The 72,089-nt window shown below is 44.2% G+C and overlaps 1 protein-coding gene and 1 long non-coding RNA gene across 2 annotated transcripts; one reads left to right on the forward strand and one right to left on the reverse strand.

Moving 5' to 3' along the window:
- Positions 1-24,842: 24,842 nt before the first annotated feature.
- LOC140593144 (uncharacterized) lies at positions 24,843-29,061 on the reverse strand. Its single transcript, XM_072717062.1, has 4 exons — positions 29,002-29,061; positions 28,449-28,796; positions 25,918-26,268; positions 24,843-25,762 (listed from the first exon to the last, which is right to left on the reverse strand). Exons 1-4 carry the CDS (start codon positions 29,033-29,035, stop codon positions 25,644-25,646), a joined length of 852 nt encoding a protein of 283 aa, XP_072573163.1. The 5' UTR covers positions 29,036-29,061; the 3' UTR covers positions 24,843-25,643.
- A 5,024-nt stretch (positions 29,062-34,085) lies between these two features.
- Positions 34,086-43,041, forward strand: LOC140593145 (uncharacterized). The gene is made up of 6 exons (XR_011993409.1): positions 34,086-34,385; positions 38,121-38,262; positions 38,357-39,343; positions 39,470-39,628; positions 40,935-41,030; positions 42,262-43,041. It is a non-coding gene; the product is annotated as an uncharacterized lncRNA (long non-coding RNA).
- Positions 43,042-72,089: the final 29,048 nt, after the last annotated feature.

Below are 72,089 nucleotides of genomic sequence, written 5' to 3' on the forward strand. Positions count from 1 at the left end.
GTCCTATAGTAAGAACACCTCATCAATGTTGAGACATTTCCCTGCAAAGCATGAGAATGTCCAGAATATTCCATCTACAAGTCAGTCTACAAGAAGTACAGGTATAGCACAGTCTTGCAGCTATACTAATAATAACCAACAACGTACTACTACTCCTAATAATAATTATTATAATTAGTATTCTTAATGAAGAACTAATATGATTAATGAATAAGCATAGTTATTATGAATTAGTCTTGATTGTGTTGAAGGAACTGCTTAATTGTACAAATACCTAATATCAATCATGGGTGAGGGTATTACCCTATAATCTGTATAATGTTACTGTGTATGTTTTCAATTCCTGTCACAGAGACCAAGAAACAAAAGATTGATGAGACCTTGGTGAATATGATTGTAAAGGATTCACAACCCTTTAGCATTGTGGATGATGCTGGATTTAGGGAGTTTGTGAGTATCTTGGATCCAACCTACATTCTCCCCTCCAGGCAAACATTAAAGGGTTTGGTAGCAGAGAAATTTAAGATAGAAAAAGAGAAAGCAAAGGAAGAGGTGAAAAAGGCTAAGGCAGTAAGCCTAACTTCTGACATGTGGATATACATACATATGGATGCTTATTTAGCAGTCACATGCCATTTTATAAATGAAAAGACTGAGCTGTCTACAATTCTATTAGGAGTAGGAAAATTCCCAGACTCTCATACTGCAGAAAACATAGTTGCAGTCAAGGCAGCCTTGATGGAGGAGTGGGGCATACAGAGTAAAATCCGATGCCTTGTGACTGATGCTGCACCAAACATGATTGCCTGTACCAGCAATTTAAAGGTCAGACACACAACTTGCATTGCACATGCACTAAATTTGGTCGTGAAGAAGACCATTGATCAGACCGAAGGACTTCGTGATATCAGATCCAAGGCAAGACAGATTGTGACTTACTTCAGAACCAGTACAACTGCTAGAGAAAGGCTTTCCCAAATTCAACAGCAGATGGGCAGGCCCACTCTCAAATTGATTCAAGAAGTGGAAACCCGCTGGAATAGAACCTATTCCATGCTACAGCGATTGCATGGTGAAAGAGAGCCAGTTGGTGCTGCATTGGTCACTTTGAAGAGCTCACGACCCTCACCTCAGAGGAGTATGACATGATTCATGAGTGTCTGGATGTGTTATGTCATTTCAATGAGGCAACTGTTGAACTGTCTGAAGAAAAGAGAGTGTCAGGATCCAAGGTCATTCCTCTTTCCGCATGCTTAGACATGCTGTGAATATAAAACTGTCCCAGGCACAGAACATCAAGGCCCAGCAGTTGTGCAAGAACCTCTTGAGGTTGCTCATGGAGAAGTTGTCCATCTATGAAACCATGAGCATTATGACACTGGCCACACTGCTGGATCCAAGATATAAAACTGCTGGTTTCTGTAACCAATCTAATGCTCAGACTGCTGTGAAACGCCTTACAGCAGAATGTGCATCCATCATACGATCGCAGGAGGCCCAGCAGAACCCATCCACTTCCACATACACTCAGCCACCAGAACCAGAGCCTGCAGGAACCTCATCTGGTACTGCAATGGCCACCGGTACTGTTGCAGCCTTTCACATTTTTATGATATGGTTCAATTACACTGAATTGGGATATATAATTATTGCACAGTACATAATGCATAGTGTAGAAAATGATTCATGCTTTGTCATTGTGGTTCTAGGTCTGTGGGATCTTCTGGACAGTGATGTGGGGGAAAGCAGACGGATCAAGTGTTCAACAGCAGATGCTACTGGGGAGGTTCGGCAGTACCTCAGTGACCCCAATATACCACGTACTGAAGACCCTTTGAGGTTCTGGGATATGCAGCAGGCTGTGTATCCACACTTATACGAACTTGCAGTACAGTTTTTATGCACTCCAGCGTCCTCCGTTCCATGTGAGCGGGTATTCTCCAAAGCAGGAGAAGTGGCGAATAAAAAACGTAACCAACTTAGCCCCCGCACTATTGAACAAATACTGTTCCTGAATAAAAATCTGTAGACTAATGGCCCCTCTTCCGTTACACAAGCACCCCTTCCCAGTTAAGTTAATGGTTTCCCAGTCCACAAGAAGTCACATTCAATTTCTCCAGGTCATTAATGTTCATAACGCACTACAGACCATTAGCATTTTTGCCAATTTATCAATATTCAGATTCACTGCACTCACTCAAAATTAAGTGTTATTTCCTTATTTGACCACTTGGTGTCACTAATGGTCATTTCGGAAGGCTTTGAGTACTGAAACATTTTTCGACACACTTGAAAAGGAAGCTTCGGTGCTTTGGAAAGCTTCGTTTTGCCATCACTACCACGTTGGCTTGTCCGAGTGCACCGCTGCGATAAAAATGTCGTATTCCTGCTCAAATATACTCAGCAAAAAAAGAAACGTCCCTTTTTCAGGACTGTGTATTTCAACAATAATGTTGTAAAAATCCAAATAACTTTACAGATCTTCATTGTAAAGGGTTTAAACAATGTTTTCCATGCATGTTCAATTAACCATAATCAATTAATTAACATGCACCTGTGGAATGGTCGTTAAGACCTTAACAGCTTACAGAAAGTAGGCATTTAAGGTCACAGTTCTAAAAACGCAGGACACTAAAGAGACTTGTCTACCGATTGTGAAAAACACCCAAAGAAAGATGCCCAGGGTCCCTGCTCATCTGCGTGAACGTGCATTAGGCATGTTGCAGGGAGGCATGAGGACTGCTGATGTGGCTAGGGCAATAAATTGCCATGTCCGCACTGTGAGACGCCTAAGACAGCGCTACAGGGAGACAGGAAGGACAGCTGATCATCCTTGCAGTGGAAGACCACGTGTAACAACACCTGCACAGGATCGGTACATCCGAATATCACACCTGCGTGACAGGTACAGGATGGCCACAACAACTGCCCGAGTCACACCAGAAACACACAATCCCTCCATCAGTGCTCAGACTGTCCTCAATAGGCTGAGAGAGGCTGGACTGAGGGCATGTTAATTAATTGATTATGGTTAATTGAACATGCATGGAAAACATTGTTTAGACCCTTTACAATGAAGATCTGTAAAGTTATTTGGATTTTTACAACATTATTGTTGAAATACACAGTCCTGAAAAAGGGACGTTTCTTTTTTTGCTGAGTATACATGCCAGTTCTCCGCTACGTTGCTATCAAAAACTAGTGGACCGGGTCGTTTGAAGATGCAGCGTAGGGCCACAAGAATGATTCCTGGTCTTAGAGGAATGTCATACGAGGAAAGGTTAGTTGAGTTAAATCTGTTCAGCCTCAAGCAAAGGAGACTGAGGGGGGACATGATCCAGGTCTATAAGATTCTAACAGGTTTGGATGCTGTTCAACCGAATAGTTACTTCAGCATTAGTTCAAATACAAGAACTCGTGACCATAGGTGGAAATTAGCGGGAGAACATTTCAAACTGGATTTAAGGAAGCACTTCTTTACACAGAGTGTAGTCAGAGTATGGAATAGTCTTTCTGATAACGTAGTGCAAGCTGAATCCTTGGGTTCCTTTAAATCAGAGCTAGATAAGATTTGAACAACTCTGAGCCATTAGTTAAGTTCTCCCCAAGCGAGCTCGATGGGCCGAATGGCCTCCTCTCGTTTGTATAGTTCTTATGTTCTTATGAAGCTGTCCGCCATCTTGTGAAAGAAGAAGAAAAAAAAAAAAGCACCGTGGTTCCAAACAAAATCTACTCACAATATATGGTATTCCATGTAGCGTTAAACGTTATGGTCCAAGACTTCTGACACCATGTTGAGTGCTGTGATAATAATGAGACTCGGTGCGGAGCTGAACTCAGTTCTTTTAATGACAACGACTGGAGGAGAGCGACATAACAGTGCCTGGTAACATGTTGAGAGAGAGCACTTAACCCCTGCACATGTGTAAAGTAAAGACTACGGTACCTGTGAAGGTTCAATATTACTGTGTGCACAGTCAATATTCTACACAGACCATCGGCATCCTTGGTGGCCCCCCTTGTTTCCGCACTGAACTTCATGTCTTCTACAATCTCTGCGCTCCACTGACTCTCAGCCACTTGCCTTCAGCAGCACTGCACTCCTTCATACTACGTTGGTGCCCAGACTGCCGCCTTGCCCATCTCATCATTTCTCCCAAATCCAACGTGGGCTGATTAAAAGCTACTTCTGTGTGGGGCTCCTAATCTAATATGTTAATATATTTTATACTACGGGACCGTTGAATGCTTGAATCTGATTGGCTGACGAACGTTCTGAGGTGTGCAATTATTTTCAGGGAAACGCACGGCGAACGTAGTTCCAGGCAGCTCTCTTGACCGTATTACAGTTCCATATCACTTCACATAGTTAACTTTAATAACGGAAATTAGCATACAGTACCTATACAGCACACAGGACTAACAAAAACAACAACATGACAGACGATTTTCCGAAAGTAAATTTTAATATTTACGGTGAATATGAAACTTTCAACAACTGGGCTGCAGCAGTATTAGACAGTCCAGATGAAAAACAACATAAACGGAAGCGGACATCAAAGGCAGCCAGCAACAACAAAAGACATAAAACGATCAGCGAAGAACAGCTAGACATACTCGAGGGAGAAAAACACGAAGAAAACACCAAAAAAACAACAGCTAATGACGTTTTGGAACTAGCAAAAGAGTCGTTGGATGAGATGCGGAAGAAATAATCCTACTCACAATAGCGATTTAAGTAGAAAAACCGGACGAATCCCTTTAAATATATCATCTGATCGATGTCTTGAGGTGTGGCAACCGTAGTATAAGCGGAATAATTGACTCCGGACCGTTGAATTATTAGAAAAATAATGCATACCCGAGGTGTAACGGCCACTCCGCTTTGCGTCGTGGCCGCATTACCACCTCGGGTGTGCATTATTTTTCTAATAATTCAACGGCCCGTCGTCAATTATTCCTTACTTGTTGCAGAAGGCTGTACTGTCCACTGAGCACCTCCACCCCCCTGTCTGTGTGTTTTATGTCCATCTGCAACTGACACTGAGCGTCTCTTCCTAACAAGTTCACTGGGGTACAGTATGTTCTAATATCATTATGGGCATGTTTACACTTTTATCCTCTACTTGAACCTCTACTGGATATGATTTTAGACACTGCAGGTTGGACAGGTGTGTCCAGGCTGATTACAGCTCACCAGCTGAAATGGCCTGTTGCCCAGTCTCCTCAGAGTCTGGGATCATCAAATTTCTGGGTACATGGGTGACATCTGAGGATACCCCCATCCATTATATCTATCTACTCTGTTCCAATAAGGGACCGGAGGCCAATTAATAAACAGGATACTGTCGGCTGTCCACAAGCTGCCCCCTGGGTCTCGCTCAGTCTCTTTGTCCCTCTCATGCTCATTAGTGGAATCGACCTCCTCCCTGTACAAGTCAATAGCGTGGATCAGCTGCTCACAGTACTGCACCTCAGGCATGGCAGTAAGCCCCCCCACTTGCCTTAGCCTGCTTCTCACTGGCTTCTTGAGCGCGTCCTGCAGCGCCCTCCAGTACAGACCTCTGAACGTTAGATTCTGCAGTTCCTGCTCTGTTTCAGTGCTCCACCGCTTTTCTTGAGCTTGCAGATATGCAGATAGGCAGCTGGGCTCTCCCCCTCCTTTATGGGCTCCACCTTCATGTCTGCCACACTCAATCGCGGAGGAAACATTAATCGCAGCTGTTGCCAAACGTTAGCATGGTAACCATCAAACTGACATGTATCATTTACAAGACTCCCTGTCGCCGCTGCCAGCCCACTGCTTTGCAGCCCCCCCTCCATCCCATCCACCCCCAGGACACGAGCCTGAACCGCCATTACGACAGCGGGTGTATCATTTTCTGTTTTGTTTCACTTTTCTCTCCCACCTGCTTCTCATTTAACACCCTTTGGAGACACCCTTTTCTTTTTACATCTTTCTGTATTTTTATTAGTCTTTTGATAATTTATCGGCGTCTCCATCTTCTCAAACGCCACCACATCCCATGTGCCCCCTTTAGGAAACTTAGTAACCAGTGCCTTTGTTATATTCTCACAATTTTTAGACATTTTCTATCCTTTTATCTCCCGAACTGTTGTACTGGCATCTCGGTGAGTTTAACTGGAACCTGCATTCACACAGTTGGATAATTTTTAGATAATGGATGCCGGCATTTGAGCACTATACGGACATTATTTTCATCCACCATTCAATAAGCAGATAAGTAGTATCTAAAATATTTAGGAAATTTGTATTGCGATGCCCAAAGCTTAGTAACTTGTGTTGGAATTATTAGCTCAGGTAAATTTTAATATCTCCACCAATATATTTGAAATTAATTAAAGTTTAATTAATTATAATTTAATGCTGATTATTAACCAATTGTTATGCTGAATGGTCGGCTCCTCCAAACTCAATTGCGGTATCCCTGTGAGTCTGTTAATGTGAGACTTAAATGGGATTCACTAATTACCAGTATCGCTTAGTAACCTGGGTTAGAAGGCTCGTCCAGCGAGCTGCATCACCAGGTAATGTAAACGATTGGTAGCGAAGCTCTCCTCACGGCCGATGAGAGAAAGTCTCGCGATGTTTCAGGCGAGTTTGAGGTTCAGAGCATGTAGCAAGATCGCACAGAGGCAGGAACTTATTATGAGACACACAATGACGGAGGCTAAAGTTGTGTAAAAGACATGCATTTATTCCTAGCTAACACTACAACTAACATAAGACAGACATTACACCTAACACAAACAATAAACACGAAATAACGGAATAAAACAAACGATGTAATTATGAAAATGCAATGACCGGATTTAAATGAGTAACCTTAAATGGGAAATACTGTTCTGCAAGGCAAGCACAGTTTGTGGAAACATGACCCTAAAGTCTTATAGCACGTTAACAGAACAGCTTAAGTTGTTAGAATGAAAGGAAGTTGGTTTACTTTGTTGAAGGGGGGGGGGGGGGTCTTGGCAGTTGATGGCAGAGCTGCTGAGCTGATGGCACTCAGGAAGGCGCGGCGTTTGGAGCAGTGGAGTGGAGCCCCTTTGGATTCTCTCTCCTGGTGAAGCTTTGTCTTGGGTGCTGTTCTCTGTTCAGCTGGACCTTCACCGGAGGGCTTCTTGTGGGCTTCTCTTCTCCCGGGCTGATGGTCTTTTCTGCGCTGCTGATGGTCGTTCTGCGCTTGATGATCTGTTTGCCCCGGCTGATGTTCTCCTTCGGGCTGATGGTTGTTCTCTGCGCACCTTTGTTCTGAGGTGCCAGGTTTTTATGGTCTAAAGTTCATGAATAGGGATGACCAGGAATTCGACTCTTGGCCCAATGGCTGGCCATCCATTTGGTGGGCTTTCGGAAGGGGGTCTGTATCAGTCCTTTTGGGATTTATGGCCCGACTGATTCTCCCTTTACTGATGATGTTCATTAAGCTGTTATAACTTTTGATACATCCACTTTCATGGTAACCACTGACCAGATTTGGGAGTGATTGTCCATCAGTTTGACACCAAACATGCCATACCAGCTTCACAGGTTCACACGTCATACCATCTGTATTAATTGATTAAACAATTAATTATTTTATGTATGTGACTGATTCACATCAGTATATAATACAGGTGTTTTGGGTTGCACCTCAACAGATGTTACACTTTGTGCATACATTACATCAAATATTCATATTACAAAAAGCACATCTTATCCATAGATAGGCGTGGCCGTTAGTTTGTGGTAATATCAATATAAGTTGCACATCTGGACACAACATATCTTGATTGGTGTGGCTTATCCCAATTGATCTTCTCCAGAATGGGTAAGGTACACCATAATTCAGTTATTTTAACATAGCATGTTAGAACAAAGAAACTTGGTAACGGTCCACCAAGATCAGATAAGGACCACAAAGGAATTTTGGAAGAGAAAGGGGGTTGTTAAACAAAGAAGACTGTAAAAGTTAGGACACATTGGTTACACTAATTTTCCAGATTCATCTGGTATACCATGAGAACATATATACAATGGTAGCTATATCTATCTATTTATTTAAATTTATATGTGTTGAAGTGCAAAGGGGTAAAATAGGTGATACTCTGTGAAGATGATAGATAGATAGATAGATAGATAGATAGATAGATAGATAGATAGATAGATATACACTGAACAAAAATATAAACGCAACACTCTTGTTTTTGCTCCCATTTTTCATGAGCTGAACTCAGAGTGGCCTTTTATTGTGGGCAGTCTAAGGCACACCTGTGCAATATTGATGCTGTCTAATCAGCACCTTGACATGCCACACCTGTGAGGTGGGATGGATTATCTTGGCAAAGAAGTGCTCACTAACACAGATTTAGACAGATTTGTGAACAATATTTGAGAGAAATGGGTCTTTTGTGTATGTAGAAAAATTTTCCTATGTTTGAGTTCAGCTCATGAGAAGTGGGAGCAAAAACAATAGTGTTTCGTTTATATTTTTGTTCAGTGTATATATAGTACTTTAGTAATCCCACGGGAAGGTTCCTCCGGGAAATTTAGTACTTTTTTTTTTTTTTAGATGGTTATAAGGGCCTCTCCTGGAGCTGACACCTTATCGTGGTGGAGAGGTTTGCGTGTTCCAATGATCCCAGGAGCTAAGTTGCCTGGGGCTTTAAGCCCCTGGTAGGGTCACCCAAGGCAAACAGGTCCTGGGTGAGGAACCAGACGAAGTGCGGCTCACAAGACCCCTAATGATGAGTTATAACATGGATCCACGATTTCCCTTGCCCGGACGCGGGTCACCGGGGCCCCCTCCTGGAGCCAGGCCTGGGGGTGGGGCTCGATGGCGAGCGCCTGGTGGCCAGGCCTACACCCATGGGGCCTGGTCGGGCACAGCCCGAACAAGGCACGTGGGTCCCCATTCCCATGGGCTCACCACCTGTAGGAGGGGCCATATGTGTCGGGTGCAGTGTGAGTTGGGCAGCGGCCGAAGCCGGGAACCTTGGCGGTCCGATCCTCGGCTGCAGAAGCTAGCTCTAGGGACATGGAATGCCACCTCTCTGGTGGGGAAGGAGCCTGAGCTGGTGCGCGAGGCTGCGAGGTTCTGACTAGAAATAGTCGGGCTCGCCTCGACGCACGGCTTGGGCTCTGGAACCAGTCTCCTCGAAGGGGGTTGGACCCTCTTCAACTCTGGAGTTGCTCATGGGGAGAGGCGCCGAGCTGGGGTGGGCATACTTATTGCTCCCTGGCTGGGCGCCTGTACATTGGGGTTTACCGCAGTAGACGAGAGGGTAGCCTCCCTTCGCCTTCGAGTGGGGGGACGGGTCCTGACTGTTGTTTGCGCTTATGCGCCAAATGGCAGTTCAGAATACCCACCCTTTTTGGAGTCCTTGGAAAGGGTGTTTGAGAGCGCTCCCCCCGGGGACTCTCTTGTTCTGCTGGGGGACTTCAATGCCCACGTGGGCAATGACAGTGAGACCTGGGGCCCAGGGGCGCCGCCAGGGGGGGAAAGGTTAGAACGATTCTAGGGGCCCAGCACTGACATGGGGCCCTGTTAGGGGCATTACCTTTTCGCAAAAAGGGGGGGGGGCAAAATTCTAATCTTTCATGGGGCCCAAGATTTCTGGCGGCGCCCCTGCTGGGGCTTCATGTATAAACGGTGCGTACGCACGAAAATGTTGCGTACGGCCGTTTCCACGCTCCCGTCGAGATGTATAAAAGCGAAACTTGGCGTACCGCTACGCACATTCTCACAGCAGCTCCAGTCATGGCGTACACACATTTCTGCTCGGTTTTGTAAACGGACAGCACTCAGTGGCAAGTCATTGCTACTGTGGTTTCCCTTTTTAAACTCACAATCATGACGATGACTTTATCAAATACACCGACATTAACTGTATGTTGTTTACAAATGTACGGCACCTGATTTTTAATTAATTTGTAACAATAAAAAGTGCATAAAATGACCGAACTATTACATCTACCATGGCAGCTCTTACGTTATTGGAAGACATAGCTTATGGAAGAATTAGAAGAGAGCGCGTATTCAGGCCCATAATGATAACTGCAGGCTTCTAAGTCGATTCAGATTTCCAAGAGCAATCCTTTTGGAGCTGTGTGCTAAACTGGGGCCAGCATTACAAAGGCAGACGATGAGGAATTGCGCTATACCTGTCCCTTTACAAGTTCTGTCCACTCGCAGGTTCTTAGCCACAGGTGCTTTTCAGCGAGAACTTGCGGACCGATCGGGTATTTCTCAGTCGCGCCGTGCCAGCTGTATGGGACGGCATAATCCGCTTGTCACCCAGATATATAAAATTTCCTTGCACTGTGGTTGAACGGGCAAATATTAAAGCGCAATTTGCAGCGATGTCCGGTTTTCCCAATGTAATCGAAGCTTATACCACCAAATAATATCACTTTTCTTTTCTCGATTTCTGTTAACATGACCTCCACTTCGCACTCGCTGAAATACTTCTTTTTCCCTCGTGGTTTGTCCATTGTTGTTTTTAAGAAAAACATAGAACAAAGCGGGCATTTATACAGATTTTCATATTCAAATATACATAATTATGGGCGGGTCGGGGGGGTGGCTGTGAGCTCGTTCACGTACGTAAAATTTCATGCTCATTGGGATTTATAAAGGGAATGTGCGTAGATCTGTGCTTACGCACAGTTTTATGCATCTGGATTTTGTCTTGCTTACGCACATTCCTAGTTTTGTCCGTACGCCATGTTTTAGTGTGAATTCTCTGGCAGAAAGGCTCTGGATGTTGCGGGGCTGTCTTGGTTGACACGCATCTGCGGCATTGCGTGGACATCGGGGGCGGTGCCTCTGGATTGGCAGACCGGGGTGGTGGTCCCCATCTTTAAGATGGGATACCGGAGGGTGTGTTCCAACTATAGGGGGATCACACTCCTCAGCCTCCCTGGTAAGGTCTATTCGGGGGTGCTGGAGAGGAGGGTCCGTCGGATAGTCAAACCTCGGATTCAGGAGGAGCAGTGTGGTTTTCGCCCTGGCCGTGGAACAGTGGACCAGCTCTATACTCTCGGCAGGGTCCTGGAGGGTGCGTGGGAGTTTGCCCAACCAGTCTACATGTGCTTTGTGGACTTGGAGAAGGCATTCGACCGCATCCCTCGGGGAGTCCTGTGGGGAGTGCTCCGGGAGTACGGGGTGCCGGACTGCCTTATAAGGGCTGTTCAGTCCCTGTACAACCGGTGTCAGAGCTTGGTCCGCATTGCCGGCAGTAAGTCGGACTCGTTCCCGGTGAGGGTTGGACTCCGCCAGGGCTGCCCTTTATCACCGATTCTGTTCATAACCTTTATGGACAGAATTTCTAGGCGCAGCCAGGGTGTTGAGGGTGTCCGGTTTGGTGACCTCAGGATTAGGTCTCTGCTTTTTGCAGATGATGTGGTTCTGTTGGCCTCATCAGACCGTGACCTTTGGCTCTCACTGGAACAGTTCGCAGCCGAGTGTGAAGCGGCTGGAATGAAAATCAGCACCTCCAAATCCGAGACCATGGTCCTCAGCCGGAAAAGGGTGGAGTGCTCTCTCCAGGTCGGGGAGGAGGTCCTTTAAGTATCTCGGGGTCTTGTTCACGAGTGAGGGAAGGATGGAGCGGGAGATCGACAGGCGGATCAGTGCGGCGTCAGCAGTGATGCGGGCGCTGCATCGGTCTGTCGTGGTGAAGAAGGAGCTGAGCCAAAGGGCAAAGCTCTCGATTTACTGGTTGATCTATGTTCCTACCCTCACCTATGGTCATGAGCTGTGGGTAGTGACCGAAAGAACGAGATCGCGATTGCAAGCGGCCGAAATGAGTTTTCTCCGCAGGGTGGCTGGACTCTCCCTTAGAGATAGGGTGAGGAGCTCGGTCATTCGGGAGAGACTCAGAGTAGAGCCGCTGCTCCTCCACATTGAGAGGAGCCAGATGAGGTGGCTCGGGCATCTGCTTAGGATGCCTCCTGGATGCCTCCCTGGTGAGGTGTTCCGGGCATGTCCCACTGGGAGGAGGCCCCGGGGAACACCCAGGACACGCTGGAGGGACTATGTCTCTCTGCTGGCCTGGGAATGCCTCGGGATCCCCCCAGAGGAGCTGGAGGAAGTGGCCGAAGAGAGGGAAGTCTGGGTTTCCCTGCTGAGACTGCTGCCCCCGCGACCCAACCTCGGATAAGCAGAAGTAAATGGATGGATGGATGGATGGTTATAAGGGTGGCACACAAAACACTAAGATTGTCTATGGACACATACAAACATAACCTGTCTGTATATTGAGACTAGTTATCGTGAGTAAATCAATATACAGGGTATACAAAATCCAAACTTAAATGAACTTCCTTTAGGGTGTTCGTCTGTTGGGTGAGTGATATGTATGGCAAGATGTATGGGGAGGGGGTTGTGTGCCAAGTCGAGGGACCCTTGTCCATTAGGTCCACTCTGCTGTCTGTAGGTTCCTAAATCTTTAGGCAATAAAAGTTGGAGTGCTGGCCTCCCTTGTTATCTGTGTGTGTTTGTGTGTGTTTATGTGTGTAACCCCCCTTTGGTGCCTCTCGTACCAGGCTCGGCCTTGTCTCAGGCCACCTGGAATTTAGGCCCTGTGATATGTACATGTGTGATCCTACATATCCCCCCTTTCGGCTGATGATGGCATTGCCATCATTCAGGCGACGAAAGTTGAAACAGGATCACCACCATGCAACGAGGCATTGTTGACATCCCATTTTTTGGCACTCTGGGTGGCACAGTGACAAGATGGACAGGGAGGAGGCGCAGGGGCTGGCGCCTGGCTTCTGGGACCACGAGGAGTGGTGAACCCTATGTCGAACAGGGTGCCAACAGCTGCTGCAGCTCCCAGCAGGGTGCTCAGGAGCCTCTTAGGCCGTCAATTGGACTCAGCTTCGGTCTGCTCCAACCTGTGGGTAGTGTCTGTGGCAGCATGATGCAGGGCATCCAGGGTCCATCAGACACCTGTCCCACTAGTTTGGGGTCTCTCATGCAGGTAATGGGCTCGGTTGATGTCGTCAGACGAATTCTCTCTCTGTGTGGGTACAACAGTTGGTAATCAAGAGACCGGGCTGTCCCCGGAAGGCGGTGCCGGGTGGAGGCCCAGGGAACGCCGTGTTGGACTGGGGCCTCACCCCTTCTAGCCAGAGCAAACGCTAGTGGCAGGGGCAGCATCATCCTAGTGGTAGGGGGATAGAAAGTACAGACCAGATTAGGAGCATTATGTTGGGACGAAGTCGTCATTGAGCCACGGAATGCTAGCTCTAGCTTTCAGGGTCCCCTGACGTTTGAATACGCACCCATCTACATAAACGGTGATCATGTCTTGACAGACATTTTCCTCACAGTAGTGGTGTTGCGACAGTTCCATTGGTGTCGGCATGTCCAAAATGCTGGGTGCTGCTGGTTCCTCCTGAGAATGGTTGTGGCAGCTGGGTGGCTGTACTGCATCAGGCTGGGATGTTATGGCATGGATTGTTAGGTGTTAGTCATCCGCAAGCTCCACGTGACATACAGTTCCTTTTGTCACTGGTGACTCTTCTACTTCCATGGTCATTACCACATCTGTGACTTCCATGCCTTGGGGCCACATGCCTTTCCTGATCTTGGGGCAGAAGGATCCCAGGTTAGGGTACTGCCTGCACAGGAAGGAGTCATGATGCTGGCATGGGTCTCTTGCGTCAAGACACTGATCTCCAGCTGCGTTCTCTCCATGGTGTGGAGTGAGGTCTGAGGAGACAGTGAGGGTTTGACATTCCCATGTGGCTGTGTCAGGTGTCCACAGTGGCAGCGCTTCTCTAACTTGAGCCCAAATTTTCTGACGTTGGAAGTCTAACAATGGCTCGAACCGGTTCAGCAAATCTTTCCCAATGAAGAAAGGAATGGACTCAAGTTGGGAAATGTATACAGGGTACATTACATTCATGGGGCCGATGGACAAATTGAGAGAGATCATGTGATCCATCCTGGTGCCCACTGGTGAATATGCCTGCACATCCAAATCATTTCTTTGGCTGGAGGGTTTTGTTCTTCTGGGCGGCTAGGTGCTGCATCTGGTAGAAGAGACTGGCTGACATGAGGGTGATGTCTGCTGCAGTGTCGATGAGGGCCTTGAGGGTGAGAACATCTTCCAGGGTGATGGAGAGGTAGAATTTCTTGGCTACCCCCCTTTCCGCCAGGTCACCCAGGAGCTGTGGCACAGGGGCCTGGCCAGGAATTGGTGAGGTGTTGCCACAGTTGGGTTGGTGCTCTGAGTCAAGGCACACAACCAGGACAGTGCTGTTAGGCACCGGCGGGGGCTCATTCCCATGATCAAGCTCTGTATTGGTGACGGCAACATCAGATGTTCTTACTGGGCATGAGTCAGTAGCACTTTCTAATTGAGGTGGGACTTCTTCAGTTGTTCCAATATCTCTGGTAGGGAAGGCCGATGACTGTTGAGTGTCATTTGCGGCTGACCTCTGAGGGAGTTTGTAGGCATTGTCTGGTGTGGGTTCAGGTGAGGGTTGTGGGGTCCTGCGTGATTTGTGCTTCTGTCCTAGTCATTTTGGATCTTTCTTCCGAAAGTCCTCTTAACCCTTGAGGGGATGCTGAGTAAAGAAATCATGCAGCAACTGTATTAGATTAGACTGCTCTTCTTCCTTGGTTCGTCCAGACCTCGAGTCTAGATGGTAACCTCTCCTTCTGTTTTGCCAGTTCTGTGGTGGATTCCGTCGGGAACTTGGGGGAGAGCTTGGCTTAGGGAACTGGTTTCCCTGACGGTCTCTCCGCTTGTTCCATGGTTCCATTTGTCTTAGCTTACCCTTGTTAAGATAGCGCCATGTCTCCCACCAGTCTAGCTGAGTCTTTGACTGCTGTGGGGGCGCACCAGGGTAACGCTCACTGTGGCTTGCTGCTCTCCAACCTCGGTAGTGGATTGGTGGTTGCGGATGAGGGTACCCACCTTCCAACGCCAGGTTGGGGTCTGTACTGCTAAGGTTCAGCACTGCTGGAGCTTTGGTTGCTTTCTTGGCTGCTGGTCTTTGCTTGTGGTATGCCTTGATTGCCAGGTCTCGCAGTTGTTGACTTGTCATGGTGTGGGGACAAGCCATGAGGCCAAGGTAGTGATTTATGGTTGGGTGGAGATTCCGAAGGAAGAGAGCCTTGAAGGTCGCATCTTCTTCCATGTCTGGCTCATTTCTGGACCCAAAATATGCCCGACGAAGGTGATTGTAGTAGGCTTGGGGAGCTTCTTGTCTGCTCTGTTTGACATCAAAGGCGACAGCGATACCTTGTTCTGACTCAGGATCAGCGAACTCTCGAATCAGGGCTTCGTGTGGCAGCTTGGAGTCGGCCTTCATTCGACTGGGCTGTCGATCCAGGAAGCTGCGGACCTCCGGACTAGATGTGATCCTGATGAGGTAGACTCTGTCCTCGTTAGTCACATCATCCAGTCTTTGGAGGTGGAAGTCGATGTCCTGGAGGTAGGCGTGAATGTCATGGCCTCCTCTGGGATTCGGGGTAAATGTGTTGATATTCCGAGCTACTTTATCAAGCTCCTTTGTGGTAACCCAGTGCTGGTGTAGCGTTCGCTTTGGTAGGTCTGTTCCATCTGGGGTGTCTTCTCTGAGAGAGACCTTCCAGGTGATTGGTTCCTCAAGGTCTGGTGATCAGCAAGGCAGTACCTTGTCCTGATGAGAGGTCCCTTGAGCGCGGTCTGAGTGCCTTGGGGGAGACAGCATTGTTGGAGAGGAAGTCGGTGCCATCGCTGAATTGTAGGAGGCTCCAAATTCTGACTTCACCTCATATGCTTGCTTCAGTTCCCGTCTCACTCGGTCAGTCTCTTCTGCATCGGCCCAATGTTTCGTTCTGCCATCGGTGAGCTGTTCTTGGGAGCTGATCAGTTGGTGATTCAGCTTGTGCAAGCGTCTCTGTGCCTCAGCCAGATGGTTTTCCAGGGCCTGGATCTGACTATTCTTGTCTTTGAGCTCTGTGTGGGCTCTTTCCAAGAGTGTTTCAGCCTGATCCAGTCTGGCTTCGAGGTTTTCTCTGGTGGCTCTGGCTTGCTGTTCTTGCTGGTCAGCTTCAACTCTGAGCTCTTCCAGGGCATGATGAAGTTTTTCCTTTCTTTTAGGTGTCTCACCACCTTCTGTCTCCTCCACCTTATGGGACGGAGACCTTCTCAGTTGAAGTTCTTGCTCCAAGTTCTCAATGCAGTGTTGAGCTTGGGCTTCATCTCATTGTGTCTCAGCCAGAAGTTGTTGGGTGTCTCTCTCCTGCTGTTGGAGTGCTTGCACCATGTGCTGGAGACGGGAAGTTTGCTCTTCATTTATCTTCAGCCTGGCTAGAAGTTTGTGTGCGAGGGAGCCGAGTACTTTGGTTAGCCTTTTACTCCTGCATTTCTGAGTGGGTGGCATATCCATAAGTTCAGCAATGTCGTCCTAAATTTGGTCAGCTTCTTTGGACCATGTGAGATCGACATGACTGGGCAGCAAGTTGGGAGTCACATCTTCAGACCAGATACCAAAATCTTTCCACTGGTCAAGGGGGCTTTCCATGTGGGTCATTGTGACTCGGTCAACTGGAGGGTGGCCGCAGAAATCTGTTACACTCAGGTTGGGTGTTGCCTAGGTGGGTGGCCTGACACCTAAATCTGGGCGAACAAATAAAACCAACAAAATAAAATAAAGTAGAACTGGGGCCTGTCAATGGGTAACTGGAAGGGTGTAGTGAACTACGGGAATAGTTACCCATGACAAAATAAACAAACAAAAATTGTTCTCTGGGAGAAGTTGTTGCAGGTTAGAACAGTTACTCCAGGGTCTGAGATAAAACCTTATCCTGAAAATTGCAGGCCTGTGACTACTGACAGTGTCAGAAGACAACAAGAGAAGTTGGGAACGGGAAATGAGAAATAACAGCTTCAGAAGCAATGGGACTGCATACAAACGTAGCTTGCTGATGCAGATCAGATTACCCCTGGGTTGGGCTCTGTTGTACAACTCCGCTTTGACCAGAAGGGGGACCACTAGTAGGTTCTGCTTTACTTGTCCCTATGTGAGGTGTTGCAGTGTTAAGCTAGTCATGCAGTTGGAGAGGTTTGAATATTGTCAGGTGTCCCTCCTGAACAGGGCCCGTCCCACAAGCTCAATCCCAGCCAAGCAGGCCTGAGTCCGGCTTCCACTCCCCCGATCCCCAGCAATGTCAACTTGGAAGGGGGTGTTATGCACGCACAACTGAGACAACCCAGGTGGGGCTCAGCTTATTGGCTGCACTACCTGAGACCTGACTCAACCAAAGCCGGCAAAATAGCCTTCAGGTGTCACCCACCCTAGTGAGAGTCCAAGCTAGGGCCGTTCTCAGAACTCACCCTAGACGAGGTCCTGCTCAAAAGTTGTAATGACCGCCTGAGGTACATGTCAGGCTTGCCCTTAATGAGTCAGCGGGTGCAGCTGGGCTGGCGCGCTTTTGGGCGTCCAATTGCTGAGAACTCCCCTTCGGTTCTGACAAACTGTACGATCGTAAGCAGTGACAGCAGAGCCACAGGCAAGCTCAACCAACGAATGGTAAGCACCTAGTACAGGAAGAGCTCAACCAATTATGTCCAAAACCTCAACGGCTCCCTGATGTGATTGCGTATTGTGGTTTACTGTTATTAATAGTGATTTAACGTCTCCTTGTTGGGGGAGAGGGAGTGAATAAAAGCATAAAATGAAATAAAACCTAAAATAAATCAAAAAGGTAAAACAGAAATCAAACCAAATTAATTGTTTCTTATTTAATTGTAAAAATCAATTAGTTATGTAGCAATAACCTAATTAGATGTTAATGTGTTGTGATCAAATTGATTTGGTTCTTGAAGCTCATTCTTGTTTTCAGGCAAGAACCTGTGTGTCCAATTATATGTGTTGGTATTACCGGTGTTGACCACTATAAACCCAACTCAGATGCTCTTATACTACTATGGCTGACCACTAGAGACGCAATTTCAAAATGAAGTGGTAGTCCTATGCCTGACCACTAGAGGCGCAATTTCAAAATGGAGTGGTAGTTCTATACCTGACCACTAGAGGCTAAATGGGGCGTTGCTTTAGTGAGCCTAAGGGGTGGGGTCACTGGTTACCCAGGAGAAACAAATGGCGTCAGGCAGGCCCTCAGGGCTCTGACCTTTAAGTGGTTAGAGTGGTGTTCGCTGACTGCACTCGCAACCAAGGAGGTAGCTAGGTGGTTGCCGATGCTAGATGAGTGACACACACTTTTAATGTATGCCCACGCCGCTTGCGGCTAACTTCTGCCTGTTGCGCAGTTTAAAACCCCTTAAAACAATTACAGAAGCGAGACAGCGCTCGCGTTATGGCGACGGATCTAAATAGCGAGTGCACTATATCTCGTCCAAGCGCACCTGAGCCAACTCATCACCAGGTGGTGATCAGTTGACAGCTCTGCCCCTCTCTTTACCCGAGTGTCCAAGACGGAAGATCAGATAGTGAGGGTATGCTGGGAACGTCTGGCAGAGGCTCCTGTTCACTGGAGCTTTAACTCGTGTCTCCGGCAGAATTCCAACTGCATGCCGGGGGAGGTTGGGGACATTGAGTCTGAATGGACACTGTTCCGGACCTCCATTGTGGAAGCGGCCGTACGGAGCTGTGGCTGCAGGGTGGTAGGTGCCAGTCGTGGCGGTAACCCCCGTACCCGATGGTGAACACCAGAGGTGAGGGGGGCCGTGAAGCTGAAGAAGGAGGCTTACCGGGAATTATTAGCTTGGGGGTCTCCGGAGGCAGCTGATGGGTACCTGCGGGCCTGGCGGAACGCAGCTCAGGCGGTCGCAGATGAGGCCATGGAAAGTGACTTTCGGTTAGCCTCAAAAAGGTTCTGGCAAACCATCCGGAGTATCAGGAGGGGGAAGCAGCTGTTGACCTCACCTGGGGACATCACCCGGAGGTGGAAGGAGTACTTTGAGGACCTCCTCAACCCTGCCTCAGATACATCTATGCACACTGCCTTTGAGACATCTGAGGGCACAGAGCCCGAGGGTGCTGGGGGGGGCTTGCACATCACTGGGGCTGAGGTGGCCAGGGTGGTTAAAGAGCTCCGTGGTGGCCGGGCCCCGGGGGTGGACGAGATCCGCCCGGAGTACCTGAAGGCTCTGGATGTTGTGGGGCTGTCGTGGCTGACACGCCTTCTCAACAGTGCGTGGAGGTCAGGGACGGTGCCGCTGGATTGGCAGACCGGGGTGGTGGTCCCCTTATTTAAGAAAGGGGACCGGAGGGTGTGTTCCAACTACAGGGGGATCACACTTCTCAGCCTCCCTGGGAAAGTCTATTCCAGGGTACTGGAGAGGAGGGTGAGCTTTATAACCTTGCAGGGGTACTGGAGGGGGCCTAGGAGTTTGCCTATCCAGTCTACATGTGTTTTGTGGATTTGGAAAAGGCTTACGACCGGGTTCCCCGAGGTGCTCTTTGGGGGGTGCTTCGAGAGTATGGGGTCAGGGGTCCGCTGTTGTGGGCGATCCGGTCCCTGTACGAACGGAGCAGAAGCTTGGTCGGCATTGCCGATAATAAGTCGGACGTGTTCCCGGTGCGTGTTGGGCTCCGCCAGGGCTGCCCTTTGTCATCGGTCCTGTTTATAATATTTATGGACAGGATTTCTAGGTGCAGCCAGGGTGTGGAGGGTGTCCAGTTTGGTGGCCTCAGGATTGCCTCGCTGCTTTTTGCAGACGATGTCGTCCTGTTGGCCTCATCTGCTGGGAATCTCCAGCATGCACTGGGGCAGTTCGCAGCCGAGTGCGAAGCGGCAGGGATGAGGATTAGCGCCTCCAAGTCCCAGACCATGGTTCTCAGCCAGAAACGGGTGGTTTGCGCTCTTCGGGTTGGGGATGACGTACTGCCTCAAGTGGAGGAGTTTAAGTGTCTCGGGGTCTTGTTCACGAGTGAGGGTAGGCGAGATCGGGAGCTGGATAGACGAATCGGAGCGGCGTCTACAGTTTTGCAGGCGCTTAACCGGTCCGTCGTGGCTAAGAAAGAACTGAGCCAAAAAGCAAAGCTCTCGATCTATTGGCCCATCTTTGTCCCTACCCTCACCTATGGTCATGAGCTATGGGTAATGACCGAAAGAATGAGATCGCGAATACAGGCGGCCGAAATGAGGTTTCTCCGCAGGGTGTCTGGGCTCTCCCTTAGGGATAGGGTGAGAAGTTCGGATATCCGGGAGGGCCTCAGAGTAGAACCGCTGCTTCTTCACGTCGAAAGGAGCCAGTTGAGGTGGTTTGGACATCTGGTGCGGATGCCTCCTGGGCGGCTACCCGGAGAGGTTTTCCGTGCATGTCCTACAGGGAGGAGGTCCCGGGGCAGGCCCAGGACTCGCTGGAGGGATTATATCTCTCGGCTGGCCTGGGAACCCCTCAGTGTCCCCCCCGAGGAGCTGGTGGAGGTAGCTGGGGAGAGGGAGGTCTGGGTGCCTCTCCTGAAGCTGCTGCCCCCGCGACCCGAACCCCAGACAAGCGGTAGATGATGGAAGGATGGATGGACTATATCTCGTCGCAAATGGTGCTTAACCACAGCGGGTCTCAAGCACTGGAGACTCCCAATTTCTAAATTACACACACATTTAGCTCACAGCGCAAAGCGGGGTTAGACTTGCTTTGTCTAAAGCAGGCACACACATACGAGTAAGATACTGATAGGTAGCTAAGCTATCGGTCTTATCTCAGAGAGTCTAAGCGCAACAGAATTCAGGTTAGAAGCTCGTAACAAGAATTCCTGTTCGCCAATAGAGAGATCTCTGCCAGGATATATAGAAACGGAGAAACTCGTCCGAATCGATCCTGGAAACAACGCGCTATATCTGAGAATCTCGTCAGATATAGGGTTTAAGTTTACTGCAGTTTAAAACGAAAGAAAACTAAAATAAAATAACCGAAAATAAAACAAAACAAAAGAACTACTATTAATAGAAATAAAAATAACAATAATAAGCCCGTATAATCCCGCTTAAATGCCCTCGGACTGCCGCAAGTGCAATTGATCATCAACCTTTGCAACCAGTTCACAGTAGCGCTTATTCAACTGCACGTTCGGTCATAAAAAGTTTAAATTGTGTGCTCACAAAAACTTTAAACCTTGTGCCCGCATTCTCCACCAATTATTAGCTCAGGTAAATTTTATTATCTCCACCAATATGTTTGAAATTAATTAAAGTTTAATTAATTATTATTTAATGCTGATTATTAACCAATTGTTATGCCGAATGGTCGGCTCCTCCAAACTCGATTGCGGTATCCCTGTGAGTCTGTTAATGTGAGACTTAAACAGGATTCACTAATTACCAGTATCGCTTAGTAACCTGGGTTAGAAGGCTCCTCCAGCGAGCTGCATCACCAGGTAATGTAAAAGATTGGTAGCGAAGATCTCCTCACGGCCGATAAGAGAAAGTCTCGCGATGTTTCAGGTGAGTTTGAGGTTTCAGAGCATGCAGCAAGATCGCACAGAGGCAGGGACTATTGTGAGCACTCAATGAACGGAGGCTGAAGTTGTGTAAAAGACATGCATTTATTCCTAACACACTACAACTAACATAAGACAGACATTACACTTAAGACAAACAACAAACACGAATTAACGGAATAGAAACAAACAATGTAATTATGGAAATGCAATGACTGGATTTAAATGAGTAACTTTAAAAAGGAAATACTCTTCTGCAAAGCAAGCCCAGTTTGTGGAAACACGACCCTAAAGTCTTATAGCAGGTTAACAGCACAGCTTAGGTTGTTAGAATGAAAGGAAGTTGGTTTACTTGGTTGCAGAGCAGGTGGGGGTCTTGGCAGTTGGTTGCAGAGTTGATGAGCTGGGTTTTATGGTCTAAAGTTCATGAATAGGGATGACCAGGAATTCGACTCCTGGACCAATGGCTAGCCATCCATTTGGCGGGCTTTCGGAAGGGGGTCTGTATCAGTCCTTTTGGGATTTATGGCCCGACTGATTCTCCCTTTACTGATGATGTTCATTAAGCTGTTATAACTTTTGATACATCCACTTTCATGGTAACCACTGACCAGATTAGGAATTGGGAGTGATTGTCTCTCTATGAAATCGGATCCTGGACTTCCTTACTGAGAGACCTCAGTCAGTCCGGATCGGGAGCAGCACTTCCAACACCACCACACTGAGCACTGGAGCCCCCCAGGGCTGTATGGTCAATCCACTGCTGTTAACTCTGATGACTCATGACTGTGCAGCAATATGCAGTTCAAATCACATCATCAATATCAGGCTGATGACAAGACTGTGATGGGTCTCGTCAATAAAAACGACGAGACCAATGCTGACGACTCCTGGGACCAAGTCAATAGAGCAGCTGACGTCATTGTGACTCCCCCTCATCCCAGGATGCCACAGGAGGCCTGCTACTGACCGGAGGGACAGTTTGTGGTGATCACTCCTCCCCGGGAGCTACCCCACCTGATTTAGAAATTTATAATGAATCTCTTCCCTAGTAGCTACTGGAGCCGCTCATTCCCTACTCTGCACAGACCCCAAGAAATATCCGTTAGGTAAAACTGTTATACAGTAGCTACTGGTGTATCAGGAACTCCCCCCTCAAAACCATTTACCAAACCACTTTGGGTAACCTGTAAAGAATTAGTGATTGGAGTATTCACTCATCCAGGGCTGGGAATCTAACCCCATCTTTCGAGGGCTGAGGCTGCAGAGAACCACTGAGTGACCTATAATGTGATAGGCCTTTTAATATACAGTACCAGCAGAAGTATGGACACACCTACTGAAAATCATTTGTTTTCCAACAGTGACCGTAAGAACACCTCAAGTTTGTGTAGTAAGTACTATCTTGTGAAAAAGCAAAGAGATGGAGTGCAGCGAAACCTCGCTTTAGAAAAAAAACCTTTGTGGTTATTCTAGTTAGGCAGAGGGACTGAGCTGAGGACCTGATGGTTATGTGGTTTTCGCTCACTGAGACGTGTGACACAAACACCCTGTTTTCAGTTGGTCAGTCTTCCTGTAAAATGCAGAGGTGAGACTGCTAGTGGAAAATTACTGACTGCAGTATCAACAACACACTTAAACTGCAGCACAAAGAAAATGTTCCACAAATGCAAGAAATCCGTATGCTACTGACATGCCTTAATGTTTATATAGAGGTTTATTTATAATATGTTGAGGAATACTGATATCAGCAGTGAAATCTGCTGCCTCCTTTGTTTTAAAGAAATCAGTATTTCATTTTACATTAAAACTCAATTCAATATGTCTACCAGACCTGCTTTTCCAGTGTTGGGAGGGTGGCATTCTTAGTAACACAGCTAGTCATTTATTTTTGTGGGGGGGGGGGGGGCATTCAGGGCCCCCTGTTACATCAGCACTGCTTTATATTTTTGCTATTACACTTTGCACACTCCCATTTCCACCAGCCTGCACCTGCTTACAGAGAGGAGGAAGTCAGCAGGGTTTTCAGAGGACAGAAGGTGACAAAAGCTGCTGGCCCAGATCAGGTCTGTCCATCCACCATGTAGCAGTGCAGTGAACAACATGCACCAGCCTTCACTGGCATCTTTAATAGATTGCTGGACATCTGCTCTGTTCCCTCTTGCTTTAAATCATCCATCATCTTCCCAGTCCCCAAAACACGAAGGTCACGGGAGGGGAGTAGCTTGAATTTCTGGGCCCCCTGACACAATGCCTCTGTCAAGTTAGGGGGGGGGGGGGTGGGTTATGAGTCCCCATGAGTTATTATATATTTTTTGTATTCAGGGCCCCCTATAAAGTGCAGAGCCCCCTGAATCTGCCAGGGCATCCATTCCCCAGGACTTAATGACTACAGGCTAGTTGACCTGACCGCTGTGGTCATGAATGTGTCTGAACATCTGGTCCTAGTCTATCTGAGCACAATCACAGGCTGCTGAACCCCGTGCAGTTTGGGTATGCAGTGATATGACATGGTATATTCCGGCATCCCAACAGGCCACACACCAGCACCGGAGGTCTGTTTGTGGTCCTTAGCCCTGCCTTCAATGCCATTGTTCCTGATTTGCTGCAGGTTAAACTCTCCCAGCTTGCTGTGCCAGACTCCATCTGCTGGTGGATAACAGACCTCCTGACAAACAGGAGACAGCATGTCTACCTAGGAAACTGCAGGTAGACAGTCTAGTGGTAACAGTGTAAACATTCATTTGTACATACTTATTCATTGCCTTGAATTGTCTTGCATGTTGCATGTCACACCGGAGACTCACCCATCAAGACAAATTCCTTGTATATTTAATATCTTTCTGATTCTAACTCCAGACACACAGAGTGGAGGGCAGGGCTGGCCCTGCCTATAGGTGACACAGGCGATGGCCTAATGTGACGTTTGATTAAGGGACGCAAAACAGTAAAAAAAAAAATAGAAGAAATACCTCTGATTACAGATGTGAGTTAGGCAGTTAGCAGCCAGATTCCCTGTGCTACTGAAATTATTTTTAATGTAAATGAATTGACAAAATTTAAAACTTTTCCCTGCTTGTGAGCTAAGAGGGAAGGTCTGCTCTGAAAATCCTTGCTTAGATTGTCTCTTTTAAACTCTTGCACAGTTCAAAACTGAGCCGCTCATACCAACTTATCACTCTCCCACCGGTATACAGGAAATGACGCATAACCTACACATATGAAACAGTTAAAATAGAGGCAAAATACTCAAAGGAAACAACCCTTAATCAAATAAAATTCTTTTGCATTCTCAAATGTAAACAATATTAAATATAACTTAATGTGAGAAAGGAAATTAATCAAAAACAGATTAAATCTATTGAAAATGAAGCATTGTCATGCCAGCCAATGGTAATAAGAATGGAACCAAATTACATTTAATGGCTATACATGAATATATCCTCTTCTACACTAGTTTATGCATAATATGACAAATGCAGATCCTGTGAATAGCTAAAATAAAATAGAATAATTGTACCTTAAAACAGCAAAAGTTCATATTGTTTTAATACAATAACTCTAAACACACAAAATGAGTAGCTGCTTCCAAAAATATAACCATAAGCTTACAGATTGTAAAACTTTTTTCTCTTTGAACTATATAATTTTGCACACAATTATCCAGATCAATGAATGATTCCTACCAGTTTACCCAAACTTCCGAAATTAAGCTGAATTTCATTAACATACACAAAATATAATAGATTATTATTTACAATTCATTCCCTAACATTGATAAATGTATCAATTTAAATGAAAAGTTGCATAGTATATATTACATTAAGTAATGGAAAAACAGAATTATAAAAGTAATTTTCTCTGAGTATGGTTTGACCCACTTGTTTCATTTCACATGTTTCGAGTGAACTGTCAGGCTTAAAAACCAATGGAAAAGGCATTCCTGAACAGCTAATATGTAGAAAGTATCATTGTATCATTCTTTGTTGCTAAGTAAGAAGTGACAAATTAACAGATAAAACATCACAGGCTCTATTCTATTGCTACATGACAGAATTAGATTAATGGCAGATATCAGATTGTAGAAATCATGCAAATATTTTTTTCAGATCGAACATATTGATTAAAAAGTGAAAATGTGAAAATTGTCTTTTGCAAGGTATCAGCTTCTACGATAACAGCATAAGCTGAATGAAAATTCCTCCAAAGGAATTTGTAAAGTACTCACTGGCTACGATACCTTGACTGCGGCATAGCAGAGGGTGAATATCAGCAGAGCACAGAGGAGAAGTCCAGCTCTTATAATGGAGAGACAGATAAGCACCATCATCTCTGAAGAACAATGGAATCCTGGAGAAAAAAAAAGTCTAATGTAACTGGCATGATGAAACTGAGATGATGTCACACTGCAACGATAATAATGGATTTACACTCTCATTTCTGACTGCTGGATCTTTTTGCATTTGGATTTTTAAATGATTTCATTGACTCATTTTAATGCTTACCGTCTATATGCAGCTGTGTGCCGTTCCCAAACAGCATTTCCCCACACATGGCCACAGCGCAGTAGTAAGTCCCAGCATCAGAGAGGCTGAGGTTCCTCTTGGGGAGGCTGTAGACACAGCTCCGTGTAGGAGATCCAGCCTCAGGGCTCTTCTCACACTCATCACTCCTGTTTCCGTGGCTGTAAATGACTCCTGGAAGGGATTCTCCTGATCCATGTCTGAACCAGTAAACACTGTGTTCTCCTGCACAGCTCCCAGTATCTACTGTACACTGCAGGCTCACAGAGTCTCCTGGCTGCACTGTGTCAGACACAGGCTGCTGTACCACAGTCCTGCTGTTGGAGTCTTTACCTGAAAAGGAAAATGTTTATGATGACAACCCTTTGAGAGAAACAATGGAAAATACCGTTCATCAAAGTTCATCAAATGCAGTTTCCCTCAAAGATTTTTATTGCTGATTTTAGAAAGATTTGGGAAATGTGATGTTCTTGTAGCTGTCCAACAAATCAGTAACTTTTTGGAGAACAGTTGAAATTCTTGTCTCTTTATAATGTATTACTGTTTATTAGTATATATTAACAGTAATTAACAATATAACAGTAATTACAGTAACTGCACCTACATAATACCTGTATAATGGATTCATAAAACATTCATAAGCAGCATGAAAGTATACCTTGAATATCCTAACATACATTATCAGGTTTAATATACTGTACATTAATAACAATCAAACAATAATCAGGGATAAATGAGGAACAGGTGAGGCTCATTAAAGCCACACAACAGGGAACAAGGCATGCAGGGCGTGACAGTTTGTATATTTTTAACATTAAAGAGAAAGTGCACATAGCAAAAGGAATTATTTTGTTTCTTGTAGTTGCTCCTATTTATTTTCTTACACATAGAAAAGTAAGTTTTTATATTCAACCATAATACTACAACAAAAAGCAAAAGATCATGGCAAATGCAATTATTCCAATACACATTATTACAATCAATATTATTACATCTAGTCAGCATAAAATCTTCAAAGGTTTCATGATTTTATTTTCAATATTCTGTCCTGAAATCTTTTCCTGCTACACTGAAGACTCTCTCAGTTTGTGCAGAGAAAGCTGCAGCCAAAGGGTTGGCATCCTCTGGTAAACATGGTTGGCTCAGGTAACAGTGACATTATGTGAAGCTTTCATGACAGGAATAGGGACCAGTTTGACTTTTGATGCAGTAAAAGAGTTTGTGATGTTTCTTAGGTTAGAAACTGCAGTCACTGCAGCCAACACTAACGTTTGAGGAGAGACACTCAGCTTTTCCTATGAGCAGATCCACCATGGTACACAAAATGACAGTTTCATTATTATTTTAGGTGACACTTCAAATGTTGCAATGACATTTTTATAACAACGATACATAACAATGATAATGTGTTTATGTGTGATTCATAATAGACTGTATAGTTAAAAGCTACATCTACAGTACATATATGAACTTATTTGAATCCAAATCATTTTTCATTCTACTTACTTAAATTCAAATATGAACTGCAATGCCACATTCTGTTTTTAACCACAATTCAAATTTAATTCAGATTAACAAAGTAACTGAAATTTAAGGGCCATTCTCAAATCAGTTCTGAATGGTGCACATCCCTGATTCTTTTGTTAAATCATATTTTTTTTCGGAGCAAACATACACTGATTGCTCGGATAAATAACATAAAAAATTATTTTCTTTTGTTGATTAAGATTTTTGCACAGTCCTATATTAGCAACTCAAACATTTTTTTAAATTTCTTTTAAAGAGACTGCAATGAGTAACATCTGTATAAAGAGAAGGTTAAGCTTTTGGCTGAAGATTGCTGACAGCAAGCAAGATGTAATAATATAATGCAGTGCATGTTCATGTATAAATGTATCAATGTAACATCAGGAGGGGTCCATCACAGCCCCGCCACCATCTCTTTGCGCTGCTGCCATCAGGAAGGCGCTACAGGACTATTTATGGCGGGAACAGCTTCTCTCCCAGGGCCGTTACCACACTGAGCCAGACACTGACATAAGCCCAGAATCCCACTGTTTCATCAGTACAGTTACTGTGCAGTGTTTTCATAAATAAAGGCACATGTCACTTTATGCCGCAGTCTTCTGTATATTTTGTTTAGGTATGTATATCATATATTTATGTTTAATAATTATTATATTTAACATTACACTCATAACTAAAATCCACTTCACATAAGATGACACTTGCCTCCTATTAATTTGTATTTTTATATTTATTTTCACATATTTCAGCTATTTCTGTGCGTAATAACGATAAAAACATTGTAATTCTAATTGCAAAACTTTAAAAAATGTTTTTGTTTACTGTTGTTTAGAAAAACATTCATGGACCAAAGCACGCAATCTACATCAACTATCTTTCTTAATTTTATATTGGCACACAGCTCAACTGTCAGAAATGTTTGTCAGGGGACAATCTTATCAACACTATAAAAAAGCAAATATGAAAATAGTTGGAGTCTCATTTACCTGTGATTATGACAAAGGTCCCATTTCCAAATGCGATTTCATTAAAGAATACAGCAACACAGTAATACACTGCAGAATCTGATGGCTCCGCGTTGGAAATAGTGAGGTTAAAACTCCCCTCTGCATTCTGTAAGGAGTAACGTTCTATGTTTTTATATTCCTTGTAAAATTCAGCAGTTGAGTAGCGAAGTGCTTTCGCCATGAGCTGGGGCTTCTGACCAACAGCTTGCTTAAACCAAACAGCAAAAGGAACATCTTCTGGACGGAAGCATGTCAGAGTCACACTGTCTCCAAGCTGAACCCTCATCAGGAGACTGGGCTGAACAACATCCACAGCCAGTGCAGTGTCTGGAAAAACAGAAAAACACAAATGAATAAATAATCAAACAAACAAAGAAATAAATAAGACAAATATCATAATAGTAATCAGAATAACTATTACGTATGATGAAGATTTAATGGCCAAATACTTATTACACTAATCACATCATACAGGATATATAAAAATATTAAAATCCCACAAAAAATATTATTTAATATTTTAGGACCCTACTAATAAAAATGAGAAGACCAAAGAGTCTGAACATCTTTGTGGTTCCACTCGTTTCGAACAAACTGCTCTGCTGCTAAGTGAGAGGTCATGGTCGTGGTCGGGATGAAAGGGCAGGAAACAGAGAGGTACAAGATACACATCAGGCTGATCTGATTGGCTGTTCACACAGGAATTTAAGTAATAGTGAAAGGAATTCTAACCTGCACTTACATGATATTAATTAATTTACTCCTTGACAGCCAGTTAAAACGATAACAATTACATACCAAATAAGATAAATAGAACAATTAGATAAAAATTACAGAGTAATGAAGTTCTTTGTACAGAGTGCTGAGACACTGTGAGAGCATTTGCTAATCATCTCCCTCAGATAAGCTCAGCACAGTCTCAGGCTCTTGTTATCAATCTGAGACCAGTGTTTCTCAAACCAGTCCTAGTGCATATATCAATTTCAACAGTACAAAGTTACATATTACTGTATGTACTGTAAGTTGTTGACAGACCATGTCATTGCGATACAGAAAAGAAAAAACAAGACTGGTTTACAGCACTGCATAGCATAAAGGGAAAAAATGAAAAATTAGAAATGCAAATAGAGGAAACAGCACTGAAACAGAACTATACATTAGGTGTTGTATAGAGAATTACAGTGCAGTCTTTTTAAACGTACTGACGTTCCCATCCATCTGCACACAGAATTTCATCCACATCACAATGGATATCTCCTCTTGCAAAGCAGCGCAGAAAGAATCTTTTGTAATGTCTTATCTGCCTCTGCAGGCATCTGCTGTAATGTCCTCACATGCTGCATCCATGTCAGCCAGCAGGTTAATCTGAGTATGTGGCTGGCGATCGTAAGCCTTCCACCTCCATGCTGAGTAGAGCCCCTCAATCGGGTTAAGGAATGGGAAGTAGGGGTCACTCTATTGTCAGAAACTCAGTGTTGTGCCCTGTCAATACATGCTTGACAAATTAAGGTTCATGAGATGCACCTATGAGCTATAATAGATAACTGGTTGGTCATTGGTAGATTTAACCCTTCAAACATTCCCCTCCACTGGTGAAACTCAAGATTCACCAGAACACAGAAAACAGAGTAAAGCACATAGAAACGGAACCTCACCAACTCTCAAACGAAGAAGGTTGCGCTGGTAAAAGTGCCCCAGGGACTAAAATAGAGGGAGAAGTAACTAACTAATGGGCAACAGCTGGAAAAAAGTGGGACTAAAAATACAAAACACTGGCAAACTAATGATGAGGAGTGAATGGGACTTTCTGGACTGGCTGGGATTCCCAGGTGGGCGTGGCTAATGTGATGTGGGGTTTCCTGGGAGGGAGGTGTGACATTGGAGAATTCTCCCTGGAACAATCCCTACAGGTACAATGCTCACAAAAAGTCTTAGGACACTTGCAAAGTTATTGGTTTCATATCAAAAGTCCATTGACAAGTAATGCTTAACATATCTGCACACACATTTTCTTTTTATTAAGTGTCATCTTTTGTTTGACTGACTCATTCAGGTGTGTTTTTGCCATTTTGCTATTAATTGGAATTGGAATTACTGGCTCCCAAAGAGATATTGAACACAAGTGTCTGGATTTTATGTTATTGCAAAGGGCGACTGTTACACTATGATGAAGGCAAACAAAATGGGTTTTATTACAAAATAACTAGACTAGAAAATAACTGGATAACAGGGGAATCATAAGAAGTGAAGAACACACAGGCAAACAGGAGCAGCAACATTAATGACAGGACTGAGAAGTACATTTATACAAGGCTAACAAGGGAGCAAATGAGAGGCACCTGAAGTGAGTAGCACAATAATAATAATTGCCACTTTTATTAATCCCTGTGGGGAAGTTCTTTTTATGCCTCCCTCAACTTGTTCTTTGTAGAGCAAGCTGCCCATGGAGGGCAGCCACCTGTAGTGGTTCCCAGGGAGCTGGGGGTTGAGGGTCTTGCTCAAGGACCTGCAGATGTGCTAAGGCTGGGCTTGAATCAGCAACCTTGTGATTATAGGCACATGGCTTAGCCCACTGAGCCACATGCTGCTGCTGCAGGAAGGAGAGGTAAGGCAAACATGGAACATGCATTGTTCGTTATGCTACACTAGGGAGGAAACAGTAGGTTCAGGTGGGCAGGGTGTGGCGGGGATCTGTTTCAAAATTTAATCAGTTTTAGTTTGTACAAACCTTTGTAAACGTTGCAAGAGATCCATCAACCACTTCCTGAGCTATTGTCCTAACAAGAAAAGCATCTGCTGTGGTGGCAGTGTCTGTGGAATACCATGTGCAATACACTTTATGAAGATTTATATGTATGTAAAACAAAATATTTATTGATTCTATGAAACATACAGAAACAATTTTTGGTTTAAATAGTGATTTAACTGAGTAACTAGGCTGAAATTCTAGATAATTGTCATTTTAACAATTAATACTATCATTCACAATTTTTAAGCATGCAGTTGGATAAGAGATAGATGGATTGATATGGCATTATGCAACTACAGCTAGCCCCTGTCTTTACCTACATCACTAATATCTCTCTGTCCCTGTCCACTGTGCTTCAAGAAGACCAATAGGGTATGAGAAAAGCAGTGCTTCCTGACAGCGTCTTACCATAGTATCAATGAGAGTGTTCTTACAGTCGTACTATGGTATGATGGACCCACATAACAGGAAGTTAATACATTGTGAAGTCTATTAAGAACATCATTTGGACTGAACTGCCCTCCATTGACCAACTGTACCTTAACTGCCTCAGCAACAAGGTTCAGTCTATAATCCAGGACTTTGACCACCATCCACAAACTCTTCACCCCTTTACAATTTCTGTTGAAGTTTTTCTTTTTTATTGTATAAACCAACTAACCGGAAGTACACCAAAGAAAAAAAACTGTGGACACTAGATGGCAGTATTTCAACACTTCCAACATTGTCAAATTACATTTCAACACTCCCACTTAATTTTACAATGGTTCTAAGACAAAAATTAAAGACAACTATGTTCAACTTTACAAATAAAAAATTTTTTTTTTTACTCAAACAAGCAAGCACCTTATTTCTTACCCTTTTGCATTGCTTGCAGAGTATTTGTTTTTGTTTTTGAACATAGAGTATTCAGTATTAACGCTAGACTTAAGGTAGCATTAAACAACACAAAGTCCAAGCTTTCTCCTAAAATACTCAAATTTTTGCTTTGCTAGTGGCTTGGTCAAGATATCTTTATTTTAATTTTCATAATTTAATTGAACTGAACTCTGGTAAGAAGAGGGAAAAATTTACCATTTGTTGTTTGCATTACGTGGGTACATATTTGGACCAAATGTGTTGAAGAGAGGTTATTATGTTTAAGGGTTGATTATTTGATGTCAGAAAGGGTAAATTGCATTTTTTGTTTTAAATGTTGGGTGTTGACGAAATAAAAAACATTTAAGAAGCCAAAATCATCGGGACAGCTCTGCAAAGTGAAGCTAATTAACATATCACAGCATGCTCCACAGGTATTGTAAATAGCCCCTGTGTGTGCTATTGTAAATACTTGTTTTGTTTTCCCTATTATCGCATGTGTGTTTGCATATGTCATATGTGAACCCTGTCCAATCCTCGCGTGTCTTTAGCCATTGTGTGAACTACCCACCATCTGTGCCTTACTGTCTGGCATCTGACTTCCCTGTATGCCTGTTGTGTGTGAAGGTGGCAGAGATGTTCACGAGTCATAAAATTAGAGTCCGAGTCAAGTCTGAAGTCTCTGACTTGCAGTCTGATTTAGTGTCCATTGTTATTTAAATTTGTCATTGCTATTTATTAGAAATGTAACCGCGTGTTTTTTTCTATTTATTTTTTTCTTTTTCCACAAATCTGTACTCAAACCTTTGTGGGGATCATCCATTCATTTTTATGGGCAAACCTCTGGGACAGCCAGGTAACGACCGGAGGGTGATGAGGGATCTGTAGGGAGAGAGCAGGGAAGGGGGCAGGAACAGGGACAGGGGGGTTCCGAGGGGTCGATAGGGAAGGAGGCCCCAAGGGGGCTTGTAGGGCAGGAGCCAGAATGGTATGGCAGACATGGATCGTGTGCCACCATCTCCCTCTCCGGGAGATAGAGACACCAGTCGTCCCTCTCTTAGGCCCCTGTTGATACTGCAGGCCACCTTGGAACTTGGGACAAGGGTGGTCCATGTTCTGGATGGGGACTGGGATTGCTGGAGTGGGACTCAGGGCCAGACCTAAGTGATCCCACTCCAGGTCATCCATCTGGACTTCCTCCTGGACCACCCTCTCGGAGCAAGCAGCAGCTGGGAAGTCGAGCTTGAGGCTGGAGATTAGCAGAGATTTGGGCTGGGCCCAGGGCTGGAGGCTAGGGGAAAGTCGGGCTTGGGACTGGATGCTAGGGGAAAGTCGGGCTTGGGGCTAGATACTAGAGGAGAGTTGTACTTGGGGCTAGAGGTTAGAGGAGAGTCAGGCTTGGGGCTAGATACTAGAGGAGAGTCAGGCTTGAGGCTGTCGGCTTAGTTTGTGCCTCTGTGAGGCAAGTGAAGCTGACCCGGGGCACCTGTTGGGGAGAACAGCATAGCAGGGACCTCTGGCAGTGAGTGGAGCACAACTGGGGGAACCTGTGGGCAGCGAGCAGGGCAGAGCCAGGACGTCCGGAGACGGGTGTAATGGTACCAAATCCTTCGTTAAGGTGTATGAGTTACATAATGCTGCATCCTCAGTAACCAGGGACGGATTATGGGTTGTGTGGGCCCCTGGGCAAAACGTTCATGAGGGCCCAACCCCCCCCCCCCCACCACCACCACCACCACCACAACCACCACAATTCAAGGACCCTTGGCAGCCAAACGCCCTCCCTCCATGTTTCCATCAGAGGCCCTATAGGGTCAGGGGCCCTTGTAGGCAGAGGATCAAAGAATGTAGGCCCTATAAAATAGACAAACGAAAATACATTGTTGATAAGCGTTGCAAATTGTTTTGGGCTAGGGGCCCCACAGGCCCCCTGCACCCCAAGGGCCCCTGGGCAGCGGCCCCGCTGGCCCGGTCCGTAATCCGTCCCTGTCACACTGTAAAAAATCCAACTTCCAAAAAGTTTGAATATCTTAAATCTGTTAGTTAACTGGACAATAAAACTCAAAAAAATTGACTCAATAAGTGGAAATAAGTTGGTTCAAAAATTGTCTGACCAACTTAATTTGAACTGTTGACTGGATATGCACATGTAAGTTTACAAGCACATGTTGGTTTGATAGTTGGCGCATGCGCGCTGTAACATGCGTACGTTGACGCTCACATGGAATGATAGCGCCATTTTGATCGTCAGTCAAACCTGCAGCGAGAGATCACGACGAACTTGAAATTTTAAAACGTCATTGTTCAAAGTAAGTAGCTTTTTCCTTTTATTATATTTATTATGTTGTTAAAGTGTTTGTAAAACATTAGTGTGATCATTAAGCATTTTTGCGACATGCAAAGATATCTACTGTTACACGTTTTAATGCCAGTAAAATGTATAATTGTGTGTTTTGACCTGATTTTGAAAATCATAATTAAGAAATATAGTGTCACTGGTCAAGTTTATTATTTTAAAGCAAGTCTGCATGATCGTTCTAATAAGAAGAAATATGTCGTAATCCCGATTTTATGTCTTGCAAATCTAACTTCGTGGTTTGCAGTCCTGGCTTTATTTACCACAGTTAACGGAAATAATGTGTGATTTGTCATATAGACTGCAATCGTGTTACATCTCAGAAAAAGAATGCTAAAGTGGACAGTTAACACCATTAGTTTAACATATACACCGCACTCGATAGAGGCACACATGAATCTATTATATGGACGCGACGCTACAAATGTCTGGTTCTTAATGGGTTTATTGTCTTTTGTCGAGCCGCTGTTGAGTCCGGTGAAGACATGGTGTAAGACACTGTGTAATGAGCCTAAAACTCTTCTTTTACAATGCGCGCATTTTGCCCACCACCCCTGATGCAAAAAAAAGCCATCCAGTTAGATATTTGACATTTTAGATTACTGTCAAGAGTTGCTGCTACACAGAATGGCCGAATGGTGTTGACGAAGCACAGAAAACGAACTTCATTCTAGCATTAAACACAAGAGTCGTAAGCAGCACTGAGAAATGGGTAAAAACGCAGTACTGGTCTAGGCCGTTTTGTAACATGAACAATAAATCTGTATCACAAGAACACCAGTATTATCATGCAAGTTAAACTTTCATTATTTTTTAAGAATTAACATGACATTTTTGAAAAAATTAATAAATAAATACTGGTGTTCTGTTTGTGATAGAATAATTGTCCACGTTACCAACAGACCTAGATAAGTGTAGTATTTTGACCTACTGTATATACTGCTAATATTGTATACGATATTCATCTTTATTATTTTTGTATTCTTTCTGGAAAATAAGTTTTAGATTGTTGGTGTACAATATATTGCATAGTGTACACCAAATATATTGCATTATATTACATTTATACATTATATGCCTGTACACCATAGGATAACATACATTGGTCAGCAATAGCCATAAACACACATACAGCTTATTTAGTGGCCATTTTTTTGTGTTTCAGGTTTAGGAGCTCAAACATGCAATGTAAAATTTGCAAATTTACCCACTCTTCTCAAGATGTCCTTCTCAAACACACAAGACTGCGACATGGAGGAGGAGTACCTTGGAACTGTTTTTATGACAACTGTGTTTGCACCTTTAAAACCCAAAGTGCACTCAAATCACATCTTACAAGAATACACAACAGAAGCAGAAAACATCAAGGAAATTGGACATTTTTGTGCGACTTGTGTGACTTTAATGAGTTTTGTACTGAAATCCACTATTTTGCTCACCTTGGAAGACATCTACAAAATAAAGAAACTGTACTGTGCCCCTTCCAGAAATGCACTTTTAAAACCAACAATCGTTCCAGCTTTAGCAGTCACAAAACAAGAAAACATAAAAATCACACCATACAAGATTTCAGATTAGTAAATAAGGACTCAAGAGAAGACTTGGATGACACAGAGACAGAGTTAACTGGTGATCTTGAACCTGCAATCTCATCACAAGAGCCTGTAGAAAGGAGAGAACAGGACACAGAAAGTGTTGATGTTGATATACTTGAGCGTAAAGTTGCGCAACTTTTTCTTTCTATGCAAACAGTGTTGCATATTTCTAAAAGTGCAATACAGAAAATAGTGGAGCAGTTACATGACATTTTAGATTTTTCTAAGTGTTATGCTCTTGATAAAATTAGGGAGATACTTGCCAAGCATAACATTGTAACAGATAATAATCAGGTTGTGCAAGACATTACAGATGCACTTTTTCAAACAAATCCTCTTTTTGTAACAACTTCAACACAAGGCAAATTCTCTACAGATTACAGAAGAAATTTGTATTTTAAGGAGCAGTTTGAACTGATCGAACCTACTGAATATTTGTATGACAGGACACAAAAAAATTCTTTTGTCTATGTTTCAGTTGCAAAGCAGCTGGAGTGTTTACTTGGTCAGCAACAGTTTTTGGACAAGGTTGTGTTTAATCAAGAGTCTTTGCCTGGCCAATATAAGTCTTTTCAGGATGGAAGATACTACAAGGAGAACAAACTTTTAGGTGAAAAAGACAGTGGCATTGCTTTGGGTTTATACATAGACGACTTTGAAGTCTGCAACCCTCTCGGCACCTCAAGAAAGATTCATAAAATTACAGCTGTATATTGGGTCATTCTGAATTTGTCTTCAAAAAGTCGTTCAAGTCTAAATTTAATTAATCTAGCCGCTCTTGGAAAAACTGATGATGTACGATTGTTTGGTTATGAGAGGTTCCTTGAGCCATTGGTTAAAGATATAAAGACACTGGAACAGGTGGGGATATTTGTACCGGCTCTACAGCAGTACGTGAAAGGAACTGTGTTTTGTGTCTGTGCCGATAACCTTGGAGCACACGGCCTTGCAGGCTTCCACGAAAGCTTCATTGTTGAGAACTTTTGCAGATTCTGTCTAATCAGTCATAAACAAATTGCCAGCACTGAGCCTAGAGATTTTCAGTTAAGAACCCCAGAACAACACAACTCTCTGCTGAAGGAACTTCAGAATGATGACCAGCTCCATAGTTTGAATGGTGTAAAAAAGGAGTGTGTTCTGAGCAAGCACTTATCATACTTTCATTCAATTACAGGATTTCCTGCAGATGTCTTGCATGATTTTTTTGAAGGGATCATCCCTGTTGAATTATCTCTGTGTCTGAAGGACTTGATTTCAAAACGACACATATCACTTGAGGAACTGAATAGTCGTATCAAGTCATTCCCCTACAAGTATGCAGATCGTGTAAATAAACCACAGAAAATTCCCAAATCAAGCTTTGCAAAACGAACAATCGGTGGCAATGGACACGAGAATTGGACCCTGTTGCGATTACTCCCTCTCTTGATTGGCAGCAGTGTCCCAGAAAATGACCCTGCATGGGAGATTTTAATGGACCTCAAGGACATTGTGGAATTGGTTGTATCTACAAAGTTCTCAGATGAGACATTGAGCTATTTGGAGAGTAAAATAGCAGAACATCGTAAATTACTTACAGAGACTTTTCCTGATTTCAGCATACGACCAAAACATCACTTTGTCGACCATTACCCGCACCTGATCCGCTGCTTTGGGCCGTTAGTGGAATTATGGACGATTAGATTCGAGGCAAAGCACAGTTTCTTTAAAAAAGTTGTGCACGATACCCACAATTTCAAGAACGTGCTTCTCTCACTTGCAACAAAGCATCAGCAAATGTTAGCTTTTTTTCTAGAGGGACACTCTCTGTTCAAGCCACAGTTATATGTCGAGAGTCTCAAAGTGGTTGAGACAGGTTCATTAGATACAACACTGAGGGCAGCAGTCACAAAAATGTATCCTCAACAGAAAACAGTTTCTTTAAGTTCTGATGTACGCCTACAAGGTGTGCGATATGTTAAAGACATGATCATTTCTGCTGGGCAGTGCAGTGGTTTGCCAGAATTTTATAGGATTGTCAGCATTATGATTGTTGACAACAGTGTATCATTTATCTCTCACAAACTTTCATCTTGGTATTTGGAACATTACAGGTCCTTCGAGCTTGTTGAAAACATATGTCCAGAGATAGAGATTTTGGATCCTGAGTCTTTGAATGATCTCGGTCCACTGCAAGCATATAAAGTAGCAGGAAAACTCCTGGTATCTCTGAAAGTCTTTCTTCTACATTAAAAGGTAAGCAAGTTTTCTTGCAAAGCTTGACATGTAAAGTTATAATTATGCCGTGTACGCATAACAACAACTCGTTTATTGTTTCTTGTCCCCTCAGATAATGTGGCTTCGGGTCATCATCTCACCCCAAAACATTCGGAAGGTCCAACTTTCACAACTGCCTGACTCTGTGGACAGTTTAAAAGCAAAACTAAAATCAAAGTTGGAGATTCAGGAAGACTTTTTGCTACAATATGAGGACCCTGACTTTGGAAATGAACTGTGCAATTTAACAGACATTTCTGAGCTGCCTGCTGAAAGGGCTGTTTTGAAAATTGTGTGGGACCCAGATTCATCTGTGCTTAAACAGTCTGATACACAATCTGTTTCCTCTCTTGATACTGCCAGTGTGTCAACGTCTTCCTCCCAGAGCTCTTCAGCCGTCGTTCAGAGCCACATGAGAAGTACATTGGAGTGGCCGTCACCTTTTCCAATTCCTACTTTCTCGTATGATGTTGAATTGAGGCTTCGCAGAGCAAATGAGGCTTATGAACAAACAAACAAGGCTTTAAGTGTACCAAGAGAAATGAAGTCCCACATCTTGGAGAAAATTGCAGAGGCAGTATTTGTTCTTAAAGCATACCCACACACAGAGGAAATTGAAACTGTTGCTTCTGCACTTGTGTTGAAACACCCCTGCCTTACAGAGCCAGGTAAAGGCAAAGGATTTGATGGGTGGAAAATGAGCATAAAATTCAAACTTGGCAATTACAGGTCCAAACTGCGATCAGCTGGTTGCCATGAAGTTAATATCAACAGGAAAAGAGGTGGGGGAGATGGTGACGATAAGAAAATTCCTCTGAAAAAGGCCAAACGAGGAGAGGTTAATTACTTACCAGATCATCCTGGAGGCCAGTCTGATGATACTCTGGAGGAGGAAAGACTCATATTGGTGGAGGAACTAAAGAAGAGGACTAAAGATGCGATCCTCATCAGTCAGAAAATGAGCCTGACATTTTCACTTCGACGAAAAGAGATTGTGGAAGGGGTGCCAATGGTGTCTGAAGTGCTGGAACGATGGCCTGCCCTGTCTCTTCCTAATGAGGTAAAAGCAATAGTCTTAACAGGAAGTATTTAGCTGTAGTAGTCTTTATGATTGAGGTTATTTTACTGATATTTTCATGTTTGTTGAACAATTTTAAAGCTGAAACCTGTTTTTTTCTCTCATCAGATAGGTAATGAGTTTAAACGCATTACCAATGTGGACCTCCTGGATACATTCAAATCTTCGTTACACCAACATGCACCACAACTTCTGAAGTTGTACAGAGCAAGACAGGGGGCTTTTGGAAAAGAGATGGAAGATCTACTTAACAAGCTTGATCAACAGGTAACATGTTAATACACTGAACAAAAATATAAACGCAACACTTTTGTTTTTGCTCCCATTTTTCATGAGCTGAACTCAAAGATCTGAAACATTTTCCACATACACAGAAGAGCCATTACTCTCAAATATTGTTCACAAATCTGTCTAAATCTGTGTTAGTGAGCACTTCTCCTTTGCGGAGATAATCCATCCCACCTCACAGGTGTGGCATATCAAGGTGCTGATCAGACAGCATGAATATTGCACAGGTGTGTCTTAGACTGCCCACAATAAAAGGCCACTCTGAAACGTGCAGTTTGATCACACGGCACAACGCCACAGATGTTGCAACTTTTGAGGGAGTGTGCGATTGGCATGCTGACTGCAGGAATGTCTGCCAGAGCTGTTGCCCGTGAAGTGAATGTTCATTTCTCTACCATAAGCCATCTCCAAAGGCGTTTCAGAGAATTTGGCAGTACATCCAACCGGCCTCACAACCGCAGACCACGTGTAACCACACCAGCCCAGAACCTCCACATCCAGCATGTTCACCTCCATGATCGTCTGAGACCAGCCACCCGGACAGCTGCAGCAACAGTCGGTTTGCATAAACAAAGATTTTCCGCACAAAATGTCAGAAACCGTCTCAGGGAAGCTCATCTGCATGCTCGTCGTCCTGGTCTCAGACGATCATGAACATGCTGGATGTGGTTCCACGTGGTCTGCGACATCTGTGGCGTTGTGCCGTGTGATCAAACTGCACGTTTCAGAGTGGCCTTTTATTGTGGGCAGTCTAAGGCACACCTGTGCAATATTCATGCTGTCTGATCAGCACCTTGATATGCCACACCTGTGAGGTGGGATGGATTATCTCCGCAAAGGAGAAGTGCTCACTAACACAGATTTAGACAGATTTGTGAACAATATTTGAGAGTAATGGCTCTTCTGTGTATGTGGAAAATGTTTCAGATCTTTGAGTTCAGCTCATGAAAAATGGGAGCAAAAACAAAAGTGTTGCGTTTATATTTTTGTTCAGTGTAGTTCAGGAAGAAACTGTGAACATGGGCTAATAAAATAAAATGCTGAATTTAGAATAACACATTGCTATAAAGATTCAAAGGTTTTATTAAATGCCTTTTAGAGGAGTCAATTCATTGACTCATAGTAGTCAAGTAGATGTAGATGTTTTATTACTTTACATATTAAGCATACATGTTAACTCGTAAGGTCCTGTGCTTTGGCACACAACGATCGGAGGTTAAGGTAAAATAAATAACACTACACAACATCTCTAATCGATTATTTTTATTTGGTACCCATTTTTCAGACCTCAAATATTGTGAATCACAGAAAGCAAGGAGTTCTGGAAGGCCTCCCTTTGTTTCTCCGTGAAGATCCTTCTGCACTGTTTAGAAAATATCTGGTGAGTATGTTTGTTTTATTCTGCAGATACAAAGCCTTGACAACATCTTGCCACATAATCATAGAAAATATAAACCTAAACCTATACATTGTGAGGAAATTGATTATGATTTCATTTTATTTTTGATTTAATTTAGCATTAATCATTAAAATTTAACACACAGTTCTTTATGATCATTTTGATGATTACAGGAGAAGTTCACTCAGGACAAAAATTTACAGATAATGTACTCACCCCCTTGTCATCCAAGATGTTCATATCTTTCTTTGTTCAGTCATAAAGAAATTAGGTTTTTCAAGGATAACCTTTCAATATTTTTCTCCATATATAGTGCATTTCAATGGTGGACCGAGTTTGGACTTTTAAAATACAGTTTGAATGTGAATTCAAGTGATCCCAAATGCGGTTGTGAATGATCCCAGCTGAGGAAGAAGGGTCTTATCTAGCTAAACAATCGTTTTTTTTTCCATGAAAAAAATACAATTTATATATTCTTTCTAACCTCAAACGCTTGTCTTGTTTTACTCTGCCTGAACTCTGTGTTTTCCGATTCAGCACAGTTAGGGTATGTCAAAAACTGTGTATTTTCTCCCTCAACTTCAAAAATCATTGAGGTTAAAAAGTATGTAAAAACTTTTTAAAAATGTAAATAATCGATTGTTTCGCTAGATAAGACCCTTCTTCCTCGGCTGGGATCATTTACAGCCACATTTGGGATTGTTTGAAGCGACATTTATACTGCATTTTGGAAGTTCAAACTCGGGGCACCTTTAAAGTACACTATATGGAGAAAAATCCTGAAATGTCTTCCTCGAAAACATAATTTCTTTCTGACTAAAGAAAGAAAGACATGATCTTGGATGACAAAGGGTTGAGTAGCTACCATCCACTCCCATAAACCATCCATCCATCCATCCATCCATTATCGTCCGCTTGTCCGGGGTTCGGGTCGCGGGGGTAGCAGCTTCAGGAGGGATACCCAGACCTCCCTCTCCCCAGCTACCTCTACTAGCTCCTCGGGGAGGACGCCGAGGCGTTCCCAGGCCAGCCGAGAGATATAATCCCTCCAGCGAGTCCTGGGTCTGCCCCGGGGCCTCCTCCCTGTAACTCCCATAAACCATCCACACCAAAACTATTACATTTGGTTGTGTCATATAATTAGTTGTGTTTTTCAGAAAAAAAGATACAAAACTGAGATCAGCTGATAATGATGTATTCGTTGTATCCTTAGGACACATCTCCAGCCGACAGACAGACCAGAGGGATGAAAATGGGAATTCTTGTCATGACCGAGGATGATGTCGCCCCTAGCACACTGCCTACCTTTACAAGCTTTTCTGTTGTTTTGGAGGAGGCAGTTGTTCTGAAAGACATTTCAGACCTGCAGTCTGCTGTTGCTTACCTGTTTGGCCTTATCTTTGCCTTGGATTTTCAGTACCCAAAAGAACTCAAATATACTTTTGAGGTAATTGAGAAGGTGTTCATGGAAATGGGCACTCAGTGCTCTGCAAGGGTACAGTCCCTGAAAACTAAACTCTTCCTGTGAACATAGAAATCTTGTGTGAGCATCTTTTCAGTTAAACAGATATTAGCATTTTAATGTTAAGATCTAAAAACATTTGAAGCGATTGTTGAACATTTATTTATTTTTTGTAAAGGAATATGTTGTTATTGTTGACACTTTTACAGTGTTGAAAGGTGGGCAGACCATCCAGTGTTGAATTTCTTTCTTCTTTCATTGTTGAAAGTTGCTCTTCTAAAGTTGCAGTTCTAAAAACTGTTTACTTTACATTTGTATTGTTTTTTTAAAAAACATTTTAAGGAATAGAATCGAAGCCTTTACATGTTAAAAAGGTTAAAAGTGAATCTTCATTTATGCGTCTTCAATTTGTTTTTTGTATATTTTTATTGACTGTCATTTTTTTTCTGTTAAGAAGTATGACAGTTATTTTTCCTTGTTTTTATTTATTTCTACAGTCAAGAAAATAAAGTTGAAAATAATTTGTCTGAAGTTATAGTTTTATTTTATTTCATTGTGTTAATGCTAACTAGAACAAAAGATCTTTGTCCGTAAAACTCACAGGAAAAAGTACACATAACATAAGTTATCGAGACACATGGGGAAAGTATTACAAGTCTTTTTAACGAAAAAATCTGTGTTAGCTGAACAAAAAATAGACATGTGACTTTACTCAGTGTCTTGAGTTGAGTGAATAACTTGCTCCAAAGTTGAGTAAACTCAAAAAAGCTATGCAGCGAGTTGCCTTGAAATTTTAAGTTAAGTCAACTTTTCATTTTTTACAGTGCAGTAACACACAATTATTTTTAGTATGTTACCACTAGAGCTGGGCGATGAATCGATTTTATCAATTAATTTGAATTTTTTGTTTAAGACGATGTGCAGAATGAAAATCGGGATTCAAGTCAATTTATTGTAGCTTCAGGTTAATATCACTGAGTAAATGATGCTCACAAAATATTTTATGCTTTTTTTTTAAAAATCATGAAGTACATTAAATTATAGCAAACCAGATCGCTGTCAAGGCTTCCCGCCCCTTCGGGAACCAGCAAAAATGTCAGCACGTATACATGCGTCAAGTGAGGAGCTCGTCTTGAAAACCAGCAGTACTGTATGTGCCACCTCCGTCATTTGGAAGTGGCTTGATTTCGCTAAGTCCGACAATGAACAAACTACTGTACACTGTAAAGTTTGTTTCAAGTCGGTGGCTACTAAAGGTAACAGCACAACAAATTTATTTCAGCATCTCCGTCAGAAGCATGGACCAGAATGGACGGAATGCCTAACTATGCGAGAAGCGCAAGCAAGTGACAGCTTCCAAAAACCCTCTAAAAAGCAAATAACAATAGTGGCGTCTTTTCGCGTTGCGTACCATAAGATAAGAAGGGACCCCGATGGAAATAAATTACAGATGCGGTTACATTTCATATCCTTAAAGATACGGTGCCCATTTACACTGTTAAAAATACGAGGTTGTCCAGATGCTTTAAAACAATCGATCCCAAATATGAGCTCCCAAGCCGAAAGTATTTTACAGAAGTAGCCCTACCCCGTTTATATAGCAGTACACGTGAAAAAACCACAAAGCTGCTGGAGAATGTGCTGTTTTATTGAGCTACCTCAGACCTATGGTCCAGCCGAAACATGCAGCCATACATGAGTTTGACGGTGCATTTTGTAATATGGATCCTTATCAAGAATTTTTTTTGCACTTGTGAACCTGTGTAAACTACTAAGACTAGGGGAAAATACTGTAAAATCAAAAATAAATGTTTGCTGTTCCTGTCACACCCGATCGTGCCGATCCTCCTGTGCCACGCCCCCCTCGTAAACCTCATGTGGATTCCCAGTGTTTATCAGCTGTTTCGAGGTGTCTTCGTTAGTTCGGTGTATTTAATTCCACTTCAGAGTTTGTTTCCCGAGGTCTGTCATTGTAGTGTCAGTCTGTATCTGTTTGACTTCCCCTTTATTAAACCTCGTATTTTTCCTGATTCCTGACGTTCTGCTCTTTTGTCTGCCCTTTGCGCACTGTGCAACGTGACAGTTCCTAAATCATGCTTACATTGTTAGAATGAAAACAAAACTTATTTGTATAATGTCTGTTTTTTATATATATCAATAAATTTAGAATAAAATCTAAATCGGAATCGGAAATTGGGTCCAAGTGAAAAAAAAAAATGGAGATTTTAGTTTTAGGCAATATCACCCAGCCCTAGTTACCACTTTACAGTTCATGAGCCTGTGAGTATATACAAACTGCCAGGTGGCTGAACCTATCCAAGTCTGCACAGGGCGCAAGGCTGGGCTCCACACCGGTGGGGGTGCCAGTGTGTCACAGGGCGCGTATGTACACACAGTCACTGACATAAGAGTGACTACCTACTCAGCCACTGTGCTGCCCCACAATAAACACAAAAAGTAGGAATATAATTCCCATTACTGTTTATTTAACAAAACCACTTACTCTACAGCAGGGCTATTCAAATCACAGTCCTCAAGGGCCGAGCACTGCTGCTTTTCCAGCTTTCCTTCACCTGAGAGCCAGTTGTGAAGCCTCTGGCCAATTAGAGCCAGAAATTATTAAGCTAACTACCTGGGAGACTTGAAAACAAGGCCTAGATTTGGAATCAAGGGCCAGATTTGAATAGGGGGGGGCTCTACAGTCTGTTTTCAAACATGCAATTCAAAAGTGACATATAGGTGTACTGTAAGTTATTTTCATTTGTTTGTCTGCTGAGTGCTTCTCTGCAGTGCTGCATATGTTTCCACTGGTTAGACGCAGCACAGGAAGACTGACCCACTAACTGCACTGTGCTGGGCTCACTTTTGCAAAGAGCAAAAACCACAAAGAGAACAATACCTGCTTCATGTAAGACCCTGTTTCCTCTCAACCTTACCCAGATCATGCTTTGAAGTAGCCTTAGATATCCAAACAAGCTACCATTTTCATTGACACAGTAGACATTTGACTGGAGCACATGTGTACTACATATAACAATCCCTGTACATTGAATATAGAATGTATAGCTTTCACAACAGAGGACACCTTATGGTTCCAATTGTGACAATTAGCACCTATCTCCAGTAGGGCATCTCGCTCTCCCAGGATCATCTATTCTCCCTGTCCTGACTAGAGGAGGAGGCTATGTCCACGTACATCACTGACCCTCCCTCCTGTGTGTGAAGGGCCCAGTTTTGCAGTGGATCCCAGAGGCTGAGGTAGCATTCGCTGTCTAAAGAAACTGTTCTGTTCTGCACCCGTTCTCCAGCAGCCGGACCCAGATCTACCCTTTGTGGTCGAGGTGAATGATTCCGTAGTGGGCGTGGGAGCTGTCCTACCTCAGTGGCAAAAGGACTCGGGGAAACTTAACCTTTGTGCCTTCTATTCGAAAAAGCTGCCCCCCGCTGACTGTAATTACAATGTGGGGAATGAGGAACTGCTGGCTGTTATGTTGGCATTAGATAAATGGCGCCACTAGCTAGAGAAAACCAAATATCCCTTTCTGGTGTTAACTGGCCACCGAAATCTAGAGTATACACAAACTGCCAAATGGCTGAACATGCATTAAGCCCACTGCTTGCTATTTTCACTCAGTTTGACTCTTAAAGTGTCCTACCTCCCAGTGTCGAGGAACGTCAACAGGACAGACACCCTGTCCAGTCAGGTCAACCCCTATTCTCCCTCCTACCTGTTTTCTGGGGCCAGTGACTTGGACTCTGGATGAGTCCCTGAGGGAGGCCAGTCAGCGAAAGCCCCCTCCTGTGGAATGTGCAGCAGATAAAGTATATGTCCCACTGACCTTCATTCAATGGGTGCCAGTTGATTCCCCTTTCTAAACTTCTGTCTGATGGGGAACTGGCTGATCTGCTGTTCACCTGGGTATTTTGGTATCCCACAGGATATCATTTCTGACTGGGGTTCCCAGGTCACCTCTTGTGTGTTCCGAGTCTTCTGTTCCCGCCTGAATGTGTCTTTGAGTTTCTTTTCTAGTTACCATCTGCAGTCCAATGGAATGATGGAGCGGACAAACCAGAAAGTGACCAAGATGCTCAGGTTGTTGTGTCAGTTCCGTTGCATGGATTGGGCCCAGTACATTCCTTGGGCTGGAACTCCCACAGCAATTGAGTTACTCAGCTGACACCCTTCCAGTGTGTCCTGGGGTATCAGCTGCCCTTGTTTCCCTGGGATTCTCCACCTAGCGGGGTCCTTGTAGTTGAGGGGTGATATCGGAGTAGTAAGGGGTTCTGGGTACTAGCCTACTGACAGCTGCGAGCACATGCACTCCGACAAAAACAGCAGCCAGATCGCCGACGATGACCAGCGGGTCTGGCTGTCCATCAAGAAACTTAGGTTGCCTACCTGTCATAAATTGGCCCTGCACATCATAGGAATGGTTGACATGGTGTGACGAGTCGGCTCCTTTGTTCTATTGCATGCAGGTACCCAGTACTTACCTAATCTCTGCTACCTTTCTCAATTCACCCATCAAGCCCATCTGCTATGGTCCCATGCATCTTCCAATGGATGCCGTTGTCCTCTCTGCCACCTGTGCTTCCTCATGGTGAGATGGTATATGCTGCCCAATGTCCCCTAAACTCCACATGATAATGCAGCCAACTCCAGGATCACATGGATTGTGAGAGCTATGGCCCAGAAGAACGCTCCTGGGTCCTAGCTACAGATGTCCTCGACCCATCCTTGATTGTGACTTTAACATCGTGATCACCCTTCCAGGCCACTACCATGTCCCTAATACTGGGTGTTCCGGTGCCCTAGGCGAGATTCTGCTTATTAGATTACAAATGTTTGGGGGATGGACAGACCTGATCTGGGCAGCAACTTTTGTCACTTTCTGACCTCTGAAAACCCTGCCGACATGCTCCTCTCTGTAAGCAGGCACTGGCTGATGGGGATGGATTTGCGCAAACTGTATAGCCGTGGCCAAAAGTTTTGAGAATGACACAAATATTAATTGTCACAAAGTCTGCTGCCGCCATTTTTATGATGCCAATTTGCATATACTCAAGAATGTTATGAAAAGTTATCAGATGAATTGCAATTAATTGCAAAGTCCCTCTTTACCATGAAAGTGAACTTAACCCCAAAAAACCTGTTTCCACTGCATTTCAGCCCTGCTGACATCATTTCAGTGATTCTCTCGTTAACACAGGTGAGAGTTTTGATGAGGACAAGGCTGGAGATCACACTGGCATGCTGATTGAGTTAGAATAGCAGAGAGGATGCTTTAAAAGGAGGGTGGTGCTTGAAATCATTGTTCTTTCTCAGTTAACCATGGTTACCTGCAAGCATGGTTCGAATTACGGAGGGTACTGTATCCCCCGGTCAAGACCCAGACCCCCCCAAAGAGACAAAAATAGCAGTTTGGGGGGGGGGGGGGGTAACATTTTTCTTTTGTTGTAAAAAAATAAAGATAACATCACCGTGTAGGAAAATTTTATGTAAAACGATTTCAGACACCCCTAATGTGGACCGTACCATTTTAACCACCTCGGCGATAGAACACCCAGTCGGTTGCGTCATTCATTCTCATTGAGTGACCTGTTCATTGTGTTCGTCTGTCATGGTACAGTTTGTCGTGCATTGATAAATGTAAGTAGCCAGCAGAAGTCTAGCCTGTTGAAAATATGTTATTTTACAACCTCCATTTTATTCGTTTAAGTATTTCATCGACTAATGCAAGCTGACATCATAAGTTGAATTTCTTACCATTGTCCTTCTGAGGCCGGTGTTCTGTCGAGTTGAGCTACTTTGTCGAGGAAAGCTACTGTAGTGCTAATCGATAGCTTTAACCATAGCTTACCTCGACAAAGTTGCTCAACTCGACAGAACACCGGTACAGTCAACGTTAGTTACGTTAACTAGCAAAATAAGCTAAGTTCTCTATTTAAACCAGGATTATTTGGTGAGGTAAAATCGATCATGGTCATTTTCCAAGGAGATGAACTCCCTATCTTTTAATTCTCATTTTATCATGAATAAATTGTGCCTTTCTGAAATTAATTCGCCACTTAGCCTGTGTGGTTTGTTATTAGGCTATTGTTAACACATAAGAAGGTCTAACATTATGCTCTGAAAAAAACATTACTATAAGTGAAACCTATAAGGGCAACATAAAAAAATACTAGCTAGCAAATAATAAGCTCTATTATTTGAATTTTAGTTAATATTACTCAGTGATATTAACCTGAAGCTACAATAAATTGACGTGAATTCCGATTTTCATTCTGCACATCGTCTTAAACAAAAATTCAAATTAATTGATAAAATCGATTCCTCGCCCAGCTCTAGTGGTAACATATAAAAATAATTGTGTGTTACTGAGGAAGCAGCATTATGTAATTCATACACCTTAATGAAGGATTTGGTACCATTACACCCGTCTCCGGATGTCCTGGCTCTGTCCTGCTCGCTGCCCACAGGTTCCCCCAGTTCCCCCAGAGGTCCCTGCTGTGCTGTTCTCCCCAACAGGTGCCCCGGGCCAGCTTCACTTGCCTCACAGGGGCACAAACTAAGCCGACAGCCTCAAGCCTGACTCTCCTCTAGTATCTAGCCCCAAGCCCGACTTTCCCCAAGCCTCCAGCCCTGGGCCCAGCCCAAATCTCTGCTAGTCTCCAGCCTCAAGCTCGACTTCCCAGCTGCTGCCTGCTCCGAGAGGGTGGTCCAGGAGGAAGTCCAGATGGATGACCTGGAGTGGGATCACTTAGGTCTGGCCCTGAGCCCCACTCCAGCAATCCCAGTCCCCATCCAGAACATGGACCACCCTTGTCCCAAGTTCCAAGGTGGCCTGCAGTATCAACAGGGGCCTAAGAGAGGGGCGACTGGTGTCTCTATCTCCCGGAGAGGGAGATGGTGGCACACGATCCATGTCTGCCATACCAGTTCTGGCTCCTGCCCTACAAGCCTCCTTGGGGCCTCCTTCCCTATCGGCCCCTCCGAACCCCCCTGTCCCTGTTCCTGCCCCCTTCCCTGCTCTCTCCCTACAGATCCCTCGTCACCCTCAGGTCGTTACCTGGCTGTCCCAGAGGTTTGCCCATACAAATGAATGGATGATCCCCACAAAGGTATGAGTACAGATTTGTGTATGTGTGTGGAAAAAGAAAAAAATGAATAGAAAAAACAAGCGGTTACATTTCTGATAAATAGCAATGACAAATTTAAATAACAATGGACACTAAATCAGACTGCAAGTCAGAGACTTCAGACTTGACTCGGACTCTAATTTTATGACTCGTGAACATCTCTGCCACCTTCACGCACAACAGGCATACAGGGAGGTCAGATGCCAGACAGTAAGGCACAGATGGTGGGTAGTTCACACAATGGCTAAAGACACGCGAGGATTGGACAGGGTTCACATATGACATATGCAAACACACACGCGATAATAGGGAATACAAAACAAGTATTTACAATATCACACACAGGGGTTATTTACAATACCTGTGGAGCATGCTGTGATATGTTAATTAGCTTCGCTTTGCAGAGCTGTCCCGATGATTTTGGCTTCTTAAATGTTTTTTATTTCGTCAACACCCAACATTTAAAACAAAAAATGCAATTTACCCTTTCTGACGTCAAATAATCAACCCTTAAACATAATAACCTCTCTTCAACACATTTGGTCCAAATATGTACCCACGTAATGCAAATGGTAAATTTTTCCCTCTTCTTACCAGAGTTCAGTTCAATTAAATTATGAAAATTAAAATAAAGATATCTTGACCAAGCCACTAGCAAAGCAAAAAATTGAGTATTTTAGGAGAAAGCTTGGACTTTGTGTTGTTTAATGCTACCTTAAGTCTAGCATTAATACTGAATACTCTATGTTCAAAAACAAAAACAAATACTGCAAGCAATGTAAAAGGGTAAGAAATAAGGTGCTTGCTAATTTGAGTAATTTTTTTTTTATTATTTGTAAAGTTGAACATAGTTGTCTTCTCTAATTTTTGTCTTAGAACCATTGTAAAATTAAGTGGGAGTGCTGAAATGTAATTTGACAATGTAAGTGTCATGACTGGCGGGCGGGCGAGCAGGAAAACAGGCGAGATGAGCCGTGAAGTAGGACCAACAGGGTTTAATAGTACGACGGTTTAATAGCACAGCAAGCTGGGAGAGTTTAACCTGCAGCAAATCAGGAACAATGGCATTGAAGGCAGGGCTAAGGGCCACGGTGCTGGTGTCTGGCCTGTTGGGATGCCGGAATATACCATGTCATATCACTCCATACCCAAACTGCACGGGGTTCAGCAGTCTGTGATCGTGCTCAGACAGACTAGGACCAGATGTTCAGACACATTCATGACCACAGCGGTCAGGTCAACTATCCTGCAGTCATTAAGACCTGGGGAATGGATGCCCTGGCAGATTCAGGGGGCTCTGCACTTTATAAGGGGCCCTGAATACAAAATATACATAAATCATGGGGACCCACAACCCCCCCTCCCCCCCCCCCCAACTTCGCAGAGGCATTGTGTCAGGGGGCACACAAATTCAAGCTACGCCCCTCCCGTGACCTTCGTGTTTTGGGGACTGGGATGGTGATGGACGATTTAAAGCATGAGGGAACAGAGCAGATGTCCAGAAATCTATTAAAGATGCCAGTGAAGGCTTGTGCACGTTGTTCACTGCACTGCTACATGGTGGATGGACAGACCTGATCTGGGCCAGCAGCTCTTGTCACCTTCTGTCCTCTGAAAACCCTGCTGACACCCTCCTCTCTGTAAGCAGGTGCAGGCTGGTGGAAATGGGAGTGTGCAAAGTGTAATAGCAAAAATATAAAGCAGTAACAGCCCCCCCCCCAAAAAAAATGACTAGCTCTGTCCCCTCAAAAAAAATCAGCCAATAATCTAAGTAACCCAGCAATTAATATTACTATGTAAAAATGCCACCCTCCGGTCACTACCACCCCCCCCCCCCTTGCCATCCGGAATCCTGGGCCCATGTTCACGTAAGATGAATGTAAAATGAAATACTGATTTCTTTAAAACACAGGAGGCAGCAGATATCACTGCTGATATCAGTTTTCCTCAACATATTATAAATAAACATCTATATAAACATTTAGGCACATCAGTAGCATATAGATTTCCTGCATTTGTGGAACATTTTCTTTGTGCTGCTGTTTAAATGTGTTGTTCACACTGCAGTCAGTAATTTTCCACTAGCAGTCTCACCTCTGCATTTTACATGAAGACTGACCAACTGAAAACAGGGTGTTTGTGTCACACGTCTCAGTGAGCGAAAACCACACAACCATCAGGTCCTCAGCTCAGACCCTCTGCCTCACTTGAATAACCACAAATGATGTTTTTTCTAAAGCGAGGTTTCGCTGCACTCCATCTTTATTTTTACTCTGTAGCACTTTGAGATTGCTAAAATATAAAGTGCAATGCAAATAAAATTTATTATTATTATTATTCTTTTTCACAAGATAGTACTTACTACACAACCTCGAGGTGTTCTTAGGGTATTTGTTGGAAAACAATGATTTTCAGTAGGTGTGTCCAGACTTCTGCTGGTACTGTATATTAAAAGGCCTGTCACATTAAAGGTCACTCAGTGGTTCTCTGCAGCCTCAGCCCTCAAAAGATGGGGTGAGATTCCCAGCCCTTGGTCTGTGCATGCAGAGTTTGCCGGTTCTCTCCATGTTAGCATAGGGTTCCCCCTCCAGTCAAAAACATGCAGATTGTGAATTCAACAGTCCTCTGTTCCCTGATATTTGTATACAACGAGAACTGTGTATGTTCCTTAGAATATATAGTCAGAATTGAAAGTGCTTCCTAAATATCCCACCTAGAGCTTGTAACCACATGGTATTCTAACATATTATAGAATCCATCTATCTTCCAGCTGCATATCCAGTATTTGGTCATGGAGAGACCAGTGCTTATTCCAGGAAGTGCAGGGGAACACCCTGGATGGGATGTCAGACCATCACAAAACATTTAAATGCAACAAGTTTAACTATGTAAATATCCTTAACTTCAATTGAATTTCCAATCAAAGTATGGATTGATCCATACATTTAGAAACATATACTCCCAATATACTGTCCTCGCTATTTCATTTACTGTATGTCCCTGCAAGGGTGCAGTAGGGCATGAGTGCCCTGGCAGATTCAGGGGGCCCAGCACTTTACAGGGGCCCTTCATTATGTAGTATTATATGTAAAATTTAGCAGAGAGGCCCAGGGTGACATTTTGTCTGGGGCCCTAAATATCTAGCTGCGTCGCTGTGTTACTGTGTTTTTTTTTTTGTTCTTGCCACCAACAACCTTGAAGTTGCTATATCGCCACCTGGTGGTGAAGACATCAGCCAAAATATATATACACTCACCTAAAGGATTATTAGGAACACCATTCTAATACGGTGTTTGTCCCCCTTTCGCCTTCAGAACTGCCTTAATTCTAGCACCAGCTTTACTGACAAAAAATAATCCTGGAGACAAATTAGCATTTTGAGCCAGTCCATTGTCCTCCTGTAATTGCTGTGTAAACGCACCAATTACCCGTTCACACTCTCCAAGGGAAGGTATTTGCAGTTGTTCACACCATTCACCTACAGCCCGGAACTCTCTAACTCACAGAGAAACATTCACAGCAGTGACTTGATTGTGTACCTTATTCACACAAAATGTCCCACACACGGACTAAACTGCAATTATGAAAGACAAACTGTCACAGAATGTTTTAGAACAAGAATGTGTTTTATTTGTTAAAAAATGAAATGAAAAAAAACAGCCAAACAGATAACATTCAGAGTCATATTGAAATACAAATTTATTTATGTGATTTATTTATTTGCACGCTGTACAGACCCAGTAATCCTGGTCCCTACATTTGGCGCAGGTGTACTTGTGGCACTTTGCACAGCGAAACTTGCTGCGATTTTTGTTGCATTTCTGCTGTGCCTGGCACTGCGTTGTCCATGTGGGTGAGGACATTGGCACAACAGCCTGAGCAGCAGCAGCAGCAACAGCGGCTATAGTAGCAGCAGCAGCAGCAGAAGCCTTTTCTTTCTGCATTTCCTTTTCCTGCATGAATCGCCCTCGGAGTTCCATGGCTAGACGATGCAGAAACCGTCTTCTAGTACCTGTGTACCCCGTGCATGCCTTGTAGAGCACATAGGCATTCACTGCCGCCAAGTCCAGCATATTATAGAACACTGCAACTGGCCACCTGCGTGTTGCTGCTCGTATCGAGTATTTGCGTGCCATTTGGTCCAAAACATCAACACCACACTTCATATAGTTGTAGTCTGTTATTGTGTTTGGTTTTTTCTTTCTGTCATCCCCGGGCACCACGTGTTGGTGCATGGAGCTCAGAACACACACTGTTTTCTTTGTCTTTGGAGCATACACTGTCAATGACACACTGCCACTTCTGAACACCGATGTGGAGAATTGTTCCCGTGCTGCAGTGTCCTTTGCTGGAGGTGGAAGCTCACGCCGAACTTTGTTCATTGTGCCAAGAAGAGTGGTGTTACGGTGAAGCAGTCTGTGTGCCAGTGATAATGAGGTGAAAAAGTTCTCTGTTGTGACATTCCTGCCCACATCAAGGAATGGCTGCATGAGACGCATCACCACGTTCTCTGACAGCTTCTCACCTGTGGGACGACCAGGATCCTTTCCCAAGTAAGGGAATACATTGCAAACATATTTCGTCTCCAAATCTGTGGCCATCCAGAATTTAATTCCAAATTTGTCGGGCTTGGTGGCAATGTACTGTATGAATGGACAACGGACCTTTGTTGGGAAAAGCTGTTCATCAATTGTGATGTGTTGTCCTGGGCAGAAACTTGCTACACAGTTTGTAGTGAAGCGTGACCAGATATCAGAAATTGCTGCAAATCTATTGGTTTTTACACGCTCAGCACGGGTGTCCTTGTTGTCAAAGCGAAGGTTTGCCATAATTCTAATGAAGCGGTCTCTGGACATTGTCTCCTTGACTGCTGGCACCAGAAAGTCTTCCGACCAGGAGTCCACCATGGCACCAACTGGAGACATAACTGCTTTGAAAAACAGAACTGATAGAAAAGCCATCAATTCATACACTGACAGGTTCCATTCGGGATTTGTTCTGCGGCCTTGCAGGAGCGTACACTCTCTGATGGTCAGCAGCATCCCAATGTCAATCAGACACAGGAAGCTCTGCAGCACGCTGGTGACTTTACGCTTTGCATACTCTGTGGGTCCACTGCTGGCAGTGAAGGATGTGCTATGCACCGTCTCAAATTGTTGTCCGGCTTCTTGATGCACCCAAACTGAGCCATCTTTTGCAGTCAGGCTTGGCTTGGCATCTCTCTTCCCTATACCACGGCTCTTCTTTCGTGGGGGGCTGGTGTTTTCTTGTTCCGTCGTATTTGTAAAGTCGGTGCCTTCATCAGATGACAAATCAGAGCTACTGTATCTACAGCGAATGAAACATCGCCGCCATCAGACTCGCCGTCATTCATTTCCTGCATCAGAAGCAAAGCAGCTTGCGCAGTGTATCTTTTCTGGCGTGGCAGGTCTTGAGGGGCCATTCTGGTGTTGTTCTTCAGGAATCACGTTTAGAAATGATTCATGCAGCTCTGTGGCAGCACTTTTATACACAGTACAGTCCTGCCATTGGCTACTTTTGTCATTGGTGCATTAGCAAATGAGTACCCCATTTTCCTGTACATTATTCATGCTGTCTAATCAGCACCTGTGAGGTGGGATAGATTATCTCAGCAAAGGAGAAGTGCTCACTAACACAGATTTAGACAGATTTGTGAACAATATTTGAGAGTAATGGGTTTTTTGTGTATGTTGAAAATCTTTCAGATCTTTGAGTTCAGCTCATGAAAAATGGGAGCAAAAACAATATATATATATATACACACACACAAACACTGCCCAAAGTTCCAATGAGGGTCAGACACAAAACCTTTTTCTTGCTCAAGCAAAGCCAGGCCTGTGCTTTCAGAACAACCCCTCCCCCACCTCTCTGTGACAGTGGCGCTAGCAGTCAAATGCAAATTTGCCGGTCTCTCAGGTGTGGCTGATGTGTACTGCCACAGCATGACAAACCCCAGGGGGTCAAGAGGCAAGGAATTAACGCAAATTCTCTCCGATGTATAGTAAAGCTAGTGCTAGGTGGCATTGATTCAACAAGGTGCTGAAAGCATTCTTTAGAAATGTTGGCCCCTATTGATAGGATAGCATCTTGCAGATTTGTGGGATGCACATCCAGGGCACGAAGCTCCCGTTCCACCACATCCCAAAGATGCTCTATTGGGTTGAGATCTGGTGACTGTGGGGGCCATTTTAGTACAGTGAACTCATTGTCATGTTCAAGAAACCAATTTGAAATGATTCGAGCTTTGTGACATGGTGCATTATCCTGCTGGAAGTAGCCATCAGAGGATGGGTACATGGTGGTCATAAAGGATGGACATGGTCAGAAACAATGCTCAGGTAGGCCGTGACATTTAAACGATGCCCAATTGGCACTAAGGGGCCTAAAGTGTGCCAAGAAAACATCCCCCACACCATTACACCACCACCACCAGCCTGCACAGTGGTAACAAGGCATGATGGATCCATGTTCTCATTCTGTTTACGCCAAATTCTGACTCTACCATTTGAATGTCTCAACAGAAATCGAGACTCATCAGACCAGGCAACATTTTTCCAGTCTTCAACTGTCCAATTTTGGTGAGCTCGTGCAAATTGTAGCCTCTTTTTCCTATTTGTAGTGGAGATGAGTGGTACCCGGTGGGGTCTTCTGCTGTTGTAGCCCATCCGCCTCAAGGTTGTGCATGTTGTGGCTTCACAAATGCTTTGCTGCATACCTCGGTTGTAACGAGTGGTTATTTCAGTCAAAGTTGCTCTTCTATCAGCTTGAATCAGTCGGCCCATTCTCCTCTGACCTCTAGCATCAACAAGGCATTTTCGCCCACAGGACTGCCGCATACTGGATGTTTTTCCCTTTGCACACCATTCTTTGTAAACCCTAGAAATGGTTGTGCGTGAAAATCCCAGTAACTGAGCAGATTGTGAAATACTCAGACCGGCCCGTCTGGCACCAACAACCATGCCACGCTCAAAATTGCTTAAATCACCTTTCTTTCCCATTCTGACATTCAGTTTGGAGTTCAGGAGATTGTCTTGACCAGGACTACACCCCTAAATGCATTGAAGCAACTGCCATGTGATTGGTTGATTAGATAATTGCATTAATGAGAAATTGAACAGGTGTTCCTAATAATCCTTTAGGTGAGTGTATATACGTGTAACCAACGGGTTCTGAAATCAAAGTGCAGAGTTAGCAAGTTTACTGCTTTGTGGGAAGTGTGATGCTCTTACACTGCCTTGGAGTTATACCTGAGGCTTGCTGACTGTCCCAGGGCCGTGCATATTTAATGGGCAGGGCTGGTGGCTGTCATCCAGGCTTCCCTTTTGCTGTGTGCTCGAGGCTGGCCAGAGGCCTCAGCTGTTTATATTTTGAGGTTTATGTTTCTTACATATGCCCTTCCGCTCCGGAGTCCACTCAACCATCGCCTTAGAAGAAACACCCTTCAGTGCAGAGTGTTTCTTACATACGCCCTTCCTCGGCGTCTGCTCAAAGAGGATACTGAAGCTTCTGGGGTCTGTACTCACTCTGGGGAGTGACCCTCAGTGGGGTGGCAGCCCTTACCAGTCCCACCTCACACTTATGCTTAGCCCACAAATTATCTGGAACACCCTGTAGAACAGGATGCTCAGAATCAATTTCTGGGATGCTAGGAAAGATGACATGTGCTTGTCCACCCCTTAGGTCAGTGGTGACAAATCTTACCCGCGAAGGGCCGGTGTGTAGGCGGGTTTTCGCTGCAACTGCCTAATTAGATTACTAATTAGAGGACTGATTGGCTGAAGAGTCCTTACACCTGGGTTGAACAGCTGACCTAAAGATTATCCCAAAAACCTGGATACATGCCAGCCCTTTGCGGATAAGATTGTCCACCGCTGCCTTAGGTGCACTGCTCAAGAGGCACAAGCCAGGTAGGATTAGGGTTACCAATGTACCCCTCCTGCATGGGAACTAAATTTAATCCCAGTAGTCGGGTTAACAGTCCATTTACCCTGGGAATAACAAGCTTTTACACGTAAAAATCCGTCTGGGCCTCCCTGGCTAAGATGGGCTGTACAGTGCAGCTCAGTGGGGTAATGCACATCCCCAGTCCCTTTCCACTGCTCTAGGGCAAACTTCACAATATCCTAAGGAAGACAGCAGAAAATTCCAAATATAGCAGTAATCTGGTGGGTCTGGATCTGCTAGGACTGTGCAGCATGATTATCCTCCCTTTTCTACCTTTACTCCTTCAGTAGCACACAGGAGAGTCAGGCCTATAGTTTACACAACAAATCTCATCCTGCCAAATTTACTGGACAGGAGGTGGACATTGCAAATGGATGAGTGAATACTCCAATCCCTAATTCATTACAGGTGTAGCATCACACATGCACATATCACAGGGCCTAAATTCCAGGTGGCCTGAGACAAGGCCGAGCCTGGTACGAGAGGCACCAAAGGAGGGTTACACACATAAACACACACACACACACAGATAACAAGGGAGGCCAGCACTCCAACTTTTATTGCCCAAAGATTTAGGGACCTACAGACAAGCAGAGTGGACCTAATGGACAGGGGTCCCTCGACTTGGCACACAACCCCCTCCTCATACATTCTGCCTTACATATCACTCACCCAACAGACGAACACCCTAAAGGAAGTTTCATTTAAGTTTGGCTTTTGTATACCCTGTGGCGAGAGGAAAAAGGCAGGAGGCAGATGTTTAGTCCGTGAAAGGGACGATGCACTTTTTATTAACAACAAAACAAACAAGAGAGAGCAAGATCCGGTTGCCGCCAAGATAACCAAAAACAGTAACCGGAAGTTGAACAAGCCTTCAGAATAAGAGCACATCTGCCCTGAGAATTCTGATTGCTTATGAACCCGCTACACAGGCCCCCCCAGAATTCACAGAGGCAGAGGATCCCACTTCTTAGGGGGTCTGATCACCCGCCCTGACCTGCTCACAGTACCACCCACAGGAGCAGGAACAACTTGGGCTTTGGCCAGGGCCGGTGACGGGACTGAACCGCGCGGATGACCCCTACGAGGAAGCTGGCCGAGTGGCACTGGGGCATCTAAATCCAAATGGGCCGGCTTCAAACGGTCCACAGAAACACGGTCGGCCTTACCACCCATTTCCAAAACAAAAAACTTGTCCCCAGGCTGCAGCACACGAAAAGGCCCATCGTAGGGGGGGCGCAAAGGATCACGATGGGCATCATGTCGAACAAACACAAATTGAGCATCCACCAGATTCGGGAGAATATGAGAACGTGGAAAACCATGATGTGACGTGGGTGTTGGACCAAAAGTAGCCGCAGTGTCCCAAAAAGCGGAGCGCTGCTGCGAGGCTGACCAAGGAACTGACGCATCTGCCAGAAAGTCACCGGGTACCCGCAAGGGCTGTCCGTAGACTAACTCAGCAGAGGAAGCCTGCAGGTCGGCCTTCGGAGCGGTCCGCAAACCCAGCAAAACCCATGGCAACCTGTCAGACCAAGAAGCACCCTGAAGAGATGCACGAAGGGCAGCCTTCAGAGTGCAGTGAAAGCGCTCACACAACCCGTTAGCTTGTGGGTGATAAGCGGTGGTGTGTTGTAGAGTGATCCCTAGCTCACGGGCAAGTGCACCCCATAGCTCGGATGTGAACTGTGATCCGCGGTCAGATGACAGGTCAGCAGGCACCCCAAAACGAGAGACCCAGGAGTTGATGAAAGCCCGAGCCACATCTGGCGTTGCCGTGGAGGCTAATGGCACTACCTCCGGCCAGCGGGTTGTCCGATCAATGATCGTTAAAAGGTGCGTGTAACCACGGGATGGTGGCAACGGACCAACCAAATCCACGTGGACATGATCAAATCGACGCACCGGGACAACAAAATGTGCCAGGGGAGCTTTGGTGTGCAGCTGGATCTTAGAGCGCTGACAAGCAAGGCATGAAGCGGCCCAGTCACGTATGTCCTTTTTCAGCCCACGCCAAACAAACTTAGCTGAAAGCAGCTTCTGTGATGCCTTGCGGCCAGGATGGGAAAGGCTATGGACAGCATCGAACACCCGGCGCCGCCAGCCATGCGGCACAACGGGCCGCGCAGTTCCTGTTGAGACATCACAAACTAGCGATGCATCACCGAAGGGCACATCTTGGAGCTGCAGACCAGTGTCAGCAGACCGCAACCCCTGAATCTCACTGTCAGCTGCCTGGTCCGCTGCCATTAGTGCATAATCCACACCGAGGTGGACAGAACCAACCACTGAACGTGAAAGGCAGTCAGCCACCACATTGTGTTTGCCAGCAACATGATGGATGTCAGTGGTGAATTCAGAAATGAATGCGAGCTGACGCTGCTGACGTGCAGACCAAGGGTCCGAAATTTTACTCATGGCAGCCACCAATGGCTTGTGATCCACAAAAGCAGTGAATGGGCGCCCTTCTAACAGGAAGCGGAAATGGCGCACAGCTAAGTACAGGCCTAGGAGCTCACGGTCAAAAGCGCTGTATTTGCGCTCACTCGGGCGCAACTGGCGACAGAAAAAGGCCAGCGGCTGCCATTCCCCCTTAACCAGTTGTTCATGTACTGCGCCCACAGCAACATCGGAAGCATCCGTGGTGATGGCGATGGGAGCATCTGGCAAGGGGTGAGCTAGCAACGTAGCATCTACCAAGGCCTGTTTAGCATTACGGAATGCTTGACACCGCTCCGGAGTCCACTCAACCATCGCCTTAGAAGAAACACCCTTCAGTACAGAGTATAGGGGGCACATAATGCGGGCAGCCCCGGGGATGAAAAGATGGTAAAAGTTAACCATTCCCAGAAACTCTTGCAAGGATTTGACCGTGACTGGCCGTGGGAAATCCCGAACAGCAGCAATTTTCTCTGGGAGAGGCACCGCCCCCTCTGAGGTAATGCGGTGGCCAAGAAAGTCAACAGAATGTACACCAAACTGACACTTGGTAACATTTACAATTAACCCGTGAGCACTAAGACGTGCAAACAATGCCCGAAGATGAATCAAATGCTCATCCAAACTGGTGCTGGCAACTAAAATGTCATCTAAATAAACAAACAGAAAAGGCATGTCCCGCACAACACTGTCCATCAAACGCTGGAAAGTTTGGGCTGCATTTTTGAGCCCAAAAGGCATCCGAAGAAATTCGAACAGACCAAAAGGTGTAACAACAGCGGTCTTAGGGATGTCCTGGGGGTGCACTGGAACCTGATGGTATCCCCTAACCAGGTCCACCTTAGAGAAAATGAGAGTGCCTGCCAAACGGGCAGAGAAATCTTGGATGTGTGGAACAGGGTATCGGTCAGGGGTAGTTGCATCATTAAGGCGTCTATAGTCCCCACAGGGGCGCCAGCCACCCCCAGGCTTGGGCACCATATGGAGAGGAGAAGACCAGGGGCTGTCAGAACGCCGAACAATCCCCAAACGTTCCAATGTGGCAAACTCCTCCCTGGCGACAGCCAGTTTCTCAGGGTCGAGGCGCCTTGCTTTGGCATGCACTGGTGGGCCTGCTGTGGTTATGTGGTGCTCTACACCGTGTTTCGCCGAGGATGCAGAAAAGGTGGGTGTGGTGAGGGTGGGAAACTCTGTCAGGAGACGCTGGAAAACATCAGCCGAAGCAGAAACACCAGACAGGTTGGAAGGGCCAACCCCGCTGAGTGTGCAAGGGAAAGAGCAAAAAGTCTCTGCATTTATCAGGCGCTTATTTTTAACATCCACTAGCAAATTGTTGGCACACAAAAAATCAGCCCCTAACAATGGAGTGGAAACAGAGACCAAAACAAAAACCCATCAGAAACGCTGCCCGTGAAAACAGAGTTCTTCTGGCCGATCCCCAAAAGCTTCAATCGAAGTGCCGTTAGCAGCCTCTAGGGGAAAACCACGCACTCCTGACTGCATGTCTAGCTGTGAGGCGGGGAGGACGCTCACCAAAGCGCCCGTGTCGCACAGAAAACGCCGGCCAGAAACGGAGTCCTCAACGAATAGCAGGCTGCTTTGCCGTCCGGCGCCCAGCGCAGCTACAGGGCGCCGGTCCTGACGTTTCCCGGCGGCTTAAAGGAGCAGGGCGGAATGCATCTCTTAGTGCGCATACCAAAACGGGCATGATAAAAACAATGACCGGACTTAGAGTCACGCTGAGCTGCAGCAACGACACCAGGGGCAGAAAAAGTGAAATCAGCTGGTCTTCCGCTGTCCAACACGGCGCAGGACTGCCGACTGACAATGTAAACTCTGACCGCTTCTCTCGCCAACTCGCGGAAATCTGTAATTGGGGAGCTTGCTAGGGCTGAGCGAACGGGAGCTGGCATCCGCTGCATAAATAGCTCGCGAAATATAAAACAGGGCTGATGTCTGCCCAGCAAAGACAGCATGTGGTCCATAAGTTCGGATGGCTTCTGATCTCCAAGGAGGGCAAGGCGAGAAGCTGACGTGCCCGCTCCGGCTCTGACAACTCGAAAGTTGCTAGCAGCAGCGATTTAAAAGCCCCATACTTGCCGTCCGCTGGGGGATCCTGCAGAAAGCTCACCACCCGGGATGCCGTGGCGTTGTCCAGTGCAGCAACAACATAATAGTATTTCGTGTCGTCCTGTGTGATGCCCCGGACGGCGAACTGGGCTTCAGCCTGTGCGAACCACACAGCGGCATTTTCACGCCAGAAGTCTGGCAGCTTTAAAGCCACAGCATTAGCTGTCATGCTGAGGGAAATCTCGAAACACGTACGAGGGTACTGTATGTCGGGGTCACCAATGTGGCGAGAGGAAAAAGGCAGGAGGCAGATGTTTAGTCCGTGAAAGGGACGATGCACTTTTTATTAACAACAAAACAAACAAGAGAGAGCAAGATCCTGTTGCTGCCAAGATAACCAAAAACAGTAACCGGAAGTTGAACAAGCCTTCAGAATAAGAGCACATCTGCCCTGAGAATTCTGATTGCTTATGAACCTGCTACAACCCTGTATATTGATTTACTCACGACAACTAGTCTCAATATACAGATAGGTTATGTTTGTATGTGTCCTTAGACAATGTTAGTCTTTTGTGTGCCACCCTTATAACCATGTTCACGGAGTATCACCTATTTTACCCCTTTACTTGAACACATATAAATTTAAATAAATAGATAGGTATAGCTACCATTGTATGTATGTTCTCATGGTATACCAGAAGAATCTGGAAAATTAGTGTAACCAATGTGTCCTAACTTTTAGAGTCTTCTTTGTTAACAATCCCCCCTTCTCTTCCAACATTCCTTTGTGGTCCTTATCTGATCTTGGTGGACCTTACCAAGTTTCTTTGTTCTACCATGCTATATTAAAAAGAACTGAATTAAGGTGTACATTGTCCATTTCGGAGAAGATCAATTAGAATAAGCCACACCAACCAAGATATGTTGTGTCCAGATGTGCAACTTATATTGATATTACCACAAACTAATGGCCACGCCTATCTATGTATAAGATAAGAACATAAGAACATAAGAACTATACAAACGAGAGGAGGCCATTCGGCCCATCGAGCTCGCTTGGGGAGAACTTAACTAATAGCTCAGAGTTGTTAAAATCTTATCTAGCTCTGATTTAAAGGAACCCAAGGATTCAGCTTGCACTACGTTATCAGGAAGACTATTCCATACTCTGACTACACGCTGTGTAAAGAAGTGCTTCCTTAAATCCAGTTTGAAATGTTCTCCCGCTAATTTCCACCTATGGCCACGAGTTCTTGTATTTGAACTAATGCTGAAGTAACTATTCGGTTGAACAGCATCCAAACCTGTTAGAATCTTATAGACCTGGATCATGTCCCCCCTCAGTCTCCTTTGCTTGAGGCTGAACAGATTTAGCTCAAATAACCTTTCCTCGTATGACATTCCTCTAAGACCAGGAATCATTCTTGTGGCCCTACGCTGCACCTTTTCTAAGGCCGCTATGTCCTTTTTAAGATATGGTGACCAAACCTGTACACAATGTGCTGTTTGTAATATGAATATTTGATGTAATGCCTGCACAAAGTGTAACATCTGTTGAGGTGCAACCCAAAACACCTGTATCCTATACTGATGTGAATGAGTCACATAGATAAAATAATTAATTGTTTAATCAATTAATGCAGATGGTATGAGGTATGTACCTGTGAAGCTGGTATGGCATGTTTGGTGTCAAACTGATTGTTAATCACCCCTGATTCCAAATCTGGTCAGTGATTACCATAAAAGTGGATGTATCAAAAGTTATAACAGCTTAATGAAAATCATCAGTAAAGGGAGAATCAGTCGGGCCATAAATCCCAAAAGGACTGATACAGACCCCCTTCCGAAAGCCCACCAAATGGATGGCCAGCCATTGGGCCAAGAGTCGAATTCCTGGTCATCCCTATTCATGAACTTTAGACCATAAAAACCTGGCACCTCAGAACAAAGGTGCGCAGAGAACAACCATCAGCCCGAAGGAGAACATCAGCCGGGGCAAACAGATCATCAAGCGCAGAACGACCATCAGCAGCGCAGAAAAGACCATCAGCCCGGGAGAAGAGAAGCCCACAAGAAGCCCTCCGGTGAAGGTCCAGCTGAACAGAGAACAGCACCCAAGACAAAGCTTCACCAGGAGAGAGAATCCAAAGGGGCTCCACTCCACTGCTCCAAACGCCGCGCCTTCCTGAGTGCCATCAGCTCAGCAGCTCTGCCATCAACTGCCAAGACCCCCCCCCCCCTTCAACAAAGTAAACCAACTTCCTTTCATTCTAACAACTTAAGCTGTTCTGTTAACGTGCTATAAGACTTTAGGGTCATGTTTCCACAAACTGTGCTTGCCTTGCAGAACAGTATTTCCCATTTAAGGTTACTCATTTAAATCCGGTCATTGCATTTTCATAATTACATCGTTTGTTTTATTCCGTTATTTCGTGTTTATTGTTTGTGTTAGGTGTAATGTCTGTCTTATGTTAGTTGTAGTGTTAGCTAGGAATAAATGCATGTCTTTTACACAACTTTAGCCTCCGTCATTGTGTGTCTCATAATAAGTTCCTGCCTCTGTGCGATCTTGCTACATGCTCTGAACCTCAAACTCGCCTGAAACATCGCGAGACTCTCTCTCATCGGCCGTGAGGGGAGCTTCGTTACCAATCGTTTACATTACCTGGTGATGCAGCTCGCTGGACGAGCCTTCTAACCCAGGTTACTAAGCGATACTGATAATTAGTCAATCCCATTTAAGTCTCACATTAACAGACTCACAGGGATACCGCAATTGAGTTTGGAGGAGCCGACCATTCGGCATAAAGATTGGTTAATAATCAGCATTAAATAATAATTAATTAAACTTTAATTAATTTCAAACATATTGGTGGAGATATTAAAATTTACCTGAGCTAATAATTCCTACACCTGTGTAGGAATTATTAGCTCAGGTCATTTTTAATATCTCCACCAATATGTTTTGAAATGAATAAAATTTTAATTAACTATTATTTAATGCTGATTATTAACCAATTGTTATGCCGAATGGTCGGCTACTCCAAACTCAATTGCGATATCCCCATGAGTCTGTTAATGTGATACTTAAATGGGATTCACTGTCATCTTATCCTTAGATAGGTGTGGCTGTTAGTTTGTGGTAATACCAATTTAAGTTGCACATCTGGAAACAACATATTTTGGTTGGTGTGGCTTATGCCAATTGATCTTCTCCAGAAAGGATAATGTACACCTTAAATAAGTTCTTTAAATATAGCATGGTAGAACACAGAAAGCTTGCTAACGGACCACCAAGATCAGATAAGGACCACAAAGGAATGTGGAAGGAAAAGGGGGCGTTGTTAAACAAAGAAAGAAGACTCTCTGAAAGTTAGGACACAAAGTTAGGTGGGGGAGCTCCTGGGGAAGAGTGATCACCGCAAACTGTCCCTCCAGTCAGTAGCAGGCCTCCTGTGGCATCCTGGGATGAGGGGGAGTCACAATGACATCAGCTGCTCTGTTGACTTGGTCTCAAGAGTCGTAAGCATTTGTCTGCCGGGGCCCTTTGTATGCTGAGTCGTCGTTTTTATTGACGAGACCCACCACAATCTTGTCATCACCCTGATGTTGGTGATGTGATTTGAACTGCGTATTGCTGCACAGTCGTGAGTCATCAGAGTTAACAGCAGTGGATTGACCATACAGCCCTGGGGGGCTCCAGTGCTCAGCGTGGTGGTGCTGGAAGTGCTGCTCCCGATCCGGACTGACGGAGGTCTCTCAGTAAGGAAGTCCAGGATCCGATTTCAAAGAGAGGTGATCAGGCCCAACAGGCTCAGTTTCTTAGTCAGCTGCTGTGAAATGATTGTGTTGAGTGCTGAACTGAAGTCTATGAACAGCATTTGAGCATAAGTATCTGAGCAAAGGTATTTGTTAACCTGGAGAGGCGCTTCTATGGGGTCACCTGTCTGTGTGGGACCATGTTGTTCATACTGCAGACAGTGAGTACATTACTCCTGACTGTCCATGTTACATCGCAGGATTGACCTGAGCAAACTTGGCATTTTGGGTATGAACTGGATCATTAGCACCTAATAGCTGTTCTTTTATTATAGGTGCTCTACATTTTATATTTTACTAGTGTATAGCACTAGTGCTATGCAGGGCTGCACTGGCCATCTGGCGTACCGGGCAATGCCCGGTGGGTCGACGTGCATTTTTGGGCCAGCCCGGGGCTGTCATAATTTACCCAAAAAAGTATATTATAAGTAATTTTTATTGACTGCGACATCCCATTGGTTGATTGTCTTGAAGGACATTGGGTTAATCCAATGAAATCTCTCAGCCCTCCTCGGCCCGCCCCTCCATCCCCTTTTTAAGCAAGGTGTAGGAATTATTAGCTCAGGTAAATTTTAATATCTCCACCAATATGGTTTGAAATTAATAAAATTTTAATTAATAATTATTTAATGCTGATTATTAACCAATTGTTATGCCGAATGGTTGGCTCCTCCAAACTCAATTGTGGTATTCCCATGAGTCTGTTAACGTGAGACTTATATGGGATTCACTAATTACCAGTATCGCTGAGTAACCTGGGTTAGAAGGCTCGTCTAGCGAGCTGCATCACCAGGTAATGTAAACGATTGGTAGTGAAGCTCCCCTCACGGCCGATGAGAGAGAGTCTTGCGATATTTCAGACAAGTTTGAGGTTTCAGAGCTTGTAGCCAGATCGCACAGAGGCAGGGACTATTGTGAGCACTCAATGAATGGAGGCTGAAGTTGTGTAAAAGACATGCATTTATTCCTAACACTACCACTAACATAAGACAGATATTACACTTAACACAAACAACAAACACGAAATAACGGAATAGAAACAAAAAATGTAATTATGGAAATGCAATGACCGGATTTGAATGAGTAACCTTTTACTTGGTTGCAGAGTGGGGGGGTCTTGACAGTTGGTTGCAGAGGCTAATGAGCTGATGGGATGATGGCACTCAGAGAGGGGCAGCGTTTATAGCAGTAGAGTGGAGCCCCTTTGATTCTCTCTCCTTGTGAAGCTTTGTCGTGGTTGCAGTTCTTTGTCCAGCTGGGCCTTCACTGGAGGGCTTCTTGTGGGCTTCTCTTCTCCTGGGCTGATGTTCTCTGCCTCTCTCCCCTGGCTTTGTTCTGAGGTGCCAGGTTTTATAGTCTAAAGTTCATGAATAGGGATGACCAGGAATTGGAAACCTGAACCAATGGCTGACCATCCATTTGGTGGCCTTTCGGAGGGGGTGTCTGTGGCAGTCCTTTTGATGTTTATGACCAGACTGATTCCCCTTTACTGATGATTTTCATTAAGCTGGTGTAACTTTTGATACATGGATTCATGGAATCAGAACAGATTTGGAATCAGGAGTGATTTTCCATCAATTTAATACCAAACATGCCATACCAGCCTAGCGGTTCTCACCTCAACTCATCTGTATTAATTAATAAACAATTATTTATGTCATGTATGTTACTGACTCACATCAGTATACGGTATAGGTGTTTTGGGTTGCATATCAACAGATGTTACACTTTGTACAGACATTACATGACATATTCACATTCAAACAGCACATCTTACCCTTAGATAGGCGTGGCTGTTAGTTTGTGGTAATACCAATTTAAGTTGCACATCTGGAAACAACATATTTTGGTTGGTGTGGCTTATCCCAATTGATCTTCTCCAGAATGGATAATGTACACCTTAATTCAGTTCTTTTAATATAGCATGGTAGAACACAAAGAGCTTGCTAACAGGCCACAAAGATCAGATAAGGGCCACCGAGGAATGTGGAAGAAAAGGGGGGGGGGGGGGGTTTGTTAAACAAATAAAGGAGAATCTCTGAAAGTTAGGACACACAAAGATACCTTGTTAGACTATTCAATTTTCAAGATTCTTCTGGTATAACCATGAGGACATATATACAATGGTAGCTATACATATTTATTTATTCAAATTTATATGTGTTCAAGTGTAAAGGGGTAAAATAGGTGATACTCCGTGAACATGGTTATAAGGGTGGCACACAAAACACTAAGACTGTCTAAGGACACATACAAACATAACCTATCTGTATATTGAGACTGGTAGTCATGAGTAAATCAATATACAGGGTATACAAAAGCCAAACTTAAAAGAAACTTTCCTTAGGGTGTTGGTCTGTTGGGTTGGTTGGTATGTAAGGCAGGATGCTTGGGGAGGGGGTTGTGTACCAAGTCGAGGGACCCCTGTCCATTAGGTCCACTCTGCTGTCTGTAGGTCCCTAAATCTTTGGCCAATAAAAGTTGGAGTGCTGGCCTCCCTTGTTATCTGTGTGTGTGTGTGTGTGTGTTTAAGTGTGTTTGTGTGTGTGGGGTCACTAACCCCCCTTTGGTGCCTAGGCCAATGTGTACCTCTCATACCAGGCTAGGCCTTGTCTCAGGCCACCTGGAATTTAAGCTTTGTGATATGTGCATGTGTGATCCTACAAATGATTTCCTAGGCGGGCGGACACGCGCGCATGCGCACTCATGCAGACACACATTTCAAAATGGCGACATATTTCAAATAAACCCCTTTAACGTTTTTAAGTAATGAAACAATTTTCAGACAATGTGTTATTTTATTATTTTTTTTCTTTCTTTTTTTATTGAAATTTTCTTATTAACCTTAAACATCAGTATCCCAACAAATCACATAAACACACCCTCCCTCTATCCAGCAAAAAAATAAAAATTAAAATTTAATAATTGGAGGGGAATTAAAAAAAAAAGAAAAAGACATAAATAAATAACGAAAGATAAACCCAATCACAGCAGTGCACACCCTACAGAACCTTTCAAATTAATCGCAATTAGAAATCATGAGTTTCCAAAAAGTGTATGTAGGGGTTCCATAGATTGGCAAAGGTCTTATCTTTCTTTTTTACAATATATGTTAATCTCTCGTTTCCGCTGAGAGGTCCTGCACAAAAGCGAGTTTAGCTCCATCGTGAAGGATATATTTCTGCGATGCAAGACGATAAACAAACTCTCTATCCTGGAATTTCCAGAACCTTATAAGAACGGCTCTGGTTTGATTCAGCCTTGCCTGTGCCATTGTACGATGCACCCTTTCCAGTACCGGGATCTGACCCGTGCTGAGACCCAGCCACTTCGGTAACATTTCCCAGATAAAATCAAACAGCGGTTGAGTACCCTCGGCGCCTTCTCGGAGACCAAATATACGCAAGTTCTTTCTCCTGCTTTGGTTTTCCAGGTCATCAGTCTTCATCTCCAGGTATGTCAACCGTTTTACAGTGGAGGTTAATTCCACCTGTAGCTTCCCAAGTTCGTCTTCTGCCACAGCCACTCGGTTTTATGCTTGTTGTTATGCTATGTGTTATTTAAAATAAAACATCCTAAGCATTTTGACAACAAGAATCAAGGAGTAACGCGGCCAATCCTTGTTAAAATGAGTGTACGGCATTAACCCAGATGCGGTGTGGACAATAAAATTGTCGGGCCACTAATGTGTTAAACTAGAAATAATTCTCTTTAATATGAATATACTTTTTTAATACACTGTTTAATACAATGTATGTGAATAGACTAGACAATAAGTTTTAGAGTTGAATTTATGTGTTTTAACATAATGATGGCGTCGATGAGCCAAGCGCTGTCTGGCCTATTTGCATATGTCCCAACATGCACGATAGACATTGTGTAAAATAACTTTTGCTTCAAGATTCCGATATGGAAGGTAACCGACAAATTTTGCTGATTTCATAAAACAAGACGCCGCAAGGAGTGAGTTCGATCCAGCGATGGGCCCCTCTGCCTAACCCAACATGGACGCCTCGCAAGCGAGACAGTGGAAGCAGTGCACTATGGGTAACCGATCCCCTGCATCTCGAATCTATCAGGAAAAAATTAGAGAAAGTTTTGAACGAACTGCAGGCATTAGTTCTAACGGTGATGTCATGGGCACAGTGCGAGCTGGCGAGACAGGGTAAGCATTGGACTCGGGGTAACATTCTCCAAACATGATTATGGCAGAGTGTACAGGCCTTGCCCTTGGTGGGTGGGGGGTCGCCCCGGACAAACACTGTTGTATTTACTGTAATTGCTGTAGAAGCTAGTGAGCAGCATGTATCAACATAAATCAAAAACATTTTGAAAACTTTGGTAGAATTCTTATTTTAAAATAAGTATAAAATGTGTTATAAAGCATTTTACCAATGATAATTAATAAATAATTCAAGCATATTATCCCACTCACGCGAGGACTATAGCAAAAGTGTGTTTTTCTTATAGCCCAGGTCACCAATGGTCAAGAATTTAGGATATTGGTCTTTTATTATTTAAAAGAAGGTGGACATTATTATTTCATTACATTTAATAGGAACTAGTAAGCTGTATTTAGAATTAATCGCTAGGCAGATGTACCATACTGATAGCCTGTCCTACGACCTACAAGGTAAAAACAAAAATTGCACCAAAGCGGGTTCAATAGTCTTTAAAAGAATAAAATACATTACAGGTATTTATTATCGAATCACTTTAAATGCGTTTTATGGGTAATAACTTTTACCAGCGTGCTTGTAACGGTGCTCTGGGCGCATCGATTTTATGTCAGTAAAAACACAGCCAACATGTTTAGACATGTCAGGCGACGAATGGCTGCAAGCCCTCTATTATGTCGTGAGCGATGTTTTCAGGGGGCCGCGTGGTGAAGCAACATGGCCGCCAGTAGCCATAACATACACTGCACAGTACATCCCAGCAAAACGGGGCTCATTAATTGGTCTTTAAAAGAATAAAATACATTAAACATGTTTATTAATGTACTGGTTTAAATGCGTTTATAATAAAATGGTAAAAAAGCAATAGTTGTGTTTCTTAACATGCTATTTTATAGCAATAAAAACACAGCTAACATGTTTAGACATGTCAGGCGACGAAAGGGCTACACGAGGCCTGCCCAGTAATGTTTTTAACGGGGAGTAGCCCGGATAGGGACTAGCAAGCAGCATTTAGCAGCGAGGATATTAAGAAAAATAATATTTTTTTAAAACTTTGACAGAATACAGACTTAGTTATTTTATGTTTTTCAGTAAATGTGTGTTCGCGCTCATACGTACTGTATGTACAAACACACACCACAGAGGGCGCGGATGCTTTAGAGTTAAACTTTAGGTCTGTGAAAGTAGTCACACAAGGCGTATCAAAACACCAAAGCACACTTAACTTAGGCGTTCACGCGCCTTACCGCGAAAACCAGACAGAAATAGACTTGTAAATTTTAAAGAGAAGATTTGTTAGTTTTAAAGGTATAAAAAACTTTACATGTATTTGTTAAATTGGCAAAATTGTGTTATTTTAAACTGAGACGAACACCCCACAAGCGCTGCAAAGCCCCGGACATGTGCACAAGCGCGCACCCAAGGGTTGGTCTGTGAAACAGTTGTAATTTTCTCTAGCCGACAGTAGGTGCCCTAACAAGATGGGTATTACAGGGCCGCTAACAGCCCCAACCTCGCGCTCCTTATAAAAAACACCAGACATATATAGTTCATGCTTTTCTTAAAATTGCATAAGGATTGTTTTGTCATAGAGAAATTTTAAATTAGGATGAGTGTGATACATCAATTAGGCAAGAAGAATTGAGTAACGGTAGGAACTAGTGAGTGGTATGTATCAACATACATCGAAACATTTTTAAAAACTTTTGTAGAATAATGCCTTAGTTATCTTAATAATTTAAGGGATAAAAAAACAGTTGTGCTTGTCAATGTGCTATTTTAAATAATGCATTATTTTCTAACGGTAAAAACACTGTCATCATGTTTTAGGGTGAAATTATATGGGCTAGCTTTGTTTTACAACATATCACAGGATACTGATTCACATTATAGCTGTTACAAGGCACCCAGGCATGAATTTAGGATATATTTGTCACGCCTACAAGGGCAGGACCGAGCACCGGCAGG

Source organism: Paramormyrops kingsleyae, chromosome 10, assembly GCF_048594095.1.
Source record: "Paramormyrops kingsleyae isolate MSU_618 chromosome 10, PKINGS_0.4, whole genome shotgun sequence".
In the NCBI taxonomy this organism is placed as follows: Eukaryota; Metazoa; Chordata; class Actinopteri; order Osteoglossiformes; family Mormyridae; genus Paramormyrops; species Paramormyrops kingsleyae.

Bases quoted from the DNA above. Each gene is read 5' to 3' on its own strand.
- LOC140593144 (XM_072717062.1), bottom strand. From the start codon at position 29,035: ATGTTCAGACTCTTTGGTCTTCTCATTTTTATTA. The intron at 26,269-28,448 runs GTAAATGAGACT...TTTCCTTTTCAG, and splicing joins GACCTTTGTCATAATCACAG to GTAAAGACTCCAACAGCAGG. The intron at 25,763-25,917 runs GTAAGCATTAAA...TTTTTTCTCCAG, and splicing joins CACACAGCTGCATATAGACG to GATTCCATTGTTCTTCAGAG.